Source organism: Sycon ciliatum, chromosome 10 (genome assembly GCF_964019385.1).
Source record: "Sycon ciliatum chromosome 10, ocSycCili1.1, whole genome shotgun sequence".
NCBI classification, from domain to species: Eukaryota; Metazoa; Porifera; class Calcarea; order Leucosolenida; family Sycettidae; genus Sycon; species Sycon ciliatum.
Genome location: NC_088652.1, coordinates 4,091,564 through 4,151,534, shown reverse-complemented (window position 1 = coordinate 4,151,534; position 59,971 = coordinate 4,091,564). Strand labels below are relative to the sequence as shown.

The window sequence follows — 59,971 nt, the reverse complement described above, 5'->3', positions numbered from 1 at the left end:
AGTGTAGCCAAGCAGCTTGTGGCAGTACATAACTTCTAGCGAGTGCAATCGCAATTGGCAATACAGCGGCGCAGATGGTGATGCAAATGGAGCGTTGTAAACACAGCGGACTGCGCGCTTGAGTAGCCGCTCTAGGCGCTCGAGCTGATGTGAGGTGAGGCCAGCAGAGAAACAGTTGCTAGCATACAGGAAGTCAGGAAGGATCAGGGACTTCAGGTATGTGATGCGGCACGGGAGGGGCATGCAGCGCCTGTTTCTAAACAGGACAGCTATTTTACAGGCAGCTCGCTTGGCGATCTGGTTGACCATTGTGGTCCACTTTAGATCTTGGTCCATGTGGACACCAAGATACTTTGCGGATTCTACTTGTGCCAGCTGAACTCCAGAGCACATAACGCTGACACGAGGATTCACAGAACGATGGGCAGGGATGAACAAAATCTGGGTTTTACTCTCGTTTAGTACCAGGTTCCTGCTGGCAAGCCATCTGGCCAGGTGTGTAACTGCAGAAGACATATTGCGTTCCAGCTGATGTTTGTCCCTGCTACTAATATAGAGCATGATGTCATCTGCGAACTGAACTGTCCGCACACCATACGGTTGCACTTCAGCTGCCACACCACGGACATAGAGGACAAACAGCAGAGGACCAAGTACGGAACCCTGGGGCACACCACTGCTGGGCTGGAATACCTTGCTGTGCTGGTTCCCAGTGACAACTCTTTGCTGCCGGTCACTTAAGTAGTCTGCCTTTGCTCTTTCAGCTTCCTGAAGCATTTTAAGAGCTGTGTTTGATCACATTGTGCCGCTTTCTTTCTCCTTAGGGCCCGGTCACACATGCATTGGGGTTTCGCTTCGGCGACGAGGTTCGGCGGCAGCGAACCTGGTGTCGCTCCAGCGAAACCACGTGTGTATGGTCACACATGCAAACAGGGCACAACTCCTACTTTGGCGGAAAATGAGAGTAAAGTGGACTGTGGTACATACGGTACGGAGAATAGACGAGGTCAATGAATATCTTGCACGCATTTTTGTTGCATGGAAATCATACGCATACAAATTTCTCGTAGCAAGTCCATATACAGCAGACCGTGGTGTTTTCCGCTGAAGCGAATCCGCAGAAGCGACAGTCTCGCTTCGAAAATTTTGGAGGAAGCGGATTGGAGTTTCCGCTGAAGCGGAAGTTCCGCTTTTCGCCGTTGCCATGCCATTTTTCGCTTCTGCGACCTCGCTTCAGCGTATACGCCACTTTCGAGTGCATGTGTGACCGGGCCCTAAGGGCCCGGTCACACATGCACTCGAAAGTAGCGTATACGCTGAAGCGAGGTCGCAGGAGCGAAAAATGGCATGGCAACGGCGAAAAGCGGAACTTCCGCTTCAGCGGAAACTCCAATCCGCTTCCTCCAAAATTTTCGAAGCGAGACTGTCGCTTCTGCGGATTCGCTTCAGCGGAAAACACCACGGTCTGCTGTATATGGACTTGCTACGAGAAATTTGTATGCGTATGATGTCCATGCAACAAAAATGCGTGCAAGTTATAGTCATTGACCTCGTCTATTCTCCGTACCGTATGCACCACAGTCTCATTTTCCGCCAAAGCAGGAGTTGTGCCCTGTTTGTATGTGTGACCACACACACGTGGTTTCGCTGGAGCGACACCAGGCTCGCTGCCGCCGAACTTCGTCGCCGAAGCGAATCGTTACACATCAGTGGCCACTCTACAGCATACAGCAGGAAACTTGCACTGCCCAAGTGTGTATGAAATATCAGCACCTACTGCACAGGTATGGAGGGAGAGATGGAGGGGGGGGGGGGCGAAGAGGAGACCAATGGGAGAAGAAAGAAAGTGGCACAATAGGATCAAAACAGAGTCAGACGTCTCCGGAAGCTAAATGGGGCAAGCGGGGGTTGAACTTTGGCACAAAAATATTTATAAGATGTAATACGGGGAAAATGACTTCGAGGGAGCCGAACTTATTCTATTCATGACTGAAAGGTGTTTGAATAGAGACCAAGGTTGAACATTAGTAAGTGAGATGCCACTGATGATGTGAATGCCGTGGGGCAGAAAGCCCAACTTTCTATAGCATATACCGGAGAAGCACAAGGAGATGCCCCTGTTAAGAATTATAGAACATCCTCTATGGTGACAGATAATGACCGACGCTGCCCAAGTAAACGAGAGTCCGAAAAATGTGCCACCATTTCCAGGTCTCCTTGCTGCTGCTAGCTTGCAGAGCTGTCGACTTTTCACATTCCAACTGTGGAGTGGTGGGAGACAGAGCTCTCCAGTGCAGCAAGCTTGTCTCTGGTCAACCTGGTATAATGATTAGCTTCATGTCTATCAGGTTAGGGGTCAGTTATGGGATGTGGTTCCTTGTGTGCAGTCGGCAGTAACCCTCGGCACCTGACACCACCTCGTCTAGATGAAGCAATCCGGCAAGCTGGCTTCACTCTTCCCTCCTTAAAGGGGGCTCTCAAAACTTTTGTTATCGCTAAGGGATTCTGGTTTGCTGTCCAGCTGTGGCCCTCCATCGGTGACGTCAGCCAGGCTCCAATTTGACACGGACACCTGGCAGGAGTGGTCGTCGTTTACGCCCAGAAAACTGCCCACGTCGCCTGCATCCATTCGGCTTTGGAACGCCGAGTCGAACTCCCCTTCTCCCACCGCCAGCGTTGCGGCTGTGTTTGCACGCTTCATCCAGTCATGATTGGTATTAGTGGGCTTGTTGCGGGAAAATCCCAGGTATCTGTTCGTGTTGTTTGGCTGGTTGTCATTTTTTTGATAGATTTCATTGTAGAGATTCTCATCGCACCCAATGCAAGAGTTATCTATGTACGGACTGTCATAGATTCTTCCACTGCTACATTAACACATACACAAGAAGGATGGCATCAGGCAACAGTTTACTCATAACTCAATAGTTTATCTAAGATAATCCCTGCTGAATCGGCAACAGAGCAATGTTGTTAGTACAGTTGCGCTCACAGAAATCCAACCCAAAGTGCAAAGCTGCATGTCGCCCTGAATGTGAGACCGTCCATGCCTGGCGAAGTGGTCTGTACTACCAGGTGGTCTTTAGTTACAGGTTTTACTGTACTACCAGGTGGTCTTTAGTTACAGGTTCTACTGTACTACTGTACTGTTTGGAGCCCTCTATTTGCACGGCTGTTTTTCGGGTTTTTTCTTTCAAAAACACATACCATTTGACAGCACAAAGCAGCAAGGCAGCGATGAGACATATGGAATGGCAGGAGTGGGGGAGAGGCAGGGGAAGCTTGACCGACCGTAGGGTCTCTGCTTTATTGCAACCCAAGCACTCTACAGAAACTACAGATTACAGAAAAAAACGCTGTCTCCCTAGGGGTGGCATGAATGCAGCTGGACCAGCATATGTACTACTACAGTGATGTAAAGAACTCTTCCTCTCCTCTCCTCCATGCGCTCTCACAGCCGACTCACTGCTACCCTCAGTAGCCATTACACAAACCAAGCAAGGAAGGGTTGCAGGTAGATACTGAAATTACTCCTGACAGCTGTTTTGCTGTGGCTCGCCAAAATTCTTAAAAACTATCACCTAGCCGTTAGAAAATTAATGTTAGCAGCTTGTGATTGGATTTCTCACCTGCCATTTTCTTGGAACCCGTGGCACTGTGTTGCTGGAGAGGCTAGCAGCTTGTGATTGGATTACTCACCTGCCATTTTCTTGGACCCCTGGCACTGTGTTGCTGGAGAATTGTAACTTCTCATTCTCACACTTTGCCCGTAATCTTGCGCCCATGTTTTGTAGTATAAATCTGACCATCTCCACCTGATATCATCCTATTCAATATCACCTTCTCTGATGAGCCTTATGAAGGCAAAACAGCTGTCAGGAGTAATTTCAGTATCTACCTGCAACCCTTCCTTGGTTGGTGTGTGTGTAATGGCTACTGAGGGTAGCAGTGAGTCGGCTGTGAGAGCGCATGGAGGAGAGGAGAGGAAGAGTTCTTTACATTTTATTGGCCGAATAGTACAGTTCACCATTTGAAATAATTACAGTGATGTAGTCCGAACTAATCCAGGGCGACGTGCGGCTTTGCACTTTGGGTTGGATTTCTGTGAGCGCATTGTCCTGATGCCGATTGAGCAGGCATTATCTTTAAAAATTTCACGGCTCGCGTGAGACTCGGTTTATCTATATAGAGGCCGAGTTTTCCGCATCCGTAGGAACGCCACAACCCTTCAAGGATCAAGGCGCAGATGCAGCTCCTAAAGCGGTGGGAGGTGAGTAGATCAGCTCACCAGCATGTGGTCAAAGACCGAAAATCCCATTCACTGCATCCAGGCATTATCTTAGATAAACTGTTATAGAAGTTGCCTGATGCCATCCTTCTTGTGTATGTGTTTATGTAGCGGTGGAAGAATCTATGGCAGTCCGTACATAGATAGCTCTTGCATTGGGTGCGACGAGAATCTCTACAATGAAATCTATCAAAAAAATGACAACCAGCCAAACAACACGAACAGATACCTGGGATTTTCCCGCAACAAGCCTGCTAATACCAATGATGACTGGATGAAGCGTGCAAACACAGCCGCAACGCTGGCGGTGAGAGAAGGGGAGTTCGACTTGGCGTTCCAAAGCCGAATGGATGACGGCGACGTGGGCAGTTTTCTGGGCGTGAACGACGACCACTCCTGCCAGGTGTCCGTGTCAAATTGGAGCCTTGCAGACGTCACTGATGGAGGGCCACAGCTGGACAGCGAACCAAAATCCCTTAGCGATAACAAAAGCTTCGAGAGCCCCCTTCAAGGAGGGAAGAGTGAAGCCAGCTTGCCGGATTGCTTCATCTAGACAAGGTGGTGTCAGGTGCTGTGGGTTACTGCCCACTGCACACAAGCAACCACATCCCATAACCCACCCCTAGCCGGTTAGACATGAAGCTTATCATTATTATTATAAGCTTGACCAGAGACATCCTTGCTGCACTGGAGAGCTCCGTCTCCCACCACTCCACAGTTGGTATGTGAAAAGTGGACAGCTCTGCGAGCTAGCAGCAGCAAGGGGAACTAGAGTTGTGGCACATTTTTCAGACTCTCGTTTCCTGGGCAACGTCGTTCATTATCTGTCACCATACAGGATATGTTCTATGATTCTTAACGGGGGCATCTCCTTGTGCTTCTCCAGTTTATGTTGTAGACAGTTGAGCTTTCTGCCTCACGGCATTAACATCATCAGCTGTATGTCACGAACTGATGTTAAACTCTGGTCTCTATTCAAACACCTATCAGGAATGAATAGAATTAGTTCAGCTCCCTGAAGTCTTTTTCCCCGTATCACATCTTATAAATCCTTTTTTTTGTGCCAAAGTTCAGCTTCCCGAGACGTTTGACTCTGTTTCGATCCTATTGTGCCACTTTCTTTCTTCTCCCATTGGTCTCCTCTTCGTGATTTGGCCCGCTTTGAGCCGCCCTCGCTTCCTAGTTTGCAAAAATTAGATAGAGGATTCTTTCATAGGTATATACACACAATACTACTCATTCCAACACCCACACCACCCACGCCCACCCACACCCACCGACACAAATAGACATGTACCAAGGGGAATGAGAAACCGGAGCTTCTCGAAGTTGTACTTCAAAGTCGGAACGCGCGGCAAGCTCAGAGAACTCATTTCCGTGGAATAACGCAATAGTTTTTACAGCTGTGTAACCGGACTATCGCATCATGCATGGTGTCTGGGTACGCAAAGCCATACAATTAGACAGCTTTTCAGAAATTCATCGCAAACTATCGGCAACGCAAGAGCATTTAGTCGAAAACTAGTGACGCCTATTTGTTTTCTATTGAAACATTGTGTCAGATGCAAAGAGAGGAAAAGAGAAGCCGGCAGCATAATGTGATCAAACACAGCTTAAAGAGCAAAGGCGAGGTCTAATCCACAATTGTGGCAAGCATGTTTAACGCAAAAATTGTGGAAAGCATATTAAAGAAAGTACGCGATGTACACGAGCCAAAATTCCGCTTCCCAGGCCAGTTTGGGCTCTGATTAGCCAGAGTCGACATAGGCAAGAAAACAAGGCCCGGAAAGGACCAAAGTACGGTGAGTTAGTGTTGCTGATATGCTCACCTTCAGGCAGCAAACTCACTTGCCCACAATGCCCCGTATTCATGGCTCACACATGACGGGTTTACGTGATTCTAGTAAAAAAAAGAAAGAAAAAAAGTGCAGTGCAAAGTAGCACAAGTGGAGACCCTTGGGACGAATTGAATAATCTTCTCTATGACAACAGATGATAAAGGTTGGCATCTTCTTGCAGTGTACTTGATGAAGAGTCGAGCAACCTTGCACCGCTGAATTCTTCATTTGCTGCTTCCTGGAAAAGCCATCCAGTTTCCATATTTCAACTGTGGATTCGATGAGGTGGGTGGGAGTGAACTAATGGTCCACAAGCATGTCCCATTGGCCGTCTGTTATGGGCTTTATGTTATTTGTATCTGGTTATTGTCCGGTGTACTGTGTTGGTTTGAGTGGTTGGTTGGTTGGATTTATTTAAGGTCGTACAACAAACAGGCAAATCTGCCTCGTTATTATGAAGACGACTTCTGGCATTAAAAAAGAAAGAAAAAAAAGATAAGATGAAGAATGTATAGACTGAGCATACAGCTAGCCGGAGACTTTGCTTGAGTGTAGTACTGCGAGGGTTCACTGAGCATGGTGCATCACATGCATGCCTAGTAGGAAGACCAGTCTTGCTTAGCCCACTGGTGCTCCCATTATTTCGCCTTCTCCTCCGACTAGTGCTAGAGTTGAAATCGCCTTCATCATCCCGTCGGCCACCGAGTGAGGCTTCCGGGAGAATCCCTTTCAGTGTTTTTGAGGGGACGCTTTACATAGACTTCGTTATAGAGGCCGTTGACCTCTCAGTTGGCATAGGGACTATCGTAGATTGGCATTCCGCTGCACAAAAACACACAGCATGAATGCCAACAGACATTTTGTGCAATGCAATGAAGCTGTCGAAAGACCAGTCAGACCTATAACAGTAAAGTATGACTGAGTGCTTAAGAATCTGACCTGTGTTTCATCCGAAATCACTTCCTTCTGGAGCAACACACGCCTTCCCGTAACACTGCCCATCCTGATCAAGTGTATGTCTTATCCAAGTACGTACAAGGCGAATTCCGCTCGTTTCCTATAACAATGAATAGCTAGGAATCTTTCTTTCTTGTATTAGGAATTGGGTGAGTGGTTTGCAGTAAAATATAAGGAATGTGACTAAATTTGTGCAAAATGTGATATTGGCATCTGAACAGTGGGGCCAACATGGTGGACATCATAATTATGGGCCAAAGATGCAGCGGTTGAGTGTGTTGAGAGATGGAACAGACTACCCTGTATGGTCATCTATCGACTGTGCAGCGCTCTCTCATTCGATTGAGTACAGTCTCAGCACCTTCAATACTACAAAAAAGCAATAATTCTTAAACATGTGGGGGGGGGGGAGAGACAAATCCTTTTAATAATAATAATAATTCGCGGGATTCGCGTTGGCATCGCTTGAATGTTCAGAAACACACAAACTAGCCTTCGCTTCCGCAGGCCACCACTATGCCTATGCCTTGCACAAATGAGTGGCGAATGCAGACCTCACAAGTGAGTCAGGGGAGAGTAGGTGAGTCTCTCAACCAATCGGGCGTGTAACGGCCCATAACCCTGTAAACTGCATCCTTGTTACCCTCACTCCGAGCTGTGAGTACCCAGTTGACCGTGTTCCCAAATTGAAAGCACAAACATTCATTAGTTGACCGAATGGAAAAGGGGAAAGGCTGAAGACATTTTTGACTGTTACAACCAGGACTTGAACCAGGGACCTTTGCTTGAGGCCAGCGATGCCCTAACCAGTGAGTGCGTTCGATTACGCACTTGAATCGATTCATGAATCCATTTGCATGCATTCAAGACGGTCGATTTTCATGTCATGAGCCCTGGAATCGGTTCGGAATACATTCACCCTATTCAATCACATTTGGTGATGTGAATAGCGTGAATCGATTCATGAATCGATTCGCGGGCATAGTCGAACGCACTCACTGAGCTATGGTGCAGCTGAAAGCATGAGTGTGAAACTAATGAAACTAACCTGTCTTCGTTGACGGTATTTGGGACCGGTATTCCCACACGTGGGCTTGAGCTTTTCTGTTCCCTCCGCCACAACACTAATCCAATGCCCATTGCAACCACCAGCGCAATGCCCACTGCATTGACCGCCCACTTCCACCAGGCAAGCATCTGTATTGTCTCTTGCTTGCCGTTGCCGCTTCCAGTCACCACTGAAGTAGAGAAATGTGTTGAAAACAAAAGGCCTCTGTCAAAACTAGCAGAGGTCTTATTACCTACTGGTACAAGTCCAATGAGTAATGCAACAAATCTCTGCTCTTCCTCCATTAGGGTCCAGATAATGCTCCGAAAATGTTCGTGTAGTGCTAAACATCGTGCTCCAAAAACTGCCTTATAATGCTGATTATAATGCTTTAACAAGGGATATAATGCTCTTGGTTTGGGACAAAAATGGAAGAAAGTCTGGACATTGTCAAATTTTCAGGAAATTATGCATACATGTATCGTCGATCTGCCTCTGAAGCTGCCCCCTTATCTCTCACGAGCTCCACCACTTCTTAGCACGATGAGACATAATCGCTTCTCCATTGACTGCTCTCCATTCCAACTTTGATGCAGGGTTGAGGCAGAATAGTCGGTGTATCAAATATTTCACCTAATTATTCATGTAGTGAGAGATGAAACCATTATTGCAGGTAGTCATTCATTGTTGGGATGAAGTTAATCTTGGCAAATAGTATTCCTTCCTGCAGACAAGCTGTCACTGCGTCCACTCTGTGAATAGTGTCTTCATCTGAAACACCAGACGCAAGGCCAGCTCCTGAGATACTATCTCAGATGGAGAGCCCTCCCATTTGCGGAAATCCTGAAAACACGTGGTCAGAAGTTATTTTGCCACTCTACATGGTAGGAGGTCAGCCTTTGGGTCATCCTAATAAAGTTATTATTAGTAGTATTATACATCCTTTGCTTGTGCTCTCATCTTCTCCTTGAGATGGTGTGTAGACGTATGGCTTGCCACAATACTCTTCTTTTCTGTTAGCATTTGACTGTAGGCCTGGCATTACAACCGTCCACAACTACATGTAACTGTACGTGCTTCATCAGGAAAGTAAGACAGGCGCTGCTGAGCAATCGACTTGGTACTGAAACCATGAGAAATTCTAGTTCTTTTCGAGCCTCCTGAGCTGGACTCGGCAAAGGCAGTTCTTTTGGAACGAGCTCTTTCTGTTTTTAGTCCCTCCTTCATCCTGGTCCAAATTTAACAATGCATCAGTGTCTACTTCAGTATCGCTAGAGATGCTATCGCCAGAGCCTCTGGCACAACGAGAAAACTCTTCTTCGTCTGTTTGATATTCACTTCGCGTATGTCTCCTTCATAGCTCTCCATTATTCTAAAAGTAAAAGAAACCTCGTAAAACCGGCATTTCTCCGAATTTGTGTCGCTTGAACTGCCTCGGCACGGCCTCGGTTGGGCATGCTTCACAAATTGCTTGTATACATTTACCTGACCACATCGCTATTTTATGTATATTGTAGCAATAGTTATGTAGCGTTAGTGCTAAAGGTGTTACGTGTCTACACAATCACAAAGTCATGCGCCCGTACTATGCATAGTGCTCAAATGCCCGGAATTGGCGGAGCGTAGTACGCAAGAGGTACACAAAAGGAGTAAAATAGTGCTGTTTCGCTGTTACTCAGAGTTTCATGACAAAAACCAATCATCAGCCAACATCTCATGATCATGATTGTAGCCGATTGTTGCCAAAAACCTGGGATTTCCCGATATTATCCACTTTGAAACTCGTTAGGCCGCTCAAACCTCACATAATGCTGGTTTTATTCCTTTCTAATGCTCCATAATGCTCTGATGCTCGGATAATGCCGAATATAATGCCGGCATTATCCGCTGGACCCTATCCTGGATACACTCTCACTGTCTACTCATGGCTACCCTCGGTAGCCATAAAAAAAACACAAATAGACAACGAAGGGGTTGCGGTATTATCACTTCTAGAACACACTCCAATTACCCCTACCCCTCTGCCTCTTTGGGCTCCCAGCGGCGTTATCGGGTCCACATGTGTTATAGATACCATTGGTCAAGTGAGTTGGCCCTGCTATTTTCGTAATTTTGTAATTTTCGTTACTCATTTCCCTCACTCTGATGATTCTTGAAACAAGATGAAACCGGTCAGTCAACCTATCGAGTAACTTTTGTTATGGTGTGTAGGGGGTTCTACTTTCTTAACTAAACAATCGTAGCTTGTATACTAAAAAATTGTTTTGCATGGTTAACCTTTAGTCACGATATTTAACTGATGAATGTGACGTGAAAATCCATTTTGGAAAACCCCTTCATGAGTTCGTTGATGTGTAGTGATGACGTCGGAAATCATCCTATTTACTGCTATTTTTAAATGATTGTCTCCACGCTGACTATTTTATACTGATTGTCTCCACGCTGACTATTTTATACTGAGGACAGATTATGTTCTGTCCAGCGATGGATGAATAAATGATTTTTCACGACTCGTATTTGTTTCAAACATAAAAGTAAAAACTGATATCCTCTAGTACTCTTACCCAGTTGGTGACATGTTGGCAGATTTGTCCAGACCAGTCGACCAGCCTGTTGGCTAGCTATGGCTGGCAGGTTGTTCAGACCTCCAGCGCATTTGAAATTCACGGTGCACTGGGCATAATAGCCGGCTGCACAAGCGAACGTGGATGTATTTGGATCGATTATCACGTTGCTGGCGTCATAGCCGCTTGGGAAGCTGGGAGTGCCCACTGGTAAACGGAATTTGCAATTGGCAGAACAAACACACGATGTTATCAAGTAGGCCTCGACCAAATATTCTTGCGCATATTTCCGCATATTTTGTGAGACAGTTCATATAATTATGGCATATTGAGCGACAAAGGGAATATTGGAATGAAGCCAGCATATAATTCAAATATTCTGAAGAAAATGAGGAAAAAACATTCATATTATGGACAAAATGCGTTCAGAAATGCCTTTTATGGATGAATTTGGAATGGTTGAGGCATTTGCTACATTTCCCCATGGATGAACACTATCGCTACTGTTGCTGGGGACACACCCCAGCCATACTATTCCGCATGTGTTTTGATCTGCACCGTAAGCATGATAGCCGTGAAGCCAATGAATATTCTAAGGTTGTAATTTTACTGAAATGATCTACACTTTCTGCTTATGTCGAGCATATTTTGGCATATTTTGGCATATCTTTCTGCATATCTTGCTAAGCCTTTGGCATATTATGGACGTTTTTCCTGATATGCGACGAGCATAATATGCTCTTTTTTAGCATATTTGATCGAGGCCTATTATCAAGACACAACCTTCAATGCGCACTACTCCAGTCTCACAGTGTTCAATGCAGAAAAAACACACACTTGTACACACACAAACACACACACACTTGTACACACACACACACTTGTACACACACACACTTGTACACACACACACACAAATACAGTACACACACACGCACACAGTACAGTACACACACACACACACACACACACACACAAACACACACGCAGTACATGCATTGGATCAAGGCAGAGTGTCTGAGCCCTATTTTTGTGCACAGATGGTCTAACCAAATTTCATGATGGAGCTATCTCAACTCCACTGCTTATGGGTTTTGTTGTGAACTGTTGGAATCTTTTGTCGTGCCTATGAGCTCAGTACGTGGACCAAATAATTATTATGTTTTTGTATTTCGGCTTTTTAATATGTGCCTGTCTGGGCGCTGAATAGTTTAGAGGCATTAAATTAAAGGATTTTGAGTATATTACACTACGTGGCAATACTTTCACTGAGGCGTACCTTCATGCATGTGTTGCACTGATCCGGTGGACCATTGCACTGATCCGATGGACCATTGCACTGATCCGGTGGACCATTGCACTGATCCGGTGGACCATTGCGCTGCACATACTATACACTACTTGGCACCTGCGCTTTCGCCAAGCTTAGTCGTAATAATTGCTATGTTGGGTGTATGGTGTCCTTGTAAAATTTAGAAAAGCGATCCTGTCAGCTTTTCTATTATTGTGTTCACATGGCGCTACCTAACGACACCGCTATTCAGACACGTTGTCTACGTAGCTACGTAAGTTTCTACGTAAGATGCTCGGTACCTGGTCCTGGACCAGGGAGCTACTCCATGGCTCCTCGTACGAGTACCATCGCGCGGCCGGCTGGCCGCATGCGTGTGCATTGTAGACTTTTTGTTGTTGCCTTTTCGGATGTGCATGCACGAGGAACTTCCTTCTTTGGAACTGCTTCTTGCATGAGCTGTTTCGGATATTTCGTCTCCTGGCGCATGGCCTGACTTATTTCGTTTCGGCGCTGCTGAGACCTCCTTTCGCGGAATATTACTCAATGACAGGTGAGTTGACCAGTTCCCTTTGATTCATTTGCTTGTGTTGACTCTTTCATTTACGAAAAGTGTGCTGATTTTGGGCGGAATGCAATAAATAATGGAAAAGCTGACAGGATCTCCTTTCTAAATTTAGCTTTTCCGCTGCCGAGGCCTCCTTTTACGGAATACTCAATGACAGGTGATCTCTGAGTTGACCAGTTTCCTTCGATTCATTTGCTTATGCTCACCCTTTCATTTACGGAAACATGTGCTGATTTTATTCGGATTTAGATCGATTTTTATCTCTTTGCCCTTGCCTACAGTGTGCGAAGAACGCGAGTTCACCTTCTTGACGGTAAGGCTTATGTTAGATGTGTTGTCGAAATACTCATATTCATTGCACATTAGTACGTTACAAGTAAGGCACTGGTCAGTGGCATACTATCGTTGGCAGTTCCCAATCTGGAGGGAAAGGTTCAAGGACTCATTGACCGAGTTTGCCAAATAAATTCGCATATCAGGGAAAATATCCATTGTGGAGAGGTTCAGTAACTTGTTTGCTTCATACGAAACAAGCCAATGGGTGCAGTCTCGTCTCATGAAAATCTCGCACTTGTAGGATTGGATTTGTTTACTCGAGTCTGGGCTGTTTGATTTGTGAGTACCGCCGAGATTGCACTGCCCCAAATAAAGTTTCGTGCCGCCAAAGCAAGAATTACGATCTGCAATCTGTTTGTAGTACCTCTAGTACTTGCAAGAATTTGCAGTACATGTATCGTACTTTCTCTGTTGCTGTTTCAGTTGCCGTCATGTTGCTAAAGAAAGGTTCAGTACGAGGTGATTTGGCTTTTTTTAACATTTGGCATTTTTTAACAAATGTGTAAAATTTGCTATTCTTCTGGCTGTTTCTCTGCTCCGGATGGCTGTATCGAAACATGGGTGGTGGCAAATGAGAGCCAGTTTATCGTAGATCAACATTGACCAGAAAATTTGGTGCATATAATTTAATTCTCCCTGCCACGTTGGTATAACTAGTGGTGGGTGCTTTGCCATTTTGTGTAAAATGTGTAAAATGAGCCCCTGAATGGACGAGGAGGGCAGTGAATTGCTTCCGCAGGGCCTTTGGACGACGTCAGGCCGTCTTGCCATCACTAGAGACAGTAATGAAGAACAGTAGGTCACGGAATACACTCTGTGAGAACGAAAACATTTACAACCATGTTAAAAAAAAGCCACTGCAAAACGAAAATTCGAACGAAGTTTCGCCACAGTCCTTGCGAAAGTGTGTACGAATTTTTGCACGAACTTTGCGTTCTGAACATTTTCATAGTTTGTGCGGGCCAAGTGCACGTACGCCATGACCCGATCTCAGGAAATTTCCTACGACAGTTCATTTCGCGTTCCCTGCAAGTTTCGCTTCCACAGTTGCGAAAGTTCGTGCGAAGTTTCGCACTTCATGATGTAGAGCGAAAGTTTGTACGCATTTTCGTTTTGCAGAACCTCTCTAGTGACTCTTTTGTTCCATACGAGACGAGTCAATGAGTCGGTGTGGCTTAGAAGCTTTCGCTGTAGAAGAAATCTATTCGTGTGTCTATTGGAGAAATAATTGTATTCACTGGTTATAAAATAGGTTAAGACAAACTCACAGCATAAATACCATTGGTCCCTTGGTGTTCGTCCTAAAGAGGTTCAACTGGATATCATTCATACTCACCAAAAGATGTGTAAGCTTTTATTATCATGGAGTGCCTTGTTTATCTCTCAGTAGGGAGGTTTCGCTCTACGTAATTACGTATGAAAATCCGTATGTCGTACGCGCCGGGGATCGAGGGCAACTTTCATACGTAAATCTCTCTACGGATTTCCGTAGGAAAGCTCTTTCCTACGTTGGGTCCTCCGTAGGACTTTTTGAAATATTTTTCGCATTTTCCGCATTTGTCCATGGCAACGTTCAAGCCGCGCGAAACACAAGGTACACACCGTACACCACGTGCAAAATATGATGGAAAACGCGGTTTCGGTTCATGGTGCATGCGGTGGGCGCATGCAGCCAACGCGTCTCCAAAGGAGCAACGCATGTTTAGCAGTCGTGGAGAAATCACGTAGAGCGAAACCCAACAGCTCTGATTTTGACGTATGAAAATTCCGTGCAGTTTCTACGTTATTTTTATACGTAATTCCGTAGAGCGAAACCTCTCTAGTATCAGTACCTCCAACCATAGCCTTGACCCTTTTATCCTCAGGATCAGTGTAGTTGTTGGAACGAGGTGTCGGACTCAACAATGTATTTGTTTACATTTTAATACCTATTTATTGTTCCTCCTTTGCTGTGTTGTTTCAGAAAATCGGGGACTAACAGTTTGAAGTCATTGAACTACTTCCAAAAGTTGTATTGACATCAACAGGATAACGATTTCAGTGCAATATGATGCTGGATGACCTTATCACGATAACCCATGATTATAAACCATTATAAACACAGAATCAACAAAAACATCTGCGACACGCACCTGGCGCATGGCTACATTTCTCAAATAAATCTGATAGAGGGTGGGGAAATCTGAAATATCTGAAAGGCAAGACAAATTTATGACAGAGTCATGAAATTCTGCAACAGCAACATGCACAGAATGACCTGCGTCTAAAAAAGTATAACCACCACTACTCACATGTTCCCCCACAGAACATGCATTATGCTAGTGCCATTTTCTGCAAGAAAAGGCTTGCATATCAATGCGTATAATACGGTATTGATATGATCAAGAGTACATAAACCTCTTGATATGATGTGAAGGCCATCATTTACATATTGATATACATGTAGGCAAGAGTACATGTACTCTTGATGTAGGGCATCCATTGATTGGTGACAGAAAAACAAAAGAAATTATAGCAATAAAAACTGCTTTATGGCAGTTTTCTAAAAAAAGTTATTGTGTTCTAGTCTATGGACCCCGTCTAAAAAGTAAGAAATTACCGAAATGTGATAGCTGAAAATTAAAATTTCACACAAAACCTCACAATAATCACACACAGAATTAAAAGCTACATGTAGAAGACCTTTTCCCCTCGTGATCCTTTCTCCTATGCATGCATGTTGCCAATTGTTGGTGCAGTACAAGTTAAAGTTGAAAGCAGCATTTCAAGTGTTGTGATTATTGTGAGGTTTTGTGTGAAATTTTAATTTTCAGCTATCACATTTCGGTAATTTCTTACTTTTTAGACGGGGTCCATGGACTAGAACACAATAACTTTTTTTAGAAAACTGCCATAAAGCAGTTTTTATTGCTATAATTAGTAGGGGGTTTGTCAAATGACCACCGCTCCGTTCAGGTGCTATTCACTCGGTGCATGCCCTGGATGGCGTCCTTGTAATGTTGGATGTTGTGCGTTCGGTGGCACATTATCGGTTACTCGCGAAAACAACAATACCCAATAACAACTACTTCGAAGTAGAATAATCAACTCTTGGAGTCATCCTGTGAAGTGACTCAACTGTGTTTTTTCTTTTCGTTATGTTTGTCTTTTGTTCTTTTTTCTTTTTTCCCTTGCCTTTTTCCTTTCTCTTTTTGAGTATTCGAAGTCTGTGTTTTTCTCTCTTTCGTGGAGGCTTGCTTGTTGTATCCTTGGCTTTTGGCCGTTACTTTATCGCCATTATGACACTGGGCACCATTGCCCGTTTGGTCGGCGATACAAAATAACATTTCAACAACTCCAGTTGGAGTTTGATCGTGGCTAACAGCAGTGCACATGCAGCTGGTAGAGCTTTTCAACACAGTTATATAGTGGGTGGTAACGCGGACACGCCAACTTTGAATTCACTATCTACCTGCACATTCCGGAAGGTTGGTCAATACTTGATTTTTGCACACTAGCTTGGCTGGCGTCTCTGAGTCCCTGGGGCAATTGCCAGCTGAGCATGTCCAGTAGTATCCTTTTTCACACGTGATCAGTCCAGTTCTCCCGTCCACAGTGCTCCTTCCCGAGGCGTTGCCTTGTCCGCACGCTGAATGGCAAAGGGGAATACAGCAAAACATTGTACACTCACCGCATCTAAATAGCATGTAAAAAAAATAGAATAGGATACGGAGCTTGGGTTGGCTGTGACTCAGAGTTTCACGCCTGTGGCGATGATCAGACAGCACTGTCTGATCATCGCCACAGGCGTGAAACTCTGAGTCGCAGCCAACCCAAGCTCCGCATCCCATTCTATTCTTTTTGTATGAAGCTCTGCACCCCAGTGCATTGAGCACTCTTTCAAGGACCACACCCAACTTTCCGTGTGTAAAAACATGTATGGTGGAAATCGGCTAATCAGTCGTGCGCCAAATGTAACGTTTCCTTCCAAACATTATTATTACATTATTCCTTCGGCGAAACACCATAGAAGGCGGTTTGCTAGCGAATTCGAAAAGTATTCGAGCCGAACTTTGGGTTCCTGAATTGCATTGACATTGGTCAATGGCGGATAACTAAAGGCTGTCGTCACACTGGGCACTCCGAAATACGTCATATACACTTTACAACGCATAGTAGAAAAGAGTGACTGTGGTCCCCGCAGAGAAAAGAGCAGTGCAAAGCAGGTGACCTGATTCCCTAATACATATACATTATTGATTGTGTTCCCCGTCAAAGTTATTGTGGTAGGCATTCTACCAACTAGAGGTTGCGACTTCGGCGATGATTTTGTTCAGGAATGGGTTTGCTTCCACACTGGAGCTCGCGCTATTCCGCCGACGACTTGACACTTGACTGACTCACGACTGCCATCCATACATGGCATTCTACCAGCCGGAAAAACATTAAAAAAACATTCTGCGCGGGCTCACGCTACGTGAAAAGGCTGTTGTCCAAGCGGGATGCACATAGCGTCTGAACCGCTCAAGAGAGATGCTGCTTTCCTGCTTCTCACATCACTTGACTTACGGAAATTTTGTTTCTATTTCAGTCTAAAATTGAGTGTGTCTTATAGGCGATGAGCACTGCTATTTCATGCAAGTCCGGGGCAAAAGCTAACCTTTGTTTCTTCAAGAGGGCCAGTGTTGCCTCGACTAGGTACTGGATCAGTTCAACATTTCCGTAGGATGGTCAGCTGTCACGCCACCTGAATTTCGGCCCTCTTTCATTCGCTATACATTTCGCGTCGATATCGCTGAGGGTGATGGAAACGAATCTTGCCCTTTACGTTCGACTGCAATTATAAGGAATTAGCATAATATTAAGCAGAAATGTTCGTCTGGAATTCTATTTCGTCATTTTCGTCCAAGGAGCTTTTGGACTAAATTAAATGCCAGACTAAGATAATGTCGATTTTCAATACACTCTTATGATCCATGGACGAAATTTACGACCGGACGAACTCCCTTTCTTTGGAGTTGGCCGAAACTATTGACCGACGAAGTCTTCTGCCTGTAGCGCATTTTGTGATAAATTTTAACGAACCAGTGTCCATGTCGCTTTTCAAACCCATACAGAACTGACCCTTTGTAGGAAGCAGGTTTCGGTTATAACGAACCATACGGTTTAGGGCATCACCCTGGTCTTGTGGTCACCTCGTGACCGCAATTCGTCCTCCTACTACTGCTTAGGCATGCGAACTAAGTGCAATGATAATCGTACTGTCATGGGTGATATGCCAGTCAGGAAGAGTTACATGTACTCGCATCGTGTGCGTGCATTTCGGATACAAAGAACTTCGGCTATAGAGAACTAATTCTTCTGCACAATGTTGTTCACTGTATCAGGAGTCGACTGTTTCTACATCAACAACCTGTAAGAGCAGAAGGTTTGAAAAAGGTCCAAACAGCTGTATGAAGACCAGAGTACAGGGTACTAACCTTCACAGACATAACCACCCTTTAAGTTCTCACAGAAAGTTCCAGCAGGGCACTTCGTGGCTGGGTCCTCACATTCGTTCCAATCTGTAAGAGCAGGGAAGTCAAGAATACACGTGTTCAATCGCACACAGCCACTACGATATTGTTAAATTCCAGACGACCGCTGATGGGTTTTCTCTTCGATCTACAGACTTAGGTTTCTCCAAACGACTGAGAATTGACCAAGTTAAGATAAAAATGTTTTAAAAATATCGATCAAATGGTGATCGACAAATGTGTTAAGGATTCCCAAACAAGCTTTCAGGAAACATAAACCACAAGAAGTAGTAGGAGGACGAATTGCGTGCACGAGGTGACCACCAGACCAGGGTGATGCATTACACACAATATAATCGTGTTTATTTATTACTAGGCAAGTTGCCTATGTACACTTAAATATGCACTGTAGTTCAAACATCAAATAATTGTTTCGATAATTAATTATTTGCAGTAGGTGTAAGGACCATATATGGGCCACTTTTTAGCAAGAACCGCAACGGAAGAAACACGCTTGGAATGTCTTCATACCTTTTGCGCATATAAAAGGTTGCATTGCAGTGCTTGCCAGTTCGGTTAAATTACGGACAAGTTCTGTCTCCAGGTTAATCGTGGCATTGAGCCTATTATAATTTCGCAGCCAAATGTCAGACGTCCCGTTATCCATGAAGCCATCCGTGATGTTCTGTATTTCCATGGGACAAAAAAGCAAATGTTTAAAAGAAACGGGAAAAATCAAATCAACTTTGAAATGAGTTACGCCGGGGTTTGGGCTTCAAGTGTAGTTTTAAGCTGAACAGGAATCCTTCAATAAATATCAAATCCTCAATCTGCGGACAGAACTGCTGCGTCCTTTGTGGGCTCACCAGCGCAACACAGAGAAAATGAGGCTGAACCTGATAGCAATGCAAAATAAATTTTCCAAAGCCGGATTTAAACCAGGCCCGAACGTACCCTGCCAGAATGCAATATCAATATCAATACAGGACCTCCCTCAATATAACGAGTCCGGTTAGTACATAAACCCCGTTAGTAAATAGAAATCTGAAATCCCCTGGCGAAACGTGGTATACAACTGTTTACAGGTCCGGTTACAAAATAATCCTTTAGTACATAAAATCCGTTATAACGACCCTTTGCCCAGGTCCCTGGAGTGCCAAACCCTCAGTATAAGATAATATTGACCATGCAGGACCAAGGGCAAAACACGTAGGATAAAGTAGAAAGAGGAAACGTATTATGTCTATGTATTCGTGAATATGGACGATCCTTTGCATCCAAGGAAGAGTTATGTTGGAGATTTTCAATTATCTTATAACGAGTTGAAGCATCGATAATTTATGTTGTATCGAGGGTAGCCTCGGTAAGTACGAAGCAGTGCCTATTTCACCTTTAGCTGCAAGTCCCGCTACAAGATAAGTCTCGTTATAAGATAACTTTTTCGATGGCCCAGAGATTATCTACTAACGAGGGAAGACCTGTATCAGGCATATCACCACACGTTGATACGCCCACCACGCCGCATCGATACCCCTAACCTCACTGCTTTACTCTATGTATCCGCCTTACCCCTCTCTCTCTCTCTCTCTCTCTCTCTCTCTCTCTCTCTCTTTCTCTCTATTTCTCTCTCTCTTTCTCTCTTTCTCTCTTTCTCTCTCTCTCTATTTCTCTCCCTCTCTCTCTCTCTCTCACTCTCTCTCTCTCTCTCTCTCTCTCTCTCTCTCTCTCTCTCTCTATTTCTCGCTCTCGCTCTATTTCTCTCTCTCTCTCTCTCTCTCTCTATTTCTCTCTCTCTCTCTCAGTGGGTGAGGACACCTTACTATAGAGCGTTTTCACAACTTTGTCATGTTTTGTATTGTATTGCTTTTATTTTAGATTGCAAGTCAAACGGGCAATGTGACTACTTCGAATTACATTTTGTGTGTAAAGTGATCCTGTGGTGTGGACAGTGTTACCAACATTACCGACATCACGTGACCCAGAGATGCAGGAGTTGGTTTGAGCGGGAACCAACATGGCTGCCCAGTATGGTGGTGTGATGGATATGGAACCACTCGGTGCAGAGAAAGAACAGGCATCTGAGTGGCTTTCATGTTCTTTGGCAAGAGGGTAGTCTTCCGACAGGTTTGCACACATACACACATACACACATACACACATACATACATACACACATACACACATGCACACATGCACACATGCACACATGCACACATGCACACATACACACATACACACATACACCCATACACACATACACACATACACACACACCTCAGACCTCAGACCTGCCCATCGCAGAAGCGATGATAGAGAACAGCTATATTGGACATAGCAACTTGTGCTGGGATTACACCATTCACCAGCTTGCAAGGCTGGTGAATTTACCGCCACTATTTTTAGCCTTCTTATCCACCAGACAGCTGATTGAAGTAATTTTTTCTGGTCAGTGAATCCCTATTTTTCCATCTATTTTCCCTTTTTTCTTTCTTTATTTTCTACACACACCCCCCCCCCCCCCCCCCCCCATACTCCGGCATACACTGGCTGTTGGTAACCACCCAGGAGAATGAAAGAAAAGTCAGGAAGAGTCCGAGAAAGAGAAGAAAGACGTGTGCGACCATAATCGTCGGGAATTGAACCCGCAACCTCTGGATTAGAAATCGACTGCATATACCACTGCACCATATGGGCACCCCCCCCCCCCCCCCACACACACACACATTGGACCTTGGACGCGCTGCCATATTCTGGCTATATGGACCCCATGGGGGGTTGAGCAGGTTCGGAACAGTAGGGGCGATGACGGGATAGGTCCTGTGGTCTACTGAAACGCCGACCGCAATTGCAAACGATGCAGAAGGAGCTACGGTCTGTGTTGGTTGCTCTGGCCGAGCCACGGCTGCCCTTGTGACGTTTCATGCCTTGGCGCAATAGCACACAGCGGTTGCAGCGGGCGCAGTTGAAGCTGCAGCGCAGGACATATTGTTTGTAACCGGTGACTCAGGTATGTCAGAAGATGCCTCTGCTGGTGATGTTGCTGGCGAGCACTTGTGTCGGGCAAATCCACCCTTGCTCTGGAACCATCTGTCGCACTGATCGCAGTGACAGCTTCCTGGCTGTTGGCTTATGGGTAGGGCACGCGTAGCTGTACACTTGTGTCGCTTCCTGTCACTTATACGACTGAAGGAGCGGTGACAAGTTTGGGACACAACCGGTGATGGTCGAGGTCTGTTCTGCTTGTCTGGCAGACAACGGTAAGCGTTGCGCCATTTGGAGCGAGAAGAGGTGCCCACTTCATACCAGCACACACACACACACAAACACACACACACATACACACACACACACACACACACACACACACTAACACACACACACACACACACACATATATATTCACATACACAAAGCGTCCAGAAACCTACAAACACATGTTAATCACAAGACACGTTTTCGTAGCTCGTGCAGCGCACAATTGCACAAAGATGTATACTGAGCTTGTATACAAACTCCCCTGTCTCCCCACACAACACTCCAGGATTGCGTTTTGCATATAACACGTACTTCGATGACGGGAATATAAACTGGTATATAACCTTTTGTATAAACTGGCATATAAACTCCTTTTTTTTTAGGATCACACTAGTGCCCCGCAGTCCGCCTTGATGGTTTTTCGACATGCACAACGGTCCCAACTTCAGGATCTCTTTCCCGTCAACGATGAAGAACACAACGTCGTCCTTTTTGATGGAGGCTTACATTTCGCCTCCACGCAGACAGATCGCAACATCAGATAGAACCATGCGTAATAGGTACGTTTTACTGCGTCGTTGCCATTGGTGTCGTCGATGTCGCTGAAACGAGAGAGCTTGGAAGCTCAGGGCCCTACGCTATGCTTTTTCGCCTTGATGACCTAGACAAAAAAGCATAGGGATGTTAAAAATTCTTTCAAAAATTCGTTTTTTTAAAGACATAACCTGGGATTCGAACCCGCACTATCGCGCCCTGCATGCATCCACCGGTCTTTAAAAAAATCCTTTTTTAAGACATAACCTGAGATTCGAACCCGCACTATCGCGCCCTGCATGCATCCCCCGATACACTTCGCATACATACTAATTCTTCCAAGTTGCTTCACATTATGATCTTGCATTTGAAAGCCCTATTTGAATATGCATTGTGGCCAGGCAGGCACAGTGGGTTGGTCAAAGACCATGATTGAGATACGAGAGGTACCTGGTTCAAGTCCTGCCTGGGAGCGGTTTTTCCAGCCGTGCTGCTACCCACAGTCAACTGGGAACTTGTGGCCAGGCACAAGGGGTACATGGATGCAGCTAATGGGGTCGCTTTGGGCACTTGTGCCAGTGGTTGTGAGACTTACCCACTCACCCCCACCGTTAGGCGCTGCATCTGCCGCTAGGGTTTATCGGGTGTTAGCGGCCGTCGTGAGTTCCCTTCGGGAACGGATACGATAATTTACTTACTTTATTGTGGCCAGCCGTCTTTGATGGTACGGTACGGTAGATATAGGTACCGGACGGTACGCTTTCCAACGGCCAAAGAGAGTTGGAAAGCTTGTGTCTTTGTGGGTAACCTGAACATTTGGGCTCATGCAAAATTGCACCGATTTTGGGATTTCCCCACAACTTTTTGCGTCCGCAAAAATGTTGTGCTGGACCGCATTCCTGTCACTTCGCAGTGGCTTTTCGTTGGTGCAGTTTGTATTTTGGAGTTCTATGACATTTTGGGTCTAACATGATCATGGAAGAGTGCTCTTTCGACGAGAACAGGGCTCCAACTGTAGCTTTACAGCAGGAAAGAAAATGGATGCTGGTGGTCAGAGGGAAGACGTGATTGAACGATTTCTTGGCTGTTTTATGTTGGCAAGTCAAATATTCACCCTGCCGGGGCGTAGGCAGGTTAGTTTTTCTTCAGCTTCGGCCGTTTTTACCTCTGCTGCTGAACAGCTAGATCCCTGGACGTCAACTGCCGGCCAAGCATGTCATTGTTACGTACGGCCGGCCTGCTGCGAGTGTTCATCCAAATAATAGTGTGATCTACAGCGGGGCTGCCAAGTTTGTCCATTGATGCTGTCCAGCCAACTAATACTTTGTTGCTGCGTCTTATCAGCCAAATCCAGTGTCATCTGCTGCGAATATGCCAAATTTGGCCATTGCTACTACTTCTAGTCCGTCACATACAGTATTATCTGCGGAGAATCTGCCAAATGATTCGTCCAGTGCAGCTGGTCAGCCAACCATTGTGGCATCTGCTGCAGGCCTGGTGAATGTTGCTGTTTGTCAGTCAACATGTAAAACCATCGACCATGTATAAGTAATCACTCGTACATTGTTCACAATGCAGTATGTTGCTGGGCACCCATATTCGCCCTTCACAGCCAGTCAGCCACTAATTTTCCTGCTGGTGGTCATCCGTATATGCCAGCTTTGTCGGTCGGTCGGTACCCGTATGTCGCGTACTGCATTCAGTTGCGCATGTTGCCAGCTGCAACTAGCCAGCGAGTTATCTCACATCACGGTAATAATGGACGTACCTCACAGTGCTGCCCCTGCATGGGCTCTTTGGCCGCGTGAATGAGTGGAGAGATTTTCACAAAAAATTCCGGGGTTCCAGTAAGTAGCGGCAACACCCCGACCGCTCAGCAAGCAGCTTCTGCACAAGCAGCAAGATGTTCGGGCGTAGTGTGAGCCGGCGTCAATCTAAGTCTGGAGGCCGTGGAGAATGATCAAACCATGATGGCAGAGATGCTGCAATATTTGAGTGGCGCGGAAGTGGATGGATTTGATGTGGCCGCCTCCTATTCTCAGTAGCGGTATTGCAGCAGAGGAGGCTAGCCGAGTTCTTGGCAGCCACCAAGAAAAAAGCTGGAATCGCCCACAGCGGCAATCTGACAAGTGAGATGCTTTACAGCCACACCTGTGCCGAGGGCATATAAATCCCCTCAGATACCACCTGGGCTGAATTATCCATCAGGCAAGTGTACATGATGATAAACAATGTCTGTTTTGGGGCTTAAGGTATTCATTTTGCATTGAATGAGTGGTCAGGCCATGCAACGAGCTTCTTACAAGCGGATGAGTATAATGTAGGGGCCTGGTGGGTCATGCAATTTGTGTGCAAGGGATGTATTTACTCATAATTCTCGGTGCTTTGCCGCTAAACCAGTGATGAAACATCACTATGATCCATGGACATGAAAAACAGAATCCATTATAAGGTATATGGGTACCTACTAAAGCATGAATATGGAATAACGAGCATGAATGAGACAAGGGTACCTGCGGAAGCATGAATAAGGAGTAACGAGCATTAAGGAGACAAACACCGAAAAGTGTGAAATAGTTGTGTAGCCGATTACCGTATATCTGGTATCCTATTCTTACTTTGCCCTTGTCAGTGAAGTGTAAGAGAGCCCCAGTGCGGCTCAGAAGTGTGAAGGGTGCGAATGCCTTCGGGCAATGAAGAGAGAGAGAGAGAGAGAGAGAGAGAGAGAGAGAGAGAGAGAGAGAGAGAGAGAGAGAGAGAGAGAGAGAGAGAGAGAGAGAGAGAGAGAGAGAGAGAGAGAGAGAGCTAATGCCACAGTGGCACAATTTCGTGGGTGTGAATGTCTTCGGGCAATGAGACAGAGAGAGCTAATGCCGCAGTGGCACAGTTTGGTGGGTGTGAATGCCTTCGGGCAATGAGAGAGAGAGAGAGAGAGAGAGAACTAAGGCCGCGGTGGCACAGTTTGGTGTGTGTGAATGCCTTCGGGCAATGAGTGAGAGAGAGAGCTAATGCCGCGGTGGCACGGAGATATTGCCGAAGTGGCACAGTTTGGTGGGTGTGAATGCCTTCGGGCTATGAGTGAGAGAGAACTAATGCCGCAGTGGCACGATTTGGTGGGTGTGAATGCCTTCGGGCAATGAGTGAGAGAGAGAGAGCTAATGCCGCGGTGGCACAGAGATATTGCCGAAGTGGCACCGTTTTGGTGGGTGTGAATGCTTTCGGGCAATGAGAGAGAGAGAACTAATGCCGCGGTGGCACCGAGATATTGCCGAAGTGGCACAGTTTGGTGGGTGTGAATGCCTTCGGGCTATGAGTGAGAGAGAGCTAATGCCGCGGTGGCACGGAGATATTGCCGAAGTGGCACAGTTTGGTGGGTGTGAATGCCTTCGGGCTATGAGTGAGAGAGAACTAATGCCGCAGTGGCACGGTTTGGTGGGTGTGAATGCCTTCGGGCAATGAGTGAGAGAGAGAGCTAATGCCGCGGTGGCACAGAGATATTGCCGAAGTGGCACCGTTTTGGTGGGTGTCAATGCTTTCGGGCAATGAGAGAGAGAGAACTAATGCCGCGGTGGCACCGAGATATTGCCGAAATGGCACAGTTTGGTGGGTGTGAATGCCTTCGGGCTATGAGTGAGAGAGAGCTAATGCCGCGGTGGCACGGAGATATTGCCGAAGTGGCACAGTTTTGGTGGGTGTGAATGCTTTCGGGCAATGAGAGAGAGAGAACTAATGCCGCGGTGGCACCGAGATATTGCCGAAGTGGCACAGTTTGGTGGGTGTGAATGCCTTCGGGCAATGAGAGAGAGAGAGAACTAATGCCGCAGTGGCACGGTTTGGTGGGTGTGAATGCCTTCGGGCAATGAGTGAGAGAGAGAGAGAGCTAATGCCGCAGTGGCACCGAGATATTGCCGAAGTGGCACAGTTTGGTGGGTGTGAATGCCTTCGGGCAATGAGAGAGAGAGAGAGAGAGAGAGAGAGAGAGAGAGAGAGAGAGAGAGAGAGAGAGAGAGAGAGAGAGAGAGAGAGAGAGAGAGAGAGAGAGAGAGAGCTAATGCCACAGTGGCACAGTGGCACAGTTTTGGTCTGTGTGAATGCCTTCGGGTAATGAGAGAGAGAGAGAGAGAGGTAATGCTGCAGTGGCACAGTTTGGTCTGTGTGAATGCCTTCGGGTAATGCGAGAGAGAAGGAGAGAGAGAGAGAGAGAGAGAGAGAGAGAGAGAGAGAGAGAGAGAGAGGAAGAGAGAGCTGATGCCGCAGTTTCATGGGTGTGAATGCCTTCGGTCAACGAGTGAGAGAAATATTGCCAAAGTGGCACAGTTTGATGGGTGTGAGTACCGTCGGGGAATTAGTGAGAAATACAGTACAGTACCTCTTTGGCCTGCAGTTGTGTGTTGTGTTTGTGCTTCGCTTCTGTTACTTGGATGTTTCCACAGGTGGAGGCGTTTGGCACGGAAGTGACATATCTTGTCTTAATTTTGCGCTCAGTTGTGTGGCTATCGCAGTGGTCTGAAGAGCACGAAGATGCCTGGGTTCAGGGGGCCATTTGGTACCTACCGAGTCAATGCCCTGACCGTACAGTATGGACTGTGGCCTATATACAGACGTTTTGGCATGATCACATCAGCAGCTGGGCCAGCCATTGTATGGCGAGACACATGCTTGGCATTTACCATGGCCTTTACATCTCTATGACGTATACCAGGGCCGAGAGCTGTTTTCTATCGATGCTGCGCGAGTAGGATGTTAATGAGAGTGTTGTTCAGGAACATGGATAGTGCAGTCTGCCTTACTGGACGAATCCAAACCTCGTATTGGCAAATATTGGGAATCTATGCAAGCGCTATGCAGCCGAATCGGATGACACAACTTGACAGGTAACACAGAGTATATGGCAAGGCATGTACCCAGGGCTATCCTTTTCTGTCGCCATTGCCGAGCCACCGTGCTCACAGCAGAGACTTCTGTGTGTGTTATTGTTGTGAAGTGGACCACAAAGACGGTACGCTTTCCAACGGCCAAAGAGAGTTGGAAAGCTTGTGTCTTTGTGGGTAACCTGAACATTTGGGCTCATGCAAAATTGCACCGATTTTGGGATTTCCCCACAACTTTTTGCGTCCGCAAAAATGTTGTGCTGGACCGCATTCCTGTCACTTCGCAGTGGCTTTTCGTTGGTGCAGTTTGTATCCCACCCTCCCACCCCTGACTTCTGGGTGTGTGTTTATCGATATATTATCGTATTGTTTTTTCTTATTGGCCATGTGGCTGTTGCAGTTACGACTGCTTTTCTTTTTTAGTTAAAAAACGTAGGGGTGGTGTGTGCGTCGTGGGCCATTGTATGGTTACATACAGCTTCAGATTGTATGGCTAGTGACAGGGGGGTTGAGTCTGCAGGGGAAGAATACAGTGATTGAACTGAAGCTGGATGATGACCGTGTGGTGAGTGTGTTCGAGATGCCGTCCTGGGGCAGGGATGTCGGTCCTTTAGCTTGGACGGGTGTTGTTACATTCATTGTAACATTTTGTCGTTTTCTGTGTGTTTTGCTGTGCGACTATAGAAGCAGCAGTGTCTTGTGCTAATTTTTCTTATATCAGGCCCTAGGCGTACAATTATTCAAAAAAGAAAAAGAAAAAAATCAGGAAGGAGATATAATAATATCAATAATAAAGCCATTGCCGAGCCACCGTGCTCACAGCAGAGACTTCTGTGTGTGTTATTGTTGTGAAGTGGACCACAAAGACAGGTACGATCGAGGGTAATGCGACACCGTCTCCCGTACCGTACCATCAAACACAGCTGGCCACATACAGCTGCCCGCAATATTCAAAATTTGAATATTTGAATAGGGCTTTCAAACGCAAGATCATAACGTGAAGCAACTTGGAAGAATGGGTATGAATGCGAAGTGTATGGGGGAATGCATGTAGGGCGATAGTGCGGGTTCGAATCCCAGGATATGCCTGAAAAAAATAGGAGAATTGAAAAATTTATAATATCCCTATGATTTTTTTGCCGTCAGATACGGGATAGCGCCAGGCGTGACACAAACAAACAAACAAACAAACACACACACAAATACCAAATTAAAGCTGTGTGGACCCTGGCTAGCGCCAGACGTTACTGAAGTAACGTCTTCTGCATAGCTACGGGAATAATCGTGTAGCAGGTGCCTTGTGCAGCACCTGACGTTCGAGGCCGTCCTTCTTTAGCTGTTTCAGCAATCCGTCTGTCAAGCGCAGCACTCGACATGTGCTGCTGAAGAGCCCCACGTGCCACTACTTTGAGACACTTCTTGGACAAAGGCGAGCCCTTTTGCATCGACATAGAATGCAGATAGCAGGGGCGACGGAACTTCACAACTGACGGTTTTCCAATCGATGTTCTCCTTTCCGCGTCCCTCGCAGAGCGGACGGAACATGGTCGTCCTCAGAAGAACCAAAGAAACGTTTAGGAGGCGATTCAACAGGCTCGTGCTGATTCATTTTACTCTTATTTTGGAAAGGAGACGAACTCTATGTCTCTAATGAGCAAACGGTTCTCTTACAGAGCCCGCGGTGAGATCTGCGGCCGGTAACGGTCACTGTGAGGTTCAACTACTTACTTGGCGCATAGCTGTTACTTCCCATGTAACTACTAAACTAGTCACAAAGAGTGTGTAGATCTACGTCTGTGATGGTACTGCACTGCATGCACTGCACAGAGCCAGTGGTAGTATTGTACTTGCTCCGTACAGTTTAGTGAAAGGAAGACTCGTCGAGCCATGGTTGTGTGTTGGAATTCAATGTCTACCTTTGTGGGGGAGAGGGGAGTTTGCATATCAGCTCAGTATAAGCATTATAACCCACTCAGTTGATTATAATATTATGGGAAATATAAACCATTATCACTCTCTTATTATTGACCCCACAGAAACTTGTGATCTCTAAGCGGTCAAATATCAGCATATATTGACCGCTTATATTGACCACTTATTATTGACCACTTAAGCCCGAGGACTTAGAACTTTTTCCTCAACTTAGAAAAAAATAAGAACTGAAAGAAGAAAAATCTGAAGCCAAATGCTGGGGTTTGAACCCAAACTGTCAGATTCTCAGTCAAAGAACTTGGGGAACATACTACAAGAGACAACTGAAAACTTCGGTTTACACAGAAGTAATGTCCAATGTAAACGGCATATGTACATACTATTATACTATTACAATAGTATTCCTTTCTTCCGATAGCAAAGCAAAAACAGTTTTAGGTATGCTATGTCGTGATAAATCTATTATTGCCCTCATAATCGGTCAATATATGAAATATAGACCTCGTAAAAGACCTCGGGGGACCTCGGTCTTTTACTCGTTCTATATTTCATATATTGACCTCTTTAATCGTGCAATAATAGATACTTATACCTACCTTAATATACACCCCCATTCATTACACAGATCCCCGGCCAGTGTATGGTCATCCTAATAAAGATAGTATTATTATTATTATAATTATTCATTGTAAGAAAGGGTTTGCTCCCCACACCGGAGCTCGCGCTATTCCGCCGACTTTACTTGACAATTGACTGACTCACGACTGCCATCCAGAGCACACGAGAAGTCCATCGAACCTTCGACTCGGCAAACCTGCAAGAAAGCACCACTCCCTGCTCAATACACAGTGTTTCGGGGAATTCACCCCTCATCAGTTGAGCTTGAGTAGGCTGAGGAAGATTGTGCCTGAAGAGCACCACTTATATAGTGCTCTCCAGGCACAAACATCACCAGGGATACAAACTTACAGAGACGCTCCGTTTTCAGCGCGACAAACACCTCGTGAACACCAGATAGCAGCGTGAGTCAGTGTCGCTCCTGGACAGTGGGACAGACGTCGAGGCCCCTCGGTCATTCGCAACGCTGTCACCTCCAAACCAACTAGTCGCAAGCCCGCGCTGGGCACAACATCCCCCTTCATTGTATTTGCTCAAGAATGAAATAAATACGGTTAATACACACCACTGTAGAGGAATAAATACTGGTAATATATACTCCTTTTTAGGATTCAAAGAAGAGGGACTTAGAAATTTTCTCTCCACTTCAAAAAGAAAATTGAAAGAAAGAAGACAAAGGAAGAGAACAAGCGGGATTCGAACCCACAACAGTATGCATCTCAAGCAACCCCTTATACCACCCAGCCACTGTACTGCAGATGCTGAACCTTGTTGTTCTTACAATCTTGTACCCAAAAGAGGCAACATCCTATGTACACTATAGTACAAATGCTGTACTAAAAAGGTTAGTATCTCTTTGTCTGTCACCAGTTAATCCCATATTATATTATAGGATTAGATTTCAAGACGCATTTGCCGCCTCGAAAATGGTCGATGTGTGAAGCAATGTTATTGAAGATGCATTTTGATCTTTCCCGCAATGCCTCTCCTTATTTAAAATAAATGAATAGAGGTCACTCACTGGCTAAGACCCCAAGGGAAGGTATCTGTGTGCAATTATTGCTGATGAATTGCAATAAAAAGTGGTAGAAATAGACAAGGAGTGGAATAGATGAATATTAGCATCATCCTAGCATTGAGGTAGTGTTGTAAATTGCTCGCAGATCAATATGAACTAAAGACACAACATGTTCGGGGCATTTACTAAATCAATTGTGTTTAAGTATGTACACATATTAATTGTGGAATACTCTTTTGGTACTAGCCCAGGAGGTGCTTCTTCTTTAGCCATAGATGCATAGAATTTTATTGTTAGCTCCATATGGGCTATATCTAGGCTTGGATATTGCCAACTATGGTTTTTATTGGCAGGGGAAACTGGGAAGAACAAAACCAATTTTTGAAGAGGCCAAATCCTATACACAGTATAGGATTTTGAAAATTCTGGACACTCTTGCACGAGAAGGCCTGTTACAGAAAAAGTAAAGCCCTTGTGCTGGTGAAACTTGGCAGACATCATCTTTGATAAACACGGAATGCAGACTCTAACAGGTTTTTGAAGAAAGAACTTTACTTTGTAAGGTATGATCTACTCTTTCCCAAAAATTGGGAAAAATCCAATATAATTAAAGGATTTGACAGACAAAGAGATTGCATTGTGTGATGAATGGGGTGTATATTGAGGTAGGTATAAGTCGGATATACCCTTCGCTGGAGTGTATATGGAAAATATACATCATCATACAAACCTCGGCCTGCGGACTAGCCCTTTCCCAAAGGTGCCATCATATTTCGCAACTTATGCTTTTCGCAACCGTATCAAAACAAGTGCTAGTTGCTGAAATCGCATCCATATTTGCAGAAAAACCTCAAAAGTTGCTATTATCGCAACTTAAAATTGGAGAGTTATTGTGCAAAAATCACCAAAAAAGGAGCAGAAATAGCAGAAGTGCAGGGACAGCAAACTCGTACACCCCTTCTTCCTCTGAACCACCACTTTACACAGTGCCAGTAGCCTGTTGCATGTATCCTACATCATTCCAGTGCGTGGAAAAGGGAATGCACATTATCGTTACTTCTGTTGATCTACTGCTTCTCTGAATGAGTCTGAAGGCAGGCGAGAAATGAGCGAGTCTGCATTTGTCCGACATGTAGTCCGCGACTTGACCCTTTGACCCCATGCCATGGGGCCAAGGTTGGGGAAAGGTTGCGAAATAGTTGGCGAAAATGAAGAAAGTTGCGAAAGTCGCGATTTCTTCCTAAACGAAAAGTTGCGAAAAAAGTGGCGAGAATCTTTGGGAAAGGGCTACTGCGGACTCGGTTTGTATTTGGTGTATATTTTCCATATACACTCCAGCTCAGGGTATATCCTATACATATACAGGTTTATATTTCCCATATAATCAACTGGTTAGGTTATATTATGTATACAATAAATGAGGAGGCCGAGGGTTTATGACCAATAAAAACTATTATAAAAACCAAGGTCCCCCGAGGTTTTATAATAGTTTTTATTGGTCATAAACCCAAGGCCGGAGCATTTATTGTACTGTATTTAGAATCAACCAGTTAAACCTCCTACTCAATCTTCAACAATAAAATTAGTGGACAGCTGTTATTTGTGTTGCTATGACAACTCGTGTGCTGGACGAGTATTTGTTGTCATTGATTCAATTTCTTTTACTCTTCATAGGCTATCAGATCAGTTTCCTTATTCGGTCTATTTATACCCAGTATCTATAATGAGAGTATGGTCTGTCTCCATGGTTACCGGTGTTCATTTCATAACTATAGCCACTTCTCCTTGTTAGACCTTATCTGGAAGGCCCATTCTTGCATATTCCAAAAGCAGCCAAGGAAGCTAGCTCTCTTGGTTATGCGGACTGGGTCCGATCCTAAAAAGCTGTTTTTATGAACTGTTTTTATGAACTGTTTTTATTGGATAGGATTTGATTACATGTATGTTGAATAAACGAGGTTTGTGTCATGGGAGATTGACTTGGAGTTTTTACGAAGTGATTCTTAATACACCTTATACAATCCTGAAGAGCTTACCGTGAAACATTCCACATTCCTGCGTCGATTGTAGTCTTTGAGTCGCAAAATAAATAGCTTCTCTCGCCTACAATCCGCAGTGGCTGCTGCAAACGTTACTGGAGTGGTGTGAACAGTGATGTCATACCCAGCGCAGAACAAGGTTTGAACAGCTATGCAAAAACACGGGAAAGAAGCATGTTGTAAATGCAAGACCAGAAGACAGGGCAGCGGCGGATCCAACGATATCTGCAGGGGGGTTCCCCGATAAATCAAAACTGAATAGCTGATACATGTACATTGACAGGCATAATGTGCACCAGTAGTACATTTACGAAATTTAGGGGGTTCCGCGGAACCCCTGGAACTCCTCCTGGATCTGCCCCTGCAGGGCCGAGTGTTGCCATGAACTTAGTTATCGATATGGAGAAGTCCCGATGCTCCCTCCAGACCCACGTCTTGAGTTCAACGTGCGAGTTTGCACATTTCAACAACTAACGATTGCAACAACACCAACATTTCGAACCAGCTTCTTTACAAAAACACAGGGTGATAAAGTATTACTGGTTTGGAACCATAACTTCAGCCTTACCTACCACTAGGTATTTCTAAGTACAGACAGGCGAACAGACACGCAGACACGAAGACACACACAAAATATATGCCCAGAAAGATACGAACACGCCACCCACTCCACACACAAGGCACGCTAGATGCGTTATGATACTGGAGAACTGCATTCATAGTGAGGCTACCAAGGGTGAACATTTAGAAGACATCTTTCGGAATTTGTGTAGGCAAGGATCGGAGAAGGACGTTCCGTGAGCGCATGTATACGGTGTCATCAAAAATAAGTGCATGGCATGAGAATTAGTCTGCTGGAAGAGACATTGAGATAAGGTAACGCCGGCCGTTCAATCGGCATTCAGTCAACGAGCCCCACCAGCCAGGAAATCGAGCCATTCCGGCCAATACTCAATAGAGCCAGTGGCCAGTCCCAGCTCAGTGTCCGCAGCATTCCCAAGTACTTACTGGTTTGGTCAGCATGTGATTCCGGTAATGTAGAGACAGCGGCTGTAAACACCAGAACCAGCCAGGGTACCATTGGTGATTGGACCAGCATCATTGTAGCCTGGAATAAGACAAATAAAAGGGGCACATCAAAGCATAGCAGTAGTACGTTACTTAAAGTCCGATGCGCCAACAGTACAATGAACTAATCATGTGCACAAATCATGGCCGACCGATTGTGAAAGACGAAGAGGTAAACGAAGAGCAAAATGGAAACTGCTAAAAAGGGAACGATAATGGTATTGATATGAACGGAAACAGGAGAGAATTTATAGGAACAGCGTAGTTAAAATCACCCAAATGAACCCAAATTGATGATTTAGAGAACATTGAAATTCAATTCGATTGATATAATAATTATTCTGCCAAAAGGGCAAGAGGTCTTGACGCGGGACGCCAGAATATGAAGCATTATGGAAGAGAAATAGGGAATGGAGCCCACCACTATTGAAGAGAGATTCACCCACTGACGGGCTCCCGTAAGAAGACCATAGGTTTGTGGGAAACACCCTGGTAAAATAAAAGTTAATAATAATAATAATAATGACCCGCCAAGACAGAGCAACAATGTTTCCAGCAAAAAGGAAGATCACACTTTCAGAATATTATCTTACTGGAGAGAACAATGGATTCCTAAGTTCGACGAAAGGGGAGAGGGTTTCAGAATGAATGTCTTCTGCTATCGAGAAAGAACGATTGTGACAACCTCGAGCCAAATCTCTCCTCATCGCAGATAGCTAGACTAGAAGGAGTTTCTAAGAAATGTAGGGGAAGTGGAAGGCGTTGGACACTTAAGGCGATGTCGTATTTGGTAGGGACCCAGAAAGCCATCTCTGGCGCTGCAAGAAATTACTCACAGGCCATATTCGCTACCTCTTGCCGCCCACTCTAGAATGTGTGCGATAAATGCGTCATATTCGGCCTGCAGCGTACGCACTGCTGCATCGCCATTAGGCCCAGACTAGGCCCAGACAGATCCTGCCGGCATGCCGGCAATTCTTTCGGCAAAATATCGAAGAATTTAAAGAGCGGAAATTGCCGGCAAAATCGGAGCAAAATATCGAGGTGTTGGGTAAAATCGATGCCTGATACTTGGATTTCCTTGTTTCTTACCCGGTCAGCAGGATACACTGCCCAGGACGAGATCATGTCACCGAAATATCACTGGGATTCACTGTTGATCGACATGATTTAGGAAGAACTCAGGAACACGTACGTGGAAACCCGTGCTATTATTTATTATTATTATTATTTTATTTATTTTACTACAGAAACCGACCCTGCGATTTTTATGAAACGTTGTACGGGATTGTGCGGGAAGTAGATTAAATACACGTTTTCCGGAGCAAAATGGAGCAAGATATCTAGTTTCTTGTGCCAGGCTCGGAAAAATATCGAAGATTTCGCAGCAACATTTTGCGGCAAAATATCGAATCTGTCGGGGCCTAGCCCAGACAGATTCTGCTCCCCTCGCCTCGATATTTTGCCGCAAAATGTTGCTGCGAAATCTTCGATATTTTGCCGAGCCTGGCACAAGAAACTCGATATTTTGCTCCATTTTGCTCCGGAAAAACGTGTACTTTGTTATTATTATTATTATTATTATTAATAATTCAACATCTCCTGGCTCGTCAGAAGACTGCCAATATAATTATATGAGAAGTCGGGTGGTAGCCAACCACGGCGAACTGAATAATAAAGGAGAGAAACACTTTCCGTACAATCCCGTACAACTTTTCATAAAAATCGAAGGATCGGTTTCTGAACACAGGTTTCCAATAGGGGGGTGCCTTTGGTTGGTACGATCTCAACTCGAGGCAACTGCTGCACAAAGCTGCCAAACAATAGCTCTAGAACGGGATCGAACAGCTGATGCACATGGAGCAGCCTCATGCCAACCAAACGGTACTCCAGAAACAGAGCACATTTTTGTGGAAAAATGTGCCAAACTTGGTGCATTCTTCAAAATGTGTATGGGTCACCATGGTCACTTTCTACGGTACGAGGAGTTCAACCCCAAAGCGTATGCACCTGATCATTTGGGACCAAAATCGATGTTCCCGCCAGGTTTCACTGTGAAAAAGTGAAACTGCTTGGTCTCCTCCGGCCTGGAGGCCGGAGCAATTCTGGCCGACCCAGAACAGGTGCAGTCCCAACCAAACGCACTGTTCTGGTGAATCCTGTTCTAGTTCGTACCAACCAAACGCGCCCTAGCCCTTTCCCAAAGGTGCTCGCCCTTTTTGGCCCTTTTTGGAAAAGCACGTTTCTTTCGCCCTTTTTCGCCCTTTTGGCCCTTTTGAAGTTTTGGAAAAATCCGTTTCTTTTGCCCTTTATTGCTTTTTTTGGTGAATATCGCCCTTTTTGAGCTCTTTTAGCTGAAAAAGTGCTGAAATCTGTTTGCTCATGCATGCGATTACAGTTTCCGAGCGCTCGATGGGCCTTGGCACGTCGCTTTTTGTGTGTGTGTAGAGGGGGGGGGGGGGGGGGTGTCAACAAGTTGGTGAAACTTGTACCCGGTGTACACAATGCTGTAAAAAGAGGGTTTTTTGAACTTTACTTCCTGTCTTGCCTTTCGTGGACCCATAAGTGGAAGAGTGTGTATTCATTTCTCAGCTTGGGTTCATATTTGAACATGTATCATGGCTACGCTTCATTGACAAAAGAGCATTTTTTGCCTGTTTTCACTTAAAAAAAGCACCTTTTCAGCATATTTTGAGGAACGCGAAAAGCACTAAGTGCGAATTAAAAGAGCACCTTTGGGAAAGGGCTAGTTTCCACGCACGTGTTCCTGAAGTCTTCCTAAATCATATCGATCAACAATGAATCCCAGTGATATTTCGGTGACATGATTTCGTCCTGGGCAGTGTGTCCTACTGAACGAGTAAGAAACAGTTAAATCCAAGTATCAGGCATCGATTTTACCCAACATCTCGATATTTTGCTCCGATTTTGCCGGCAATTTCCGCTCTTCCAATTCTTCGATATTTTGCCGAAAGAATTGCCGGCAGGATCTGTCTGGGTCTAGTGCATTATTATCTTTCCTTTATTCACTTCTTTCGAAGGCGATAAGCCAGACCCACCGGGAAATATTTCCATGGGTGGGACAGCAAAAAGAAAGTGAAAAAACAAACAAAAATAAATAAATAAAACCTAAAACCAAAGGGACAAGAAATAGCTGAAGGAAGAGGAAGAAAGGAAAGAAACTCAATCCGAACTCCAACATCAAAACAATAATAAAGAATTTGCAGCGACAGGCAAAATACATCAACCAATGAAGGGAGTAACAAAGGAAATATCAGTCTGTGTCAGTCGTTATTCAAGTCTCTTAGCTATTGAACATGCAAACGCAGCAGAGGTGCATCTACATGTTAAGGATAGTTCTTAGTATTTTAATTGAACCTTGTATAGCCTCCTGTTGTACAATAGCCAGGTCTCCTCACTGCACAGTCCGGAGGCATTGAGGAGTCTCCCTCACCAAGCCTCCCAGGGCACCGACAACCACAGGGACCACGTCAACCTGGGTGAGGGACCAAATCCTCGAAATCTCCCGCTTCAAATCATAATATTTCGAGCGCTTTTCAGCCATTTTCTTATTGATGTTGTTCTCACCAGGAACGCTGATGTCTATAATGTAGGCGATGCGCTCCTTGTCATCAACAAGGAGGAGATCGGGCCTGTTTGCTGATAGTTTCAGGTCAGTTGGGACCGAATACTCCCAATAGAGCCGATACCGATCACTTTTGACCAATGCCTTGAGCTGGTGGTCGAATCGTGAAGCACCAGTAGGTAGATCTCGTGCTCTACACATTTCGAAGTGCACATACTTTACTATCCGGTTATGACGTTCAATGTAACTGGTCCGAGCAAGAACTGGGCAGGCACTGACAATGTGGTCAATTGTTTCTAAGCTGCCCTTGCAAAGCCTGCAATTGGCATCAGTTCGAGCAATTGACTTCATTATGGCGTATTGGTAATTTTTCGTTTTGAGGGATTGGTCTTGTGCTGCCATAATCATGCCTTCAGTTGAAGGTTTCAGTGTCCTTGATTTCAACCACATGAAGGTAAGCTCCTTATCTAGATGATTCTCCTCCAATTGGCTCCAATATCTCCAATGCAGCGGCATAGTGGAAAGTGTTTTGGATTTTCGCTCGGCGCACGCTTGTTTAATGGTATGCTTATTGGGTAAAGCTGGTCCAGCTGCTGGCAGATCCAAACTCGACAGGACCTTAGCGGCCTTTGCAGTTATTGAGTGGCTTTTTGTTGTAGGTTTTTGTTGATGATACTTATAAAGCAGGCTTATTCTGTCTATTGGGCTGGCACTCATGTAGCGGGCCAGGCCACACATGCTCCGGCCGTGCATATCCTCACAAGAGACCAAGCCCCGGCCTCCTTCTCCCCTCTTCATGTAGAGCCTGTTGACTGAGACTTTGGGGTGGTGAAATCCAGACGCAGTCAAGGCTGATCTTGTCGCTCGATCTGTGGTCTTTATTTCAGCCTCGGTCCAATTTACGATTCCATAACTATATGTCATAACCTGCAGAGCATACGTATTGATGGCCTTGATCATGTTTCGCGCATTCAATCCACTGTTAAGAAGCAAATACAATCTCTTTTTGTATTCTGCAGTGAGTTGCGTCTTGAGCTGCGGGTGAGGTATCATGGCTGCTTGCACTACTCCAAGGTACTTGTATGTTTCATTGAGTCGTAGCGACTCTGCAATGGTCTCATCGCCAACCTGGATAGAGCATACTTCATCTGGTTTCCTCTCCTGATGTGCAGCACGGCACACTTGGCCGGGTTGAGATTCATGCCGATGTCATCACCAACGCCACACACGGTAGACACGAGGGTAGTCACATCCTTTGTAGTTTTCCCGTAGAGTTTAATGTCGTCCATGTACCAAGAGTGATTGATAGTCAACTCGGCGTCTCTGCAGCTGACTCTGTATCCCAAAGGCAATCGGTGGAGCTCAAAACTGACTGGGTTTAGCGCCAGGCAAAACAGTAACGGGGATAATGTGTCACCTTGAAATATGCCTCTTCTTATAAAATGTTGCCGGTAGTGACCCTGCATCTTCCCTGGTCGCATATGTGCATTGTCGTTCTCCAGTTCTGCATGCTACGGGCAATAGTTGTGACCAAAGACGGGTGGAATCGATACATCGTCAAAGCATGTAGAATCCATTCATGCGACACACTATCAAACGCCTTTTGGAAGTCCAGGTATGCCATGACCAGATTTCGCCCTTTCGTATGGGCATCCTCCAGAATCATCTTATCCACCATCAGGTGCTCCTTGCAACCAAGACCAGCTGCTGCACAACCGCGCTGCTCCGTTGCAAGTATTTCATGTTGATTGATGTGCTGCCACATAATCTTCGATATGGCGGCGGTAAAGAGCTTGTACTGTATCGGAAGACACGTGATTGGTCTATAATCTTTGAGCATTGCCGAAGGTGGAGAAGTCTTAGGAAGGAGAGTAGTAGCGCCAGACGTCAACCATCCCGGAATGTCACTGTGGCCATCTATCACCCTCTGGAAGGCTCTCCGAAGGTAAGAGTGCAGGCTTGTCAGCCTCTTCCACCAGTACCCATGCAACTTGTCATGGCCCGGAGCCCTCCACAAGGCTAGTTTCCGTAGGCAGTCAGCCAGGATGTCCTGGGTGATAACTGCGCTACTCTGCACAGGGACGTGTTCTTCATAATATTCTGCTTGCCTTACATACCACTCACCAGCGGTGAACGGCGCAGGTGTAGACAGAAGATCACTCCAGAATTCGGTGGCTTCACCCGCCTCTGGAAATTGCGGCGTCTCCAATCGATTTAAAGCACCACTAATAGAGTGTGCAGGCTCCCGAAGCGCCCGGTAGAAAGCACGCTCATTCATTTGGAACATTTTGTTGGCTTTTTTGGCCTTTTCATTTTCTCGGTATCGACGCATTCTGGCTGCTAGCGCAAGAAGTCGATCTTTCTTTCCCTGTAGCTTCATTTCCAACTCGTCTGTGTTTCCGACTTCAACTTCATATCTCCTCCAGAAGTCATGATGTTTCTCCGATGGATATCGTAGCATGCTGGTGAGTCGGGAAACATCCGAGCGGAGTTGATCGATTTCCTTTGTCAATCGGATCTGCCACTGCGGCGGATGGTCCTTGTCACTTCCGTTTTGCTTGGCATTGCCAGTCGGATGATTCTGACTGCCTTGGATAGTCGATATGCAAACGCAAGCACCAGCATACACGAGGCAATTGATCTCATGGAGCGACGCCTCACCATCAGGAAATAGCCGGCGACACACAAGCCCGAGCTGAGAGTTGACCATGGCGGTAACACTGTGTAATAATTTATTTTGTACACGCTTTTTTGTTGGATTAGGGAGGCATTGTCGCTGTGCCATGTCGGCCACGACCTCTGCACGATACCTCTTCTCCAACTCCTCCGTTACATCACTAATCTCCTCAGGCAGCAGCTCATCTTCCACTTTCCAGGTTGTGCTGCTCAGCATCAGTGTTGGTGGCGTTTTCTACAGTCGGTAGATTGGGTTCAACACCACACGCCACATCATCACTGTCATCACTGTCATCACTAGTACCAGTACTAGGTAACTCACATGTACACGTACCGTGGGGTGAACTGCTTCCACATGCACAAGCGCACACAGCCTGGCCACGCGGTGTCATGTCAGCAGCAGTAGTCGCACCAGCAGCAGCAGCAACTGTACTAGCTGCAGTAGCAATAGTAGCACTAGTACTAGCAGTAGCAAAAGCACCAGCACCACCGCAGCACCCCGCCAGGCCACGGTCGCCTAGCGCTCCAGTCGCCATGGCTTCCTCACATAGCGCATCCCGAGACGCCTCTGGACTGGTCTCCGTCCTTGCTGGTTCTTCTGCCGTGCACTGCTGACGAATGGCCTCGACATCGGCGGAGGAGAGTCGTCCGCTCTTCCGAATTTCTCGCAACTGGTTGGCCAAATTTACCTCGCTTACCTGTCTCTCCAGGCCCCTGCCACACCAAGCAGCGTGCATCCGTCTCGTGTACCCACGAGACTGGACACCTCCAGGTGTCGCAATTGCGTAGCACTCAGCCAACACTCTCACTTCCTCCTCCGACCAGCGCTTTCTCCGGGCCCCCTGGCCCCCATTTCCATCCAATATTGAAATGAGTATTACAATGAACAAAACGTTCAATTTTTATTATTATTATTATTACAGTGGTCCCTCTATAATCCGGCACCATTTGTGCCACGAAAATCTGCTGGATTAGGGAGGGTGCTGGAATAACAAATCTGATTTACTGCTGCAATGTGCATGAAGAGGACATTTTGGCTACTGAAAATTGTGCTGGTTTATCGAGGGTGCTGGATTATAAAGTGCCGGATTAGAGAGGGACGACTGTATTATAAAGCTTCCGTGGAGATAAAAATGTAGTCAACGCAATAAATAGAGTAAGCTGCGCACTCAGTACAAACACCATAAGCAAAACTTGTTTTCATGTAAATAAAGAAGCTTGTTCCTAAACGTTTTCGTCGCCATCTCATCAGAGGATTACTGGCAAATCAACAAAAGCTCTTAACTCAATATATATACGCACAATGCAAGTAATAATTTAGACCCTAACTAGCGCGATAAAATGAGAGCTGAAAGAAACATTACACCATTCAACGATATCAGGTGACAACAGATGCGATAAATTCACCACTAGAAAGTTACCATGCAACCACAAACGAGAACTACTGATCTAAATTCACAAACAATTTCAACGTAAACAAGTTCTTTTTCTGCCTACACAAAATCGGCTTGGTGGTAAAAATGTAAATAGACTCCAATACACGCAAATGTAGTCAAAGGTATTTGCGTAAAATCCTTCGTGACAACCCTATTCCACCTACTGCCCATATGTGCTCTTTCGATGTTGTAAGCTTGTTTACAAACGTACCACTAGACGAGACAATAGATATCTGCGCGCGAAGACTATACCACAATGATGATGACATTGATCTTCCATGGTTACCGGAGACAGCATTTCGACGTTTGATGCTGATGGTGACGAGTGGCGTAGAGTTCTCGTTTGGTGATGTTATGTATAAGCAGACAGACGGTGTGGCGATGGGGTCTCCGTTGGGCCCGGTACTGGCAAATGTCTTCGTTGGATATTGCGAATCGAGAATGGACAAAATAGAGTGGCCTCAGTTGTACGAGGCAAGGGTGAGCAGGAAGGGTGAGCAGGAACAGGAAGTGGAGGATGAGAGTGATACGGACGAGGAGGAGTTCGACATCGACAAGAGCAAGTCTGCCATCTACAAGCATTTGGTGTCCAGTCCGGATTGTCGTAAGTTGTTTGACGATTCCTGGTTTAGTATTATTTGTCACGCGCGTTTCTTTAAGCAGTTGCAGGTGTTGGAAGCTGTATATATTCGCACACGTGACCCTGTTCTATGCAAGCAAAAAGAAAATGTTGTAGCACTCACACTTTTTAAATAATATGCACTCACCAGTTTTTGTTCACACGCACTCACAGCTGCCACATTCATCTACTGCTACCATTCTCAGATACACTGCAAAGGTTCACACTAAACGCGTTATGCATAACCGCTAGCTGTGCTGCATTCTCACGCTTCTTTTCATATTACTGTAGCTATATAACTGGTTGTTTTAGTGATTCTTACTATGTGACGATGTTCCACTGATGATGGTCACACGAAAACGTTCTGGAATTGTTTCATTTTAATTGTTTATACATGGTTATGAGTGCACAATTGATATTGTTCATTGCTATTTTACGACTGTTGTCTCCTCGTCGGTTATTTAAATTATTATTATTATTATTTTTATTTTGAGCATGTGTTCTAAATACATGTAAATGTAAATGCAAAACAATAAAAAACAAAACACAAACAATGAGCAATAACTTCAGGACTGGGCACAAGTCCTAAACCAGTAAAAGGTGCAAGAGATAATAATCAACCTTGCGAGTTCGAGTCAAAGCATGCGGACTCACAACAAAATGGCATCAACGTGAACAAAGAGGAAGAAGAGAAAGGAAACAGCAAAACAAAAAGCAAAAGACGGAGGATAAACGGCAACAGAACCAAAACTGGCAAACAAACCTGTGACATCATCATGCACAGACACAAAAGACAAATTGATTATTATTTTCTAAGCTTCCGTGGAGATAAATTATTATTACGAAGTAGTGGTTGCGACTTCGGCGGTGATTTGTAAGAAAGGGTTTGCTCCCCACACCGAGCTCCGGTGTGGGGAGCAAACCCGTTATTATTATTATTATTATTATTATTATTAAGAAATGGTTTGCTCCCCACACCGGAGCTCGCGCTATTCCGCCGACTTTACTTGACACTTGACTGACTCACGACTGCCATCCAGAGCACACGAGAAGTCCATCGAACCTTCGACTCGGCAAACCTGCAAGAAAGCACCACTCCCTGCTCAATACACAGTGTTTCGGGGAATTCACGCCTCATCAGTTGAGCTTGAGTAGGCTGAGGAAGATTGTGCCTGAAGAGCACCACTTATATAGTGCTCTCCAGGCACAAACATCACCAGGGATACAAACTTACAGAGACGCTCCGTTTCAAGCGCGACAAACACCTCGTGAACACCAGATAGCAGCGTGAGTCAGTGTCGCTCCTGGACGGTGAGACCGACGTCGAGGACCCTCGGTCATTCGCAACGCTGTCACCTCCAAACCAACTAGTCGCAAGCCCGCGCTGGGCACAACAGTACGAAGTAGTGGTTGCGACTTCGGCGATGATTTGTAAGAAATGGTTTGCTCCCCACACCGAAGCTCGCGCTATTCCGCCGACTTTACTTGACACTTGACTTTCTCACGACTGCCATCCAGAGCACACGAGAAGTCCATCGAACCTTCGACTCGGCAAACCTGCAAGAAAGCACCACTCCCTGCTCAATACACAGTGTTTCGGGGAATTCACCCCTCATCAGTTGAGCTTGAGTAGGCTGAGGAAGACTGTGCCTGAAGAGCACCACTTATATAGTGCTCTCCAGGCACAAACATCACCAGGGATACAAACTTACAGAGACGCTCCGTTTCAAGCGCGACAAACACCTCGTGAACACCAGATAGCAGCGTGAGTCAGTGTCGCTCCTGGACGGTGAGACAGACGTCGAGGACCCTCGGTCATTCGCAACGCTGTCACCTCCAAACCAACTAGTCGCAAGCCCGCGCTGGGCACAACAGTACGAAGTAGTGGTTGCGACTTCGGCGATGATTTGTAAGAAATGGTTTGCTCCCCACACCGGAGCTCGCGCTATTCCGCCGACTTTACTTGACACTTGACTGACTCACGACTGCCATCCAGAGCACACGAGAAGTCCATCGAACCTTCGACTCGGCAAACCTGCAAGAAAGCACCACTCCCTGCTCAATACACAGTGTGAATTAACCGAAACACTGTGTATTGAGCAGGGAGTGGTGCTTTCTTGCAGGTTTGCCGAGTCGAAGGTTCGATGGACTTCTCGTGTGCTCTGGATGGCAGTCGTGAGTCAGTCTAGTGTCAAGTAAAGTCGGCGGAATAGCGCGAGGTCCGGTGTGGGGAGCAAACCATTTCTTACAAATCATCGCCGAAGTCGCAACCACTACTTCGTATTATTATTATTATTATTTATTCGAAAAGTTGCAGGGAGTGACATACGAGAAAAGTGACTGTGTGGATTCACACAGCTACAGCTGCACTCGACGACAGGCACGTTTGCATTTTTGAATGCTTCACCCACCGTGGGTATTTCAAATTTTCAAAACACACATACGATAATAATTATCATGCTCTAAAGAGCCGCGTAAAAAATCAAGTCTTGTTTCGCGCTTTTTGGTGTAAATGTACTCGTGCACGCCGCGATTATCGTGAAAGTAGGCCCCAGCTCGCTTTCAGTTTTCAGCTACTTTCAGGCACTTTTCTCGTTCACAGGTAAAATACCATAGCAACTTTCCGGTGCACGTGGATTTGCCTGTCGTGTGAATACCACATAAAGTGAAAGTAGTGAAAAGTTGTGCAGCGTGAATGCGTTGGGGAGCACACGGGGGGGGGGGGGGGGTATGTACATGGCGTAGGCATACCGGAGAGCGAAGCACTATGTTTGCAAGTGAGTTTGCGAAGCTCATTCTTGAAAACAATAATGGATGGTTCTGCAGTTAGTCTTGGTGGGAGGCAGTTCCATAAGAGGAGAAGAGAAACAACGATTTTGATGTGGTCTTTGCTTTAGGGAGAATAATTTTGTTAGGGCGTCTCGCACTCTGCGTGATATTGAAATTGAATGAAGCTAGGCAACGTCGATACTTGAAAATAAATTTGTGCATGATAACTAAGCTAAAAAAATGCCTGCGGTGAAGAAGGGATTCAATGTAAGCTTTTTTTATTAAGATCCTGCTTGGGTGTATTATAGTCGATTCGGATTTTGCGTTTCCTAAGGTAGGATCTTGCAAACCTGGCCTGGACTCTATCCAGCTCAGTCAAGTTGCTTGACCGAAGGCGAAAGGACCACACTACGACGGTATACTCAATCACAGGTCTAACATAGCACTTGTAGAGGACCATCATGGCCTGCGGTGTAAGTAATGGCCTGCGGTGAAAGACGTTGAGCCCTCCGACACTGGTTTGAGGGAAAGAGACAAACGGGAAAAGTCCGAAGAAAAAATTGACTGTCACCACCAGGACTCGAACCAGGGACCCTCTTGACTGGTTTGAGGGAAAGAGACAAACGGGAAAAGTCCGAAGAAAAAATTGACTGTCACCACCAGGACTCGAACCAGGGACCCTCATATATATAGCGAGGGTCCCTGGTTCGAGTCCTGGTGGTGACAGTCAAATTTTCTTCAGATTTTCCCGTTTGTCTCTTTCCCTCCAACCAGTTATATATATATATATATATACCCAATGCAAATAGCGGAGTCCTCCGGATCGATAGAGTGCTCAATGCGGAAGCAGAGCAGTAACACATATACCCAATGCTGTAGACAGCAAGCTGTTTCGGCCATAAAGGACTCATCAGTACAGCTACGAGCTAAATAGGCCGAGCTACCAGCCATGGTGCAAAGGAGGCACCACAGACATTAAGGTAGCTCGTCGCTCTAGCGCCAGAGTGCTCAAACTACAAAATGTAGCGAGCATTGCGCGATGCAGCAGCACTAGAGCAGCCTACTGAGAGTGCTCAACAAGGCGAAAGCCGAGGAGCGTAATACCCAATGCTGTAGACAACAAGCTGTTTCGGCCATAAAGGCCTCATCAGTACAGCTACGAGCTAAATAGGCCGAGCTACCAGCCATGGTGCAAAGGAGGCACCACAGACATTAAGGTAGCTCGTCGCTCTAGCGCCAGAGTGCTCAAACTACAAAATGTAGCGAGCATTGCGCGATGCAGCAGCACTAGGGCAGCCTACTGAGAGTGCTCAACAAGGCGAAAGCCGAGGAGCGTAAAACCCAATGCTGTAGACAGCAAGCTGTTTCGGCCATAAAGGCCTCATCAGTACAGCTACGAGCTAAATAGGCCGAGCTACCAGCCATGGTTCAAAGGAGGCACCACAGACATTAAGGTAGCTCGTCGCTCTAGCGCCAGAGTGCTCAAACTGCGGACAGAACTGTTTCGTCCTTTGTGGACTCGTCAGCGCAGCACAGAGGAAATGAGGCCGAACCTGATAGCAATGGAAATAAAAATTTCCAATCAGGCCCGAACGTACCTTGCCAGAGTGCTCAAACTGACAAGTCAGTGAGCTCTGCATAACGCAAACAGCAAAGGCACTACCCCAAGCAAGAGTGCTCAACTGCTACAAGAGCAGGAGCGAAATACTCAATCTGCGGACAGAACTGTTTCGTCCTTTGTGGACCCGTCAGCGCCGCACAGAGGAAATGAGGCCGAACCTGATAGCAATGGAAATAAATATTTCCAATCAGGTCCGAACGTACCTTGCCAGAGTGCTCAAACTGACAAGTCAGTGAGCTCTGCATAACGCAAACAGCAAAGGCACTACCCCACGCAAGAGTGCTCAACTACTACAAGAGCAGGAGCGAAATACTCAATCTGCGGACAGAACTGTTTCGTCCTTTGTGGATTCGTCAGCGCAGCACAGAGGAAATGAGGCCGAACCTGATAGCAATGGAAATAAAAATTTATACTTAATCTGCGGACAGAACTGTTTCGTCCTTTGTGGACTCGTCAGCGCAGCACAGAGGAATTGAGGCCGAACCTGATAGCAATGGAAATAAAAATTTCCAATCAGGCCCGAACGTACCTTGCCAGAGTGCTCAAACTGACAAGTCAGTGAGCTCTGCATAAAGCAAACAGCAAAGGCACTACCCCACGCAAGAGTGCTCAACTGCTACAAGAGCAGGAGCGAAATACTCAATCTGCGGACAGAACTGTTTCGTCCTTTGTGGACTGGTCAGCGCAGCACAGAGGAAATGAGGCCGAACCTGATAGCAAAGGAAATAAAAATTTCCAATCAGGCCCGAACGTACCTTGCCAGAATGCTCACACTGACAAGTCAGTGAGCTCTGCATAAAGCAAACAGCAAAGGCACTACCCCACGCAAGAGTGCTCAACTGCTACAAGAGCAGGAGCGAAATACTCAATCTGCGGACAGAACTGTTTCGTCCTTTGTGGACTGGTCAGCGCAGCACAGAGGAAATGAGGCCGAACCTGATAGCAAAGGAAATAAAAATTTCCAATCAGGCCCGAACGTACCTTGCCAGAATGCTCACACTGACAAGTCAGTGAGCTCTGCATAAAGCAAACAGCAAAGGCACTACCCCACGCAAGAGTGCTCAACTGCTACAAGAGCAGGAGCGAAATACTCAATCTGCAGACAGAACTGTTTCGTTCTTTGTGGACTCGTCAGCGCAGCACAGAGGAAATGAGGCCGAACCTGATAGCAATGGAAATAAATGTTTCCAATCAGGTCCGAACGTACCTTGCCAGAGTGCTCAAACTGACAAGTCAGTGAGCTCTGCATAACGCAAACAGCAAAGGCACTACCCCACGCAAGAGTGCTCAACTACTACAAGAGCAGGAGCGAAATACTCAATCTGCGGACAGAACTGTTTCGTCCTTTGTGGACTCGTCAGCGCAGCACAGAGGAAATGAGGCCGAACCTGATAGCAATGGAAATAAAAATTTCCAATCAGGCCCGAACGTACCTTGCCAGAGTGCTCAAACTGACAAGTCAGTGAGCTCTGCATAAAGCAAAAAGCAAAGGCACTACCCCACGCAAGAGTGCTCATTGCTACAAGAGCATAGAAAATAGTAATTTTATTTATAAGTATGCGTGTCGCTGTGAGCGGACGTACTTTGGTGAGACATGTCAGCGATTCTCGGAAAGGATCAAGCAGCATATCCCAGACAAGCTGTACAAGAAGCCGCCTGACAAACGTGTGGCAACAAGTGATAGCGCCATCACAAAGCATTTGCAGGCGCAGCCTGAATGCATCCCACAGGAACGCAACAGCAGCTTCAGTGTGATCACACCAGCCCGAAACAGCGCGCACCGATTCACACTGGAGGCGCTGTACATTCGCAGTTTGAGGCCAGAACTGTGTCGACAAAAGAAGCACATCAAGGTGCTACGGCTGTTCAAGCTGCAACCGGACTGACAACTTTAGCACGTGTTTGTTCTGGTACTGCATTCCCCTCATGTGTTGTTTTCCGCATTTTTCCACTGCTCCATACATTCTTATGGTAGTGTAGTGTGAACTTGAGGCGCGTAAGAATATTCTTGCTGATTCTCTACCCCCAGTATAAATTCTGGCTTCGTTTTCGTTCTTGCTCATTCCCATGTAACCACTGATGAAAATGGGTGAAAAGCTTTTGGTATTATGAAACTGACAACCTTGTTGTTGTGTGTATATAAATTGTTTTCGCCTACCTTTCTCTCTATATGATATATATTAACTGGTTGGAGGGAAATTTTTATTTCCATTGCTATCAGGTTCGACCTCTTTTTCTCTGTGCTGCGCTGATGAGTTCAAAAAGAACGAAACAGCATGCTGTCCGCAGATTGAGTATTTCGCTCCTGCTCTTGTAGCAGTTGAGCACTCTTGCGTGGGGTAGTGCCTTTGCTGTTTGCGTTATGCAGAGCTCACTGACTTGTCAGTTTGAGCACTCTGGCAAGGTACGTTCGGGCCTGATTGGAAATTTTTATTTCCATTGCTATCAGGTTCGACCTCATTTTCTCTGTGCTGCGCTGATGAGTTCAAAAAGAACGAAACAGCATGCTGTCCGCAGATTGAGTATATATATATATATATATATATATATATATACTGTAGTATACTCAATCTGCGGACAGAACTGTTTCGTCCTTTGTGGACTCGTCAGCGCAGCACAGAGGAAATGAGGCCGAACCTGACAGCAATGGAAATAAAAATTTCCAATCAGGTCCGAACGTACCTTGCCAGAGTGCTCAAACCGACAAGTCAGTGAGCTCTGCATAACGCAAACAGCAAAGGCACTACCCCACGCAAGAGTGCTCAACTGCTACAAGAGCAGGAGCGAAATACTCAATCTGCGGACAGAACTGTTTCGTCCTTTGTGGACTCGTCAGCGCAGCACAGAGGAAATGAGGCCGAACCTGACAGCAATGGAAATAAAAATTTCCAATCAGGTCCGAACGTACCTTGCCAGAGTGCTCAAACCGACAAGTCAGTGAGCTCTGCATAACGCAAACAGCAAAGGCACTACCCCACGCAAGAGTGCTCAACTGCTACAAGAGCAGGAGCGAAATACTCAATCTGCGGACAGAACTGTTTCGTCCTTTGTGGACTCGTCAGCGCAGCACAGAGGAAATGAGGCCGAACCTGACAGCAATGGAAATAAAAATTTCCAATCAGGTCCGAACGTACCTTGCCAGAGTGCTCAAACCGACAAGTCAGTGAGCTCTGCATAACGCAAACAGCAAAGGCACTACCCCACGCAAGAGTGCTCAACTGCTACAAGAGCAGGAGCGAAATACTCAATCTGCGGACAGAACTGTTTCGTCCTTTGTGGACTCGTCAGCGCAGCACAGAGGAAATGAGGCCGAACCTGACAGCAATGGAAATAAAAATTTCCAATCAGGTCCGAACGTACCTTGCCAGAGTGCTCAAACCGACAAGTCAGTGAGCTCTGCATAACGCAAACAGCAAAGGCACTACCCCACGCAAGAGTGCTCAACTGCTACAAGAGCAGGAGCGAAATACTCAATCTGCGGACAGAACTGTTTCGTCCTTTGTGGACTCGTCAGCGCAGCACAGAGGAAATGAGGCCGAACCTGACAGCAATGGAAATAAAAATTTCCAATCAGGTCCGAACGTACCTTGCCAGAGTGCTCAAACCGACAAGTCAGTGAGCTCTGCATAACGCAAACAGCAAAGGCACTACCCCACGCAAGAGTGCTCAACTGCTACAAGAGCAGGAGCGAAATACTCAATCTGCGGACAGAACTGTTTCGTCCTTTGTGGACTCGTCAGCGCAGCACAGAGGAAATGAGGCCGAACCTGACAGCAATGGAAATAAAAATTTCCAATCAGGTCCGAACGTACCTTGCCAGAGTGCTCAAACCGACAAGTCAGTGAGCTCTGCATAACGCAAACAGCAAAGGCACTACCCCACGCAAGAGTGCTCAACTGCTACAAGAGCAGGAGCGTGTAGTATATATATTTAAATAGAGCGGTAGGCGAACAAAATTTATATACACACAACAACAAGGTTGTCAATTTCATAGTACTAAAAGCGTTTCACCCATTTTCATCAGTAGATACATGGGAATGAGCGAGAACGAAAACGAAGCCAGAATTTATACTGGGGGTAGAGAATCAGCAAGAATATTCTTACGCGCCTCAAGTTCACACTACACTGCCATAAGAATGTATTGAGCAGTGGAAAAATGCGGGAAACAACACATGAAGGGAATGCAGTACCAGAACAAAAACGTGATAAAAGTTGTCAGTCCGGTTGCAGCTTGAACAGCCGCAGCACCTTGATGTGCTTCTTCTGTCGACACAGTTCTGGCCTCAAACTGCGAATGTACAGCGCCGCCAGTGTGAATCGGTGCGCGCTGTTCCGGGCTGGCGTGATGACACTGAAGCTGCCGCTGCGCTCCTGCGGGATGCATTTAGGTTGCGCCTGCAAGTGCTTTGTGATGGCGCTATCACTTGTTGCCACACGTTTGTCAGGCGGCTTCTTGTACAGCTTGTCTGGGATATGCTGCTTGATCCTTTCCGAGAATCGCTGACATGTCTCACCAACGTACGTCCGCTCACAGCGACACGCATACTTATAAATAAAATTACTATTTACAAGAGTTGGTGAAACATCCTTCGCGATAGACCTGAATGCGGGCCTGGTTGCATAAATTACAATGGGGGATACTGTAGGATAGCAGTTCAAAATTGCAGCTTTAATCTTTTTGCGGAAGGCAATGCAATTTTGCCCTTTCCACGGCAATTTTGTGATAATACGCGTTGCAGATTCAAGTTGTGCAGAAGCTATACCTGGGCTAGGTTCAAGAACGTTTGTCATGACTCGCTTGAGTACTTTGAGTGGGTAACCGTTAGAACACAGAATATCCTCTAGCTTAGCAATTTCAGCTGATAATAGTCATGGTGAGCAGATGTTTTTAGCTCTGAAAGTTAATGATCTGATCAAATTGATTTTGTTTCTTGTGTCACAAAACGAGTCCCAGCGGGTGTAAAGACCTGTGAACGTCGGCTTTCTATATACTGTGGTGAGCAATTCTGTGGTAGAATGCTTAATCAATACATCAAGAAACGGCAATTCTCCATTATTCTCCTCCTCCATTGTAAACTGGAGAGCTGGGTGAAGATTATTTAAACGCTCAGAGAATTCCAATGCCAGTTTCCGGTTGTGAAATGCTGCGAATGTGTCATCCACATAACGCCTATAGAATTGAGGCCAATGACTGTCTGGAATTGTGTTCTCAAAATATCCGACAAAGATATTGGCTAGCACGGGGCCCAAGGGTGAACCCATGGCTACTCCGTCCCTCTGTGCGTACATATTGCCATTGAAACTGAACTGCACGTCCGATGTGGCTTTGAAAAGCAGCTTCTTGAAAAGATCTTGGGGTATTTGCGGGGCTGATATTTCATCATCATGGTATAGCGACTGTATGCAGATATCTATTGTTTCCTTGAGAGGCACGTTTGTAAAGAGGCTGACTACATCGAAAGAGCACAGGAACAGCGATCCAGAGTTCTCTGCCTGCTGCTGACCAAATTCCCTTACATCGTCCACGAACTCGAAGGTGTCCTTGGTTGCGTGGGCGGAATATTTATTTAGGACTGGCTTTAGTAATTCAGCTAGCCATTTGGCCATTTCGTGTTGGGGAGCATTGATCATGGACAGGATTGGTCCAAGTGGCACGTCTTTCTTATGTATTTTCGGTACGCCATAGAGCACAGGTCGTTTTGTGACACTAGAAACAAAATCAATTTGATCAGATCATTAACTTTCAGAGCTAAAAACATCTGCTCACCATGACTATTATCAGCTGAAATTGCTAAGCTAGACTATATTCTGTAGTGTGAACTTGAGGCGCGATTGGTCTAAGTGGCACGTCTTTCTTATGTATTTTCGGTACGCCATAGAGCACAGGTCGGCACGAGCCAACGGGTCGGATCCGGTCGTAATCTATATTGAGTATTTTTCCAGCCTTTTTGTATCGCAATAGGTATGCCTGCAAGGCGCGTTCATCCAGGTAAGTGCGGTCATGCGTTTCCGTCGGTCCCAAGAGTTGAAACTTCGATGCATCAGCCAGAATAGCATTCATCTTGTCATTGTAATCACTTCGCTGCATTATCACCACTCCATTCCCTTTGTCCGGCCTGCTGATTATTATATCTTTGTCGTTCTTTATTTTCCTGATGGCTGCCATATGCTTGTCGTTGAGGGGATAATCGGTTTTATCTGCTTTACTGTTACTAAACTCCTCTGCAAGATTCGCCAACGCTATATATATATTTAAATAGAGAGGTAGGCGAACAAAATTTATATACACACAACAACAAGGTTGTCAATGTCATAGTACTAAAAGCTTTTCACGCATTTTCATCAGTAGATACATATGAATGAGCGAGAACGAAAACGAAGCCAGAATTTATACTGGGGGTAGAGAATCAGCAAGAATATTCTTACGCACCTCAAGTTCACACTACACTACCATAAGAATGTATGGAGCAGTGGAAAAATGCGGGAAACAACACATGAAGGGAATGCAGTACCAGAACAAAAACGTGATAAAAGTTGTCAGTCCGGTTGCAGCTTGAACAGCCGCAGCACCTTGATGTGCTTCTTCTGTCAACACAGTTCTGGCCTCAAACTGCGAATGTACAGCGCCTCCAGTGTGAATCGGGCGCGCTGTTCCGGGCTGGCGTGATGACACTGAAGCTGCCGCTGCGCTCCTGCGGGATGCATTCAGGTTGCGCCTGCAAGTGCTTTGTGATGGCGCTATCACTTGTTGCCACACGTTTGTCAGGCGGCTTCTTGTACAGCTTGTCTGGGATATGCTGCTTTTTTTTTTTTTTTTTTTTTTACTAAGGCCACAGCTTCCAATCATGACATGCAAAGCAGCGGTGCAGCATCGCAGGCATGAATCGTGGACGTGGTGACGGGGTCTGATGTGCTCCACCGACCTAGGGTCTCGGCTTCGCTGCACAGCAAACGCGTCGAAAGAAAACGGGGGCTAATAATTATCGGGAGATGGGGGAAGAAGAAGAGAAGAAAGAAAGAGAGAGAGAGAGAGAGAGAGAGAGAGAGAGAGAGAGAGAGAGAGAGAGAGAGAGAGCTTGATCCTTTCCGAGAATCGCTGACATGTCTCACCAACGTACGTCCGCTCACAGCGACACGCATACTTATAAATAAAACTACTATTTTCAAGAGTTCGTGAAACATCCTTCGCGATGGACCCGAATGCGGGCCTGGTTGTATAAATTACAATGGGGGATACTGTAGGATAGCAGTTCAAAATTGCAGCTTTAATCTTTTTGCGGAAGGCAATGCAATTTTGCCCTTTCCACGGCAATTTTGTGATAATACGCGTTGCAGGTTCAAGTTGTGCAGAAGCTGTATCTGGGCTAGGTTCAAGAACGCTTGTCATGACTCGCTTGAGTACTTTGAGTGGGTAACCGTTAGAACACAGAATATCCTCTAGCTTAGCAATTTCAGCTGATAATAGTGATGATGAGCAGATGGTTTTAGCTCTGAAAGTTAATGATCTGATCAAATTGATTTTGTTTCTAGTGTCACAAAACGAGTCCACGCGGGTGTTAAGACCTGTGAACGTCGGCTTTCTTTATACTGTGGTGAGCAATTCTGTGCAAGAATGTGTGAACTTGAGGCGCGTAAGAATATTCTTGCTGATTCTCTACCCCCAGTATAAATTCTGGCTTCGTTTTCGGACTTGCTCATTCCCATGTATCTACTGATGAAAATGGGTGAAAAGCTTTTAGTATTATGAAACTGACAACCTTGTTGTTGTGTGTATATAATTTTTGTTTGCCTACCTCTCTGTTTGTTGAGCACTCTCAGTAGGCTGCTCTAGGGCTGCTGCATCGCGCAATGCCCGCTACATTTTGTAGTTTGAGCACTCTGGCGCTAGAGCGACGAGCTACCTTAATGTCTGTGGTGCCTCCTTTGCACCATGGCTGGAAGCTCGGCCTATTTAGCTCGTAGCTGTACTGATGAGGCCTTTATGGCCGAAACAGCTTGCTGTCTACAGCATTGGGTATCACGCTCCTCGGCTTTCGCCTTGTTGAGCACTCTCAGTAGGCTGCTCTAGTGCTGCTGCATCGCGCAATGCCCGCTACATTTTGTAGTTTGAGCACTCTGGCGCTAGAGCGACGAGCTACCTTAATGTCTGTGGTGCCTCCTTTGCACCATGGCTGGTAGCTCGGCCTATTTAGCTCGTAGCTATACTGATGAGGCCTTTATGGCCGAAACAGCTTGCTGTCTACAGCATTGGGTATATATATATATAGAGATTGAGTATATACATGGGCTGTACGACTTGGCTCTGCGCAGAGCCAAGTCGTACAGCCCAACAACTAAGCGCTGTAACCTCTGTCTAACAGAGAAGCTAGAAATTATCACGGCCGACAAAGCAACCCTCCTGAACACAAGGTGTGACCTCATCGCCAAATGCCGGCACAGCACTAGATACCAGCTGAGCAAGTATTCAGGTGTGACTTAGCCAAATAGCGCATACTGGCTCTGCTGTAGTACAGGCATCCAGTATGCTTTGCTAAGCAAGGCATGTCCTGGTGTGGCACTGGCTCTGCTGTAGTACAGGCATCCAGCACGCCCCTGAATCTTCACACCTGAAAGACTAGTGCAACCATCGCACCCAGCTGTAACTCCTCAGACTTCACTGGCTCTGCTGTAGTACAGGCATCCAGCACCCAACACCTGAATCCTAACACCACCAAAGAGGCAAGTGCCGCCATTGCACCTAACTGTAACTCGTCGGACTTAATTGGCTCTGCTGTAGTACAGGCATCCAACAGCTAGCAATCCCCGCCCCCCCCCCCCCCCCCACTGCAAATTGGCTCTGCTGTAGTACAGGCATCCAACAGCTAGCGCCTTGGCAAATTGCACTGCCCCACTATGCTATAGTCATCTAGCACTCAGCTTCACACACTTCTCAGCCGGCAAGTTAGCCCATTGATTACGTATCAGGGGTCCCGCTAAGCCTTACACTTGCTCCCGCCTGCATCCACCTTAAATTCCCATTATGCTTTGAACAGTCTGCATTGAATATTGTTTGCCTGATGATTGCACACAGTGCATGAAACTCGGAGTAGCGAAATATTACGAGTGATCCATTGTTTGTTGACATGTGTCATTGCTCCCCCCCCCAAGAAATTGGATGTTGAGCACTTTTTCTGCAGCTACAGGCATAGTCTTACTAAGTAGATTGAGTATATATATATATACCCAATGCGGACAGAACTGTTATATATATATATATACTACGGAGAAGGAGTACAAGAAGAGCCTCATCGTGCGGGTTGAGGAGGTGATTAAATGTACCTCCATCGCCTTTTGCCTTCTCCCCTTCTCCGTATATATATTCTAGTGATTGTTAGTCTTGGTCATATGCTGTCTGATGAAGTGTTCTGACACGAAACTCGGAGTTACAGCGGAATGAGACTGGTTTGATTCATTGCTGTGTAATATTGTATTACTTGCTCTGTCCAGTGGACATTGAGCACTGTAAGCAGCCTAGGGACTTTAGACAACTGTCTATCCCGCTCCTGTCCTAGCAACAGTCGAGCACTCTCACCCCAAGCTGCTAACACAATGGACCAACCAACGAGAATGGATATAGACTACTCGCTTAAGAATATACCGATACCTACGGAGAAGGAGTACAAGAAGAGCCTCATCGTGCGGGTTGAGGAGGTGATTAAATGTACCTCCATCGCCTTTTGCCTTCTCCCCTTCTCCGTATATATATTCTAGTGATTGTTAGTCTTGGTCATATGCTGTCTGATGAAGTGTTCTGACACGAAACTCGGAGTTACAGCGGAATGAGACTGGTTTGATTCATTGCTGTGTAATATTGTATTACTTGCTCTGTCCAGTGGACATTGAGCACTGTAAGCAGCCTAGGGACTTTAGACAACTGTCTATCCCGCTCCTGTCCTAGCAACAGTCGAGCACTCTCACCCCAAGCTGCTAACACAATGGACCAACCAACGAGAATGGATATAGACTACTCGCTTAAGAATATACCGATACCTACGGAGAAGGAGTACAAGAAGAGCCTCATCGTGCGGGTTGAGGAGGTGATTAAATGTACCTCCATCGCCTTTTGCCTTCTCCCCTTCTCCGTATATATATTCTAGTGATTGTTAGTCTTGGTCATATGCTGTCTGATGAAGTGTTCTGACACGAAACTCGGAGTTACAGCGGAATGAGACTGGTTTGATTCATTGCTGTGTAATATTGTATATATATAACAGCATGCTGTCCGCAGATTGAGTATTTCGCTCCTGCTCTTGTAGCAGTTGAGCACTCTTGCGTGGGGTAGTGCCTTTGCTGTTTGCGTTATGCAGAGCTCACTGACTTGTCAGTTTGAGCACTCTGGCAAGGTACGTTCGGGCCTGATTGGAAATTTTTATTTCCATTGCTATCAGGTTCGGCCTCATTTTCTCTGTGCTGCGCTGATGAGTTCAAAAAGAACGAAACAGCATGCTGTCCGCAGATTGAGTATTTCGCTCCTGCTCTTGTAGCAGTTGAGCACTCTTGCGTGGGGTAGTGCCTTTGCTGTTTGCGTTATGCAGAGCTCACTGACTTGTCAGTTTGAGCACTCTGGCAAGGTACGTTCGGGCCTGATTGGAAATTTTTATTTCCATTGCTATCAGGTTCGGCCTCATTTCCTCTGTGCTGCGCTGACGAGTCCACAAAGGACGAAACAGTTCTGTGCGCAGATTGAGTATTTCGCTCCTGCTCTTGTAGCAGTTGAGCACTCTTGCGTGGGGTAGTGCCTTTGCTGTTTGCGTTATGCAGAGCTCACTGACTTGTCAGTTTGAGCACTCTGGCAAGGTACGTTCGGGCCTGATTGAAATTTTTTATTTCCATTGCTATCAGGTTCGGCCTCATTTCCTCTGTGCTGCGCTGACGAGTCCACAAAGGACGAAACAGTTCTGTGCGCAGATTGAGTATTTCGCTCCTGCTCTTGTAGCAGTTGAGCACTCTTGCGTGGGGTAGTGCCTTTGCTGTTTGCATTATGCAGAGCTCACTGACTTGTCAGTTTGAGCACTCTGGCAAGGTACGTTCGGGCCTGATTGGAAATTTTTATTTCCATTGCTATCAGGTTCGGCCTCATTTCCTCTGTGCGGCGCTGACGAGTCCACAAAGGACGAAACAGTTCTGTCCGCAGATTGAGCATTTCGCTCCTGCTCTTGTAGCAGTTGAGCACTCTTGCGTGGGGTAGTGCCTTTGCTGTTTGCTTTATGCAGAGCTCACTGACTTGTCAGTTTGAGCACTCTGGCAAGGTACGTTCGGGCCTGATTGAAATTTTTTATTTCCATTGCTATCAGGTTCGGCCTCATTTTCTCTGTGCAGCGCTGACGAGTTCACAAAGGACGAAACAGTTCTGTCCGCAGATTGAGTATATGTATAGATTATAGACCGGTTAGGAGGTCTATACAGGATATATAGACCGAGTAAAAGACCGAGGTCCCCCGAGGTCTTTTACGAGGTCTATATATCCTGTATAGACCAACTATAAGGTCTATAATCTATTTATCGTGTTCTACACGCAATAGTTTCTCTTCATATACGACATATCCTTGTAATTCTAGTATTATACTATAGCCTATATCGCATTGTACTGCATTGAAAGTCAAGATCATTGTTTAAACTAGGTTTAGCATCGGTAGCACAGTGGCTGGGTGGTAAGGAAGAGTGACTGAGATTCACAAGGTTGTGGGTTCAAATCCCATCTTGTGTATTTCTGCTTTCTTCAAAAATTTCTTTTTCTAAGTTGGAGAGAAAATTTCTAAGTCCAAGAAGTTCTAAGGAGTCAAATATAAGTAGTCAAATATATCGTGTATTTGACTAAGCAGTCAAATACGCGATATATTTGACCGCTAAGGTTTCAGGGAAATTAGTGGGGTCAAATACTAAGAAGGCGATAAATATATAATATATATATATATAGAACTCAAGATATAGAAATCAAGAAACTCGGAGTAGCAACGGATTGTGTTTTCTTGGTGAGGACCGCTTCCATTGTATATATATATATATAAAACAATAGAAGTATTTCTTGCGTCGGCAAAAAGTGCTCAATGTCCTAAGACAGAGCGGGGTTATACACTCAGACACAAAGGATCTCCAAGTTTCTCAGTGTTGCTACTCTGAGTTTCGTGCAAAAGCACTCTTCAGGCAACTTACTCTTCTCTCACATCAGTATCCCTTTACATACCAGAAAAGACGAAAAGAAGCACCCTAGGTGGGAATCACAGGTGGAGAAAAGAAGCACGCTAGCCAGTCTAGGTGGGAATCACAGGTGAAGATAAATGTGGCAAGTGTGGTAGTGTGAGCAATCGCGCAGGCCGGGTGGTGTGCATAAAGTGAAGTGTGGCAGTAGGATGCATGCACATTAGATAGCAGGAGTTCTGTATATGTGTAACAGATAGCAAGCGCAGTCTACAGTTCAGGTCACCTCCGATAGGAGGTACTTGGTGCTGTGGCGACATTTTGTGACCAGGCTGCATCTGGTGTTGAGGAGCGATGCCTTGTCACTCTTCATTATGGCGATCTTCTCCGATAGGCATAGGTTGCACCGCTTCGAGGTTCTTTTGTAGGCGCTGGATCTCTGCCTGATTCTCCACGAGATGTTGACGCCTTCACCTGCCTCCTTCAATGCCCATGCATGCTTTGACAATTCTGTGCTGTTTCTGTGTGGGGCATTCCGGAACGATGACGTGTGGTTGTTGAACCGGAGTTTGAACGGGGTTTCGGAGATGCCGATATACTTCTTCCGGCTGAGATTGGAGTCCACTGTAGCTTCGTATACTATCTCGCTGGCGTTGCAGTCCCCGTTGAGTGGGCAGTTTGCTTTGATACGGCAGTTACATCTCTTTTCTTCCGGCTGTCGGAGGACTTTCGCGTTGTGGCCCTTGATTATTGAGGCTAAGTTAGGCGAACAGCTGTAGCTGACTTTGAGCGTGTTTTTGTTAAATATTTTTCTGAGGGCAGATCCTTCTGGGAAATGGCGCTTGACAAGTCTCAGGAATGTCGCGCCAACATCAGTCTTCACGGATTGGCTGTACGGTGGGTTAAACCAAATGATGGTCCTCTTCCGATTCTTTTTCCTCCTGGCTTGTCCTTCCGTGTTCGCCGGTTCCTCGTTATAGACGAGTGCGTAGTTGAAGCCACTTTTTGAGAGAGCTGCAGCGTACGTGGGGGCAGCCTCTTCAAAGACTTCTTGATTGGCAGAGACGCTCGTTAGGCGCTTGTTGATGGACTGCGGCAGGTTTTTGATTACTATTGGAGGATGGTTAGACTCACGGTTGAGGTAGAGGGGCGTGTCCCCGGGCTTGCGGTATGGCTTGTAGGTGCCTGTTTCGAGGTTTAGAGTGACGTCTAGGAAGTCGGCTACTTTTCTGTTGACGTCGATTGTTATTTTCAGGCCGAGTGATTGGAACATGCCGATGATGTTCTTCCGTATTTTGTCTGCTCTCCAGCCCGGCACTCTCCTTAGGGTAGCTAGGCCATCATCACGGTACAATCCGATTGATGGCTTG

The 59,971-nt window shown here is 45.9% G+C and overlaps 1 protein-coding gene across 1 annotated transcript; it reads right to left on the bottom strand.

The window, feature by feature from the left end:
• Nucleotides 1-5,632: 5,632 nt before the first annotated feature.
• Nucleotides 5,633-34,424, bottom strand: LOC135826258 (uncharacterized). The gene is made up of 9 exons (XM_065338889.1): nt 34,311-34,424; nt 33,658-33,757; nt 32,647-32,798; nt 18,914-19,067; nt 18,347-18,430; nt 16,339-16,515; nt 10,693-10,899; nt 8,129-8,318; nt 5,633-6,945 (listed from the first exon to the last, which is right to left on the bottom strand). The coding sequence occupies exons 1-9, from the start codon at nt 34,422-34,424 to the stop codon at nt 6,909-6,911; spliced, it is 1,215 nt and encodes a 404-aa protein (XP_065194961.1). The 3' UTR covers nt 5,633-6,908.
• Nucleotides 34,425-59,971: the final 25,547 nt, after the last annotated feature.

Bases quoted from the DNA above. Each gene is read 5' to 3' on its own strand.
- LOC135826258 (XM_065338889.1), bottom strand. From the start codon at position 34,424: ATGAGGAGAGATTTGGCTCGAGGTTGTCACAATCGTTCTTTCTCGATA. The intron at 33,758-34,310 runs GTAAGATAATAT...GTCTTATTCCAG, and splicing joins GGAATCCATTGTTCTCTCCA to GCTACAATGATGCTGGTCCA. The intron at 16,516-18,346 runs GTTAGTACCCTG...TTTGCCATTCAG, and splicing joins GGGTGGTTATGTCTGTGAAG to CGTGCGGACAAGGCAACGCC.